The 60,948-nt window shown below is 45.4% G+C and overlaps 1 protein-coding gene across 1 annotated transcript; it reads right to left on the bottom strand.

Annotated features, from left to right (window-relative positions):
• Window positions 1-2,497: 2,497 nt before the first annotated feature.
• Window positions 2,498-56,257, bottom strand: NTSR1 (neurotensin receptor 1). The gene is made up of 4 exons (XM_057400868.1): window positions 55,407-56,257; window positions 17,131-17,332; window positions 6,708-6,798; window positions 2,498-4,429 (listed from the first exon to the last, which is right to left on the bottom strand). Exons 1-4 carry the CDS (start codon window positions 56,076-56,078, stop codon window positions 4,180-4,182), a joined length of 1,215 nt encoding a protein of 404 aa, XP_057256851.1. The 5' UTR covers window positions 56,079-56,257; the 3' UTR covers window positions 2,498-4,179.
• Between the last annotated feature and the right edge of the window lie 4,691 nt (window positions 56,258-60,948).

The raw sequence follows: 60,948 nt of genomic DNA, 5'->3' as shown, positions 1-60,948 counted from the left end.
AAAATAAAAGGTGCACTTCAAAAAGTATTCGCCATTTAAATACAATATGTGCAGGACTATCAGGTGGCACGGCTGGGGAAGGACTCTTGATCACAAAGCCAGGACAGGGCACCATGAGATTTTGGATTGGCAATTCCTGTTGTCGTACTAACCGAATCCAGACCGAGAACAGGAGAACTGTAATGTTAAGAACCAGCCTGAGCTCAAGCAGATACACCTTAGTTTAAACAGCTACCAAACAACACAGCCAGGAAGGTATCAGACTGACACTCAAGGTGTTGTACAGGTAAGCTCTAGCTCTCTCATGCCATGTGGATGTCTGTCCAGGGGCACGGTAGGGATGGCAGCCCCACGATGAAGGGTTCAAACCTGCAACACAAGCTGTCTGCAGCAAGAGCACACCTTGGGTTTTATTTCACTGAATGTTTGATGCTATAAGTGCAAAGGTCCTGCTATTACCATGTTTACAGCCTGTGTCCTCCTAACCCTCCTTTGGCTTTTCCATTTAGTGTTCTCCTTTAGGGGCGCAGTCATTGGAGCGAGGTCTCATGCACTTTACAAAATAGACGAGCTCAGCAGAGCACTCAAACACTGATGTGTGCTGGGCCTTTGGTGAGAAAGTCCTGTCTGGGGGAGGTTTCCAAATCGCATCATGACTTTGTAAACCTGATTTCACACGCTGCCAAACGGATGGCCCTAGCAAGGATGCTGTGAAGAGAAACAAAGCCTCAAAATAGCATTTGAAAGAGGTCGTTTGGTAGACTCTCTTCAGATGGGAATTTCTCGGGATCCATCTGGCAGCACTTCACATCTGTGGGTTCAACAGATACTTTATGAAGTGGGAACAAACATTTCAAAACACTTACAGGAAATTTGCATAGATTAACATCGTGCTGCTCCAACACTCACCTCTGCCCCAGACAAGACAGGAATGCAAAGGATGGGAGGATGCATGTTGTCTAATGGCAAAAGCCACTTGTACTCACTTAGGTTTAAAGCTAAACCTTGTTGGGTTCATAGTTCAACTGTTGTTAGAAGACATGGAAAGAGCTAGTTTTCTAGCATATACTGGGCAGTTTGTACTATTTCCTTCTCTATGGTGTCATGCTTTCCTTTACAAAACCATGGCGTCCTGCAGTGAGTTATCCTCACTTCTTTGAGCTCAAGGGCACTAAATATCTCTATTGACCATAGCAAAAATAGGTGAGGAGGGGGGAGAGGATGAAATCAGCTGTAATTTACACTTCTCAGCTCAAGGTAGTCAGATTTGGCCAGTGAAAGAGGTAGCTTTGAGCCTCAATCTCAGATTAAGGCCATAGATTTAGGTCTGCTCCCATGTTAAATTGCAGGAACGGAGCTGTAGAACCCCTCAAACTGCTTGGATACATCCCCCTGAATAGTCATCCCTTTAGGACTTGAGTGGCCCAACAAATACTGTGGGAAGAGTTTATGATAACTTCATTTTTACTCCAGCTTGTTCCCATTTTCATGTCAAACCAGAAATAAACCCACCAGTTTCTCTGAGCTGTGATCGAATATTCTGTATTCTGCCTATGTATCTCAGTAATGAAAATCTGATACAAGCATCTTATGTGAAACAACAAGGTTTTGAACAGTGTTTTCTAAGATAACCCAGCACATTTCAGCAGGTTGGTTGGTGTGGAAGGAGTATATTAATAATGTTTAACCTTTCAAAAGCAACTGAGACACGCAGGATGTTAAATCCCAAGGGAAGTCAAAGCAACAGTTACAGCTTCTGTGGGAGGTTTCCAAAACCACCTCCCAGCTGCTGGCTCATTTTAGAGGTGAAGTTAAAATATGCGGATCCTCTCCAGAAACACTGGAAGTGCCAATGTTAAGTGTGTGACATTAAGACTCCTCTTCCTTTGCTCATTGTACAGGGCAGTACGTATCGGTATTCTAGAGCTTTCTCCAGCCTGCCTAAGCTATTTCTAACAGGCAGACAGATGACATTTACTGATTTCTCAGATTTTCTTCCAAAGAGACCAGTCTCCTTTTTGCTTTTTTCTTTCTTTATTCTCTTGTGTGTGCCATTACCTGTTTTTCTTGCCAAAGAGGAGTCAGCTGTGCACGAGCAACTAAAGTGCTTTGTCAGCTGTAATCTCTGCCCCCTGTTTGGTACAACCAGGGCAAGGAATTAGAAGGCATGACAGAAGAGAGCTTGCAGTTTGGCTGAATCAGAAGAAACTGAAACTAAAGCCTCACTGACTTCTATTTTGAGCCCTTTCTTTTGGAGTGGTTCTGTACTAAGGGTTAAAATAATCTCCAATCCCTGGTGTGGCTGGGGGCCATGGCTGATGGTCGCCAGGTCTATGATGGTAGTTAAGTCTTTACAACTTCAGGTTATATATTCCTCAGAAGCAGATGGCTTTCTCTAATGACTCACAGCAAATGCTCTGCAATTGTTTTCTCTATGTCCTAAGCCCAATAGGACTTAAATCACTAGCCCAGGGAGTCAGGCTCGATGATCCTTATAAGTCCCTTTCAACCTGAGATATTCCATGATAGCACATTTATATCAGGAGAATTCACCGGTACCCAGTGGATCAGTAAGTCGTCTCCATCACTGTGTGAGTTCATCACTGGGACTAGATCCACATCTCCATCATTGAGACTTCTGCTAAGTACCAAGGATGCTTGTTAGCTGAAGAGTGACATGGGATCAGAAAGCAGAATTGAGCCAAGTGACTCTTCTCATTTGTCATCATAAAGGGGCAAGCCCTGCTCTCCTAACAAAATGTGGTGTGAAAGGGGATGCAAGGTCACCGCCAATAAATCACAGCAGAGGTTGCAGAGGATGATGGATTGGTTCCAGGTTCATGCAGGTCACCATGTGGTGATGTGACAGCAGGGAAAGCCCTTTAGCTTGTCCCAGAAGTGTGCGATTTCCTTTGCCAAAGACTCTGGAGCAGTTGGTACACTGCACAGCGGGCTGTTAGAAGTGGAACCATATGGGGGAAAAGCTCATGCTACCTATCCTGACCATCTGAGAAATGTCAAGGAGAATTTTCAGGTCTTGTTTCTGTTCCTTTTGCCTGTTAAAAGAAAGTTATTTTAGAGCTAAGACTCCCCAGTTTAGACCTTCTTGAGTCCTCCATTTGCAATACCTGAAGATTCTTCTGTGCAGATCAGGGTGACAGCAGGTCTGGCAGCAAAAAGAAATAATAGGCAGAACAAGAGGCCCTGCTGCTTACAACTGATGTGACCTCTGAGCTATCAGTTTGTGAAAATGGTAAGGAAGCAAGTAAAATTGGAATAAGAATGGGAAAAATCTGAAGGTCCACAGAGCTTGACACTTTTTCATCTCTTAATGCAGGCCAGCTAACTGTTCTCCCAGGTTTAAAACAGGATTTAGCTATATGGAAAAAGGAAGATTTTCCATTTCTGTTCATTCTCAGTGCTCCAGCTGGGCAGAGTTTCTGCATTCTTGACTTTGCCAGAGACTTTGCTATTTGTTGATGTTGCAGTACCAATACCAGCAGGAGAGGGGATTCACTGTGCCAGGCACTATAGATGCCCTAAAGTGAAAGGTGACCCTCATTCCCCCAAGCCACAGCCACCCCAACCTAGGTAAGGCATCATATGTTGTTATTTCATTCCAAGGAGCCAGACTGGCTCTTCTGAGCACCTAGGTCATATTACTCATAAAGTAGACATATTCCTAAAGTAACCACCTGGCTCCCTGAGTTTTCACTCCTCATCCATTGAACATCCCATAGAACAGCATGTCCATTCTCCAAAAACATCCTTTTCTGTTCAAAACTGCTTTCTCCTCATCAGACTCTCTGCTCGGTGCCACCAAGAGACGGGATCTCAAACCCTTGGATGTGAACATGGCATCTCTGCATTGAGACAAGGATGAACGCAGTATGATTTTTGCCTAAGTATAACATATTTTGGCTTCCCAGTTAACACTGCATCTTGATTTATGCCAGACTGAAGTTACAAAACGTGTAGACATTACTCACAAGAGGCAAGGCCAATGCTTTAAAATAACCTCAAAGTTACTGGCAGAACGAAGCCTATTCTTCCAACAAAAATGACTTTGCTAAACACATTTGTGTTACACGTGAATTTGGAGACCATGCATGAAAGTCACAGAGGCCTCTCTCAAGTTTTGACTCCATGATGAAATGCGTTTCCCTTCATCCTTTGGCTTCAGTATGTAGTTTCCCTTGTGACCTGGCTGGAAAATGTGTGGTTGCTGGAGATGCTGTTGGATTTCCTGGTGAAGGCCAGTCGTTTCTTCTTCTTCCTCCATGGCAGGCACAGGAGCGTGAGCGTAGACAGGAAGATCTGTCGGAAGTTTGCAGACACCAGGTTGTAGAGGATGGGGTTGATCGCCGAACTGATGTAGAAGAGGACGTTTGTCAGCATGTAGAAGTAGTGGTAGAAGTTGAAAAGGGAGCTGGAAGAACAGATGAAAGAGAAAAATCTAAGTAGAGTGTGGAGAACTCAAGTCAAAGCCACAAGGGTGAGAAAAGCATGAGCTGTTTTTTCAGTTAATCCGTCTTGGCTGGGGACATGAACTTACCAATGGTGCATGAGCCACCAGGAAAACATCTATGTTTTCCACTTGGACTGGCCAAACGTAGGTCAAATGTCTCTATGAGAGTCTTACCCCAATCACTAGCAGTTAGAAACTTATTTATGCACTGGGTCTGGACGTGGTATTTACCTTGTGCATTCATTTTGAAATCAAAGATAGATTCTGGAAACTGAGAAGCCGGATGGAAATCTGTTTCTGTGTCATGCATATACATTAGCTTGACTTTTCTGGCTGCAGTTTTAGTGTACAGAGCCTACAGAAGAGCCAAGATCCAGATGCAGCTGTCTCTCCCAGCAGTGAGAGCTGTATCAGCTCATTCAATGGGCCCCTGGGTTGGGATCTGCATGCAATCTGGGATAGCATTTTCTATTCTGGGGGCAAGCTGATGATAATGTGCTCTTGAAACATACCCTGACCATAGCAGTATAATGTTTTCAACTAGAATTGGTTGAAAATGTGTCGCTATTTTTCTTTTCTTTTGGAAATACCTCTCCTTGGGCCAACTGAGATCAACAGCTCAGAGCTGAAACAGTTATAAACAGCATGGGTCTCATTTGCAAGAAGATGTTGCCCAGGATCATTCACCTCAGTGGAAATTGCAGACCTTTTTGTTAGCTGAGCGCTGCCTAACAAAAGATAAATAGATGTGTGCTGGAGTATATCACCAATCCCTCCACACCCCTTCAGCACTGCCAAGGACTGCATGACCCATCCAGTTCTTCCAAGCAGTTTTTATATGAAGATAGGAAGAATTAATATAGCAAAAGTCTATCAACTTCATGGGCAGAATGCATTTATAAATGAACACATCCAGATGCTGCCAGCTCTTGATTAGGTACCATACTGATACTTCACCATTCCTAATATGCCTGTAAATTCAATGTTTCTCTAGGATCCCTCATGGCTTTTAAAAGGAGAAACAAATAATATGGGAGTGCAACCACAATGCATAAATCAAAGGCAGTCATCACATAATTGATTGCTGCTTTAAGTGCTTTTCCTATAGGAAAGCAACCAAGAAAAAGCAGTTTGTCCCAGTGTGTGCCTAGAGCTCTGTTTCTGTGATTGAAGATAGGTTTGTGGTTTTCACTACGGATGGATGTACAATTCCATTCAATAGACTTCTGTATTGTAAATTACTCCTTTTTATGTTTGCAGTTAATGAAATTTTAATGTCTCAGAGTTCCTCTGCCTTTTGGTATTGTGGATTCTTTTCTTTTCCTGTTCCCTGTCTGTTCCCTGCTCATTGCAGGAAACAGACCTGGTCCCAGGGAGAACAGGGATGTAACACCAGGGGAGGACAGTGCGTCTCACCCTGTCTCAGGCTACCTGGGTATGTATCCCCAGACAGCATTAGCACTTAATTGCAGATTTAAAGTGAATAATCAGTTCTATGGTTGCTTTGCTGAGGAACCTGGCCTGACACAGCAGAAAGGCTGCACGGAGCTGCTTGTGTGCCCTTGCACATCTGTGACCGGTGCACGTGCATTCAGCATAAGCATGCACTTATCCCTAAATTCTCTGAGAATCTGCACATTTTTTAATCAGTGCAACTGCTAGTATTTAATTTTGATCCACTCCCTGCAAGACCCAGTGAGTAACATGCCCCACACTCAGTTATTTCCCCACCTATGTGATAATCTCTCCTGTCACTAAGGAAATGTGGCATCATGGAGCTAAATCGTGCGTTGACAGGAGCTGCTCCGTTTCAGGGCTGATGATCAATAACTCTGCCACAGAGATAGCAATTCACTTTGGATGTCTAAAACCCCCTTTCCAAATGTCATTTCATCAAGGCCTGTCAGAGGTGGCTGTCCACTGCTGTTGTTAACAGTGGCAAGCCTGTGGTCGCAGCCACAGAAGAAGGAAGGGCTGACAATGCATCTTGGTTCGAACTAATGCTTCCTTCACCCACATATGGGGATTTAGACGATAAAACTCTTAATTTGGCTGGTAAAAATGGTAAGAAACCCAAAAGAATAAACCAAACCACAATTAGGAGGTTGAGGCTTTAACCCCTCATATGCAGAATGCTCAAATCCCCATCTCCATCCCCAAGTCTGCTGGTATCGTGGCAGCCCCATCCCCAGACCACATCCCAGCATGGTGGGAGCTGGTCCCCTGTGTTGTTACTCACTCTGTCCAGTGACTGGAGGGGACATAGCAAAACATGAGACGCCGTATGTGATAAGGGAGCCAACAGACCACGAAGGCAATCACCACAGCACCTGCAAGGTATGAAAAAAACCCATTACTTTTTGCTAGCAATTCTCTGTCGGGGTGAAAAAAAGACCTGTATGTGCGGTGCTTATTGCTGTAAACTGTTTTATCTAAACCCCCCCCTACTGCAAAGAATTAATAACCCTGAGGGACAGCCAGCTTGCAAATGTCTGTAAAAACAAGCATAACAGAGATAACAGAAAATAACAATAAGCACAGGGGAAATGACATTATGATAGAAGTTAAGGTAAAGAACTGCTGATGCCTAGTTCAGGCTTTGGATTATGAAACTGTGTTTGCATCTGTCCTTGTGTTTCATGCCCTTGTGGCACTGTGTATTTTGTCCAAGCTACTTGAGGGATGTTAGTGTATGTTTTTCATCCAGGTAGACAGGGAGTCAGGGACGCTGTAATCCCATTAGTTTGCTATGTGGAGCCACTGGTCTCAGTCCCTGTGGTGCTAGGGATCATTAAACAGCCTCAGGAGCTGGTTTCTGGTGTCAGGGCTCGTCCTTTTGTTCCACGTTTTTGCAACTCCTGAGACACTGATTACAAGATGTTTGGCTCTAGACATTGCCATAATAAAAATGATAAATTAAAGGGTAACCAGAGAAAGATGATATGTTTTTTTCCTTTCCGGTTCTAGCCAAGGGACATCAAATGATGGAAAATAAAATGCAACAGCTCTGAAGGATGAAAGTGCTGTTGGATAGAGTGCGTTTGTCAATCTAGATTAAAGACCAGACAGATCAGGCAATCAAGGGAAAGATTTGTTTCCTTTTGTAATATGCATTTCAACCTCTGCATGAGATGACAGGATTCTGGCAGAATCCTAGCAGGAAATCGAGAAATCTCAGTTAAAACGTAACACAATAAAAGATAAGAAGAGAATGAAGGCTAAATGGAATAATTATGCTAATTCTTCATCCCAAATTTGCTGTATGGAGAATAGAGGCCACATCACTCTTGTCCTTTATGTGACCTGTAAGGGGCTAGGAAGCAGCAGAGCTCTCTTTGAGAGCTACGCATCACCAGTGCAATGCGGGTTTGGCACGTGGAGGCAAAGGCTGCTTTTCCTTCTGCCTTGGGATTGAAAATATTTATGTGGATGTGTCTCAGACCCAGACACTGCCATCCCACAGGGACTATGCCACAGCTCATAGAGGAGACAGGCAGAAAGATGTGTTTCCCTTTAAAAACACAGTCCAGGAGGAGCAAGTCTGGCTGTGGTTGCATCTCCCCATCACCATTACTCAGACAAGAGGCACGGGGGAGGCTTCAGTAGTGGAGTGGGGAGGGAAGGGTCTGTGCCCTGTTTCTGTGGGTGTCATCACTAACAGAGCCACTGCCTAATTTGTACAGAAATTAAGTAATTCCTCAGTACTTACAGCCTCATTTCAACCCCGTGTGCTGTCTCTCCTAACTAACAAAGGAGATGGTTATATTCTTTTAGTATCAGCCTGCATGATATATGAGCATCTTCCAGGAATGCTGCAAAAGCCATTTATTCAATAAAGTTTCAGGCAACTGAAGAGACATGTTTTGGAAGGAAGGCTAGAGGGTCTGGTTTTATTCTCTTTTCCAAGTGAATTCATTATTTCAATCTGAATATTTCTGGCTGCTATATGGTCACTGTGATCACAGATGCAATTCATCACTAGACAGCCTGCAGCTTTTCAGACGCTGTCAGGAGAATGAAGTTGACCTGCATCTGATCCTGCCCTGAGGAACGTTGATGGGACATTGATGGGGACAGCCCCTGGATGACACATGATGCGGGAGAAGTGGGGATGTCCACTGGGAAGCTCAGAGGGAGCGCTGGATGCCTGCCCTGCTCTTCCATGTTTCTGATCATCTGCTTTTGAGCATCTCCAGGAACTAAGTTCTTTGTTGGATGGTCCTTTGGTTTGCCCAGGATGGAGCAGTCCACCCATGACCCCCCAGGAGCACCCTGCCAGGGGCCACAGGAGAAGTGATGCTGTCCAGCCTCTTCCCCTCCACCCATCAGCCTTAGGCCAACAGGAACAAGCCAGCATCACAGCTCCAGTCCACCTGCTTTCCCAGAAGCTGTACAGGATTAGCTGGGTTTTCAGGCTGTGAAAGCAGCTTCCCAACGGGCTCCCAACACAGGTTCATTTGCGCACATCATAGTTTTTGCAGAGACCTACATCCACTAGCACTTCCCAGCTGCTTCCCCTGCATGTAGCTCTTTAGGAGCAGCAGGATTTGGATTCTTTCTACAGCCAATATTAAGTCTCACACATCTGCCTGTTAAATTTACCAAGGCATCAAATGAAAGTGGTTTTCTCCTGGTAAAGGATCTCTGCTTCTGTGGCTCAGACAATACTGTGCTAAATAATATGGAGGCAAGGATCTATAGCAGAAACAACACATACTGGGAGAAATATCTTCTTAACCTCAGCAAACAAATAGTCAATTAAGTAATCTGTGGTAATTCTGTAATATCACATGCAATCACTCTGCAATTAAAACTCTATTAAACACATTGCTAAGTGCATCAGAGACACTTACAGTCTGATTTGGCAATCCCAGCTGGGTAGCACGCTGTGCGGTTCTGTGCTGCCAGCCTCTGCTGCACAGATTAGGAGACCCTGACCTGTATTTGTCACCCTTAATCTGTATGTTTCAATTTTATCATACAAGAGATCAAGAAGATTTAAGGTGGCAATCTTGTCCTGTTTTTTTTCCCCTCCCCAGGGATGGATATGAAACACAGGAACGTGTGAGCTTTAGTCTAAAATGAGCTGTATCTTCGTTCCCCTTCTAAATCAAACTCCTACTGTAAATGTGTATTAAAACCTGAATTATTGCATCCTGTGGCCTTCTATTTTGTCCTATAATGGCCTTATTCTCTGCCCGCTTGAACCACATCCCAAGGAAGATGGGGAGAGGGGGAAGGAGGAGCAGCGGTGGATGAGCTCTTGTTTATTGCTCAGGAAGTCCTGCAGAAGGAAACATACATTTTGTGTGACATCCTTTTCATTGTGCAAAAGAAGATTTAAACCATGCCAGTCTTGATTTTCAGACTAAACTGGATGTGGAAGCAATTCTGGAAGTTAAATTGTATTAGATTGCACAGAGTATTTCATTTTACCTTGTGTGTATCCTGTAGCTGAAGCTGGCAGACAGCCCTTCTCCAGGGCCAGCATCTCAGAAAACTCATGTTTGGTTAACATGAGCACAGAGCAATATATCATGTGTAAAAATACCATGCTAAGTGCTCAGAGGCTGGTTTGACTGAGCACAGGAGCCACGCCTGGGAGGGATTTTCAGCCCTGGTCCCTCTTCTGGGGCCATCTGAGGCTTGGTGTGACTCAAAGCACCGGGACAGTGATGGGTAATGCGCCACTGCTGCTGAGTCATGCAGGACCCCAGGGATCCGCTGCAGTACAAAGCACTTGGCTGGTGTTTTCCTCCTCACTTTAGCTCTTCTATCCCCTCCAGGGTCATGCTGAGTCACAACCCCATGGTTTAGGGTGGCCCTTGGCAAGGACATCCCTCCATCTCTCCTTCTTTCTGTCCAGGAGAAGAAGAAGAGAGATGCTGCTCCCTCTTTAAACCACCTCAGCTGTTGATGGGGCATTCAGAGAAGCTCAGACCTATCCTTCCTTGATAGCTTAATTCAAATTATTTTGGCCAATTTGTTTCTTTTTCTGTGCATTTCGAGGGCAGCTGTAACACATGCAGCTGGGGAACAGCGCGTTGTAGTCTCTGAGCAGAAGCAGGAGCTGCATTTGGGTACATACAGACCCATCTGAACAACATCTCTCAGCCTTTCCTGCATTTCAGCTCATCAGCAGCCATGTGTCTCCAATGCTGCCCAAGGAATGCATGCTCCAGCTGGTACTGCTAACATATATGACAGTGTTATGGGGTTCATATCAGGGATCTGCATTAATGTTGATTTTGGGAGAAACAGTTCTTGTGTATTCAAAGCTCCTGGGTTTAACATGCTTATTTAGTTGATGCTATTACAAGAGAATCTCTTCCAAAGTGGAGCAAGAGTCACTGTGCCATTTGATATGAGAGATGGCAAAAGCTGGGCCAAGTGTAGATGTAGCTGGCACTGCCAAGTTAAACCTCGAGGCGCTGTTTATATTAACATGATGCACTACCTGACAGGTTATAGGCAATGTTTATTCCAGCGGGCCCCAAAGTAGGGATTATGGGAGCTGCAAGGGTGGGTATGAGCCTAGTAAAATTAAAACTGCTTATGCTGCTATTTGGGTCACAAGGCTGCAGAAGAAAGGATTTCCATAAAAGTCAATAATAACCAGATTGAGGAGCTTTACACACCAGTAGTACTCAGGAGAGCAAAGAAGGAGAAATGGAATAACAATGGGCCTGGGGAACCCTTGGCTCCTTCAGACACCCCTGAAAACACAGAGCATTTGCTGGATATAATCCCCCTTTGCTCTTGCATGTATTACCGAGCAGTGTAAACATCAGATTTGACTCCTTATTTTCCATTCCCAGCAGCTGGAGATCTGCTTTTTATCTTTCTGTTTCATTTTCCTTCTTTTTTATTCCTATTGCGGGAGGATTGCCTCTTTCTTGGTTGAAGAGGTAGAAGATGCTGCCTCTCCTGAAAGGAGCCGTGCTCCCCTAAACACTTTGTTAATGGCAGTGAGACAGCAGAGTGACTAGACAAACCTTCTGGCATGCAAAACCAGCACATTTTACTTAGACTATATTCTCCAGCCCTGATTTCCAATGGCTTTAGCTGACAGCTTTGAAAGTGGATGTAAATTCCTGCTGCTGCAGGGGATTAGAACATCCACTGGTTTCATCCATAAGGAGCAAGGCAGAAAACGAAGGTTAAAGCTAAGCTCAGGAACAGGGTCTGACTAGCAGAGCATCACTGCTGACCCACTGCAAACTGGGGTCTCATCCTGTTACCTTCTAAAGCAATTATTTATTTTGGAAATTAAACAAGAAGTTGCTCGATCCCATTTAAACTTTATTCCTGCCGTTTCTCCTGGGGATATCCAGGTGTTTGGGGGAGAAGGAAGAAGAAAGAAAGAAAATTTCCCCTTTGAAGGATAGATAAGTGCTCCTGCCTTCTCCTCACCAGCTTCAAGGCTCTTTCTATTTGGTAAGATCAGGTATAACCTGAATTAGCATCCTCTGCAGCTCCTTTCTCCTTTTCTCTCCAGTTCTGGGTTTCAAGTGTCCTTTGGTCCTCCAAGAAGTTTTCCTCCAAGAAGGAAGTTTTCCAGAGGGACCCTGGAGCTGTATTTACTGCATGCTTCTGCAATGACTAAGGCCTTGGACAGACTTTATATTTAAAACCACATCAGTCAGCTTTTTAAATGCTCACATTGACAGGGTTTTACACCTGGAAAATCCACTTGCTGGACAAGACAAGCCTTAGAGTTGTCTTCAGAGATGCAGCCACGGGAGCCTGAATCCCAGCTGCATCCGCTGCAGCCAGAGCTGCAGTGCCAGAGAAAGGACATGGCTTAGGAGAGGAGAACAAAGAGTACCCCTGTCCTGAGAGGTACAGCCATCACCCCTTCCTGCTCCTCAGAGGGTGTTTATAGAGCGCTCTGATACTGCTTTCTTGATGTCACTTGGCAGGCTCTAAAGTAAACCTACACGTACAAACATCTCAGGGAAATATATACAACTGTCCTATAGCTAATTTATCCTCCCGGATTTCAGTGTGACACTTGAGCTGTTAAACCCAGCTTCCACTCACCCTTAATATCGCAGCGCTTTTGCTGAGCTCCACTTGGAGCTGCTCAGGCTTTTTATTAGGGAGACAAACTGCCATGAATTTAGTTCCTTTCTTCCAAAAGAAATGGTTCATGGGCAAATCTGATTCCCTTAGTATATAGGAATTACAAACTATATCTGCCTAAGGAGCACATTTGCAGACTGGTGCTCTTCTGTGTATTGCAGCTGCCAAGTATTAGCTATTTGTAATTCCTGTTTGTGAGATGATTACACTAAATCTCACAGCAATATTCTCCTGAAACAGATAGCTCAGACTTGGAACATCAGAGAGGAGAAATGAATGAACTCTTCGAGACATTCCTGCAGAAAGGGAACTATTAATGCACAAGTTAATGAAATGCAGGCTGCATGGATGCTTCATTAATGCTTGGCCTTTGTCTAGTGTTACTTGAAGAAATACAGACCCCAAAAATCATAATTTACAAATTCTTGGATTTTCAGTAAAAAGAATGCAGTCTGACTTCGGCTCCTAAGAAACCCCTTAAGGAGGCATCACCCAGCCAGCTGTGGGAGACCAAAGGATATTCTTTTAATTGGTTAAATCTTTCCAAGTCCTTTAGAATTGCTTTCACTAAGCAGCTTCTCTAATGGAGCAAATGGTACCTGGAACTGATTGCATTTTAATAGGCTTAGCCAATGTCCACCCAGGGACATGCAAAGCCTCCTCTTGATGCCCATCACTTTGTCTCAACGTTCTCAGAGCTGAGCTGTGCCACCCAGTACCTCCTTCCTTCCTTCCATCCACAGCCAGAACCGATCTGACAGGCAGTGAGGGAGGCATTGAGGGCTGCTCAGTGAAAAATGGGCTGCAGGCTGGTGTATTGATGGGGCATTTAATCCTTGTCACAAAACTGCCCCTTTTTGAGAAGACATTTTGCCCAAACTGTGCTTTCAGCCCGAACCAAGCTCAAATATCACCTGATTTTTCAGTGCTGCTTGGAAATGCAAGACAGATAGGGAAGATTTATGTTGTCTTTCTATGTCTGGATACAGCATGCAATAGTGTGCACAGCATACACGAGGTTTTACCTACTGAAGGCTGCTTATTTGAAGGGTACGTGTGTGCACGGCTCTAAGATTCATTTAGGATGTTACCAACTCATCAGGCAATCAGAGAACACTCACCCTTCCATGAAGCAACACACATCGCCCAAGCAATCAGCTCTCATCACTGCAGTTTAGCCAAGGAGTAATAACAAAGATTGGACGTGGTTTGCAATTGGAAAGATGGAATATTGGATGGATGAAGGAAGGCACAAAATCTGGTGGTGGGAGGCATTTAGCAGCAGCGCTGATGCAGACTTTCCCTGTTACCCTCACTAAAGGGCTGGGAAGCTGCCAGTGCATTGAGCTGCCTGAATTTGGATCCTCACACCTGGTGAATGCTGACAGCAGAGAGGGAATTACAATCAGGAATCACATGGTGACTGAATTAACAAGGTAGCTCCCTGGCAGCCGGGCTGATGCGTTCCTTGATCCCAATCTCCCTAATTATTTTGTACATGACCAAAGTCAGACAGAGCCAAGGAATACTCAAACGCTACCAAATGATGCTGTGCATGTTTTGAACGAAGCTGTTAACCTGATAGATTTAGCTCCTACTTCATTGTCAATAAATACATCATCTCAGCAGACCTGGAGGAAAGAGGAAGGTGTTTGCTGCTCTGATCTCATCCAACAGCTCTGCACGCCGTGAACTGCAAAAAAAAGGTCTTTTTTGGGCACTAGTTCTGAAACATTTCAACCTTAAAAAAGTGCATCAAGCTCTTTGTACTTCAAGCCAAAGTTCACTTTTGAAATGGGAAATAACTTGACCCCTGTGAAGCTCTGATTTTGTGCCAACAGTTCTATTAGTGTAGACAAGTGTCGTTTTTCTGTTCCCATCCTCTTCCATATATGAGCCTAGACTGCGTACGTGGTTTTGGCTGCCATGGGTCCCAGGTTAAATCCTTTGTGTCCTTGTGTATTTTGCTGCTTTTCAGACAGCTCACAGGCCTGATTTATTGAAAGAAAAAGGAGTTATAAGGAATAGGTGACAAAAGGAAATGTGAGCCAATCACATCCAGTAATCAAGTGCATCTGCAAAATGAAATGCAGCAGGATTTCACTCACGCTTGGTAGATAAAAAAAGCCTCTCTGCATCATGTGGTGAATCACAGACAAAACTGATGATGAATTTCTTATTTGCTGGGTCTTCCTCAGTGCAGAGAAGGAGGAAGCAGCCGCTCTTTCATTGCTTTCCCAGTAGGGAAGGGAGTTCAGTCCTGTTGCTGGGGTGGCACTACAGTGATGCTTTAACATCTGTGCATCACTGCCATAAGGCCCCACGGTGCCACATCTGACCCACTTCTGCACCATTTCAGGCTACATACTGGAAAACCTTCACTTTTGCTAACTTTTCTCAGCTTTTGCAGTACATAAGCAAAAGTTTGCCTGGGGAAGGAGAAGGAAATTAAACTTATTGGACCTGCTGGTGAGTGATGGTCTTCCACCACCACCAAGCAATGCCAGAGAATGGCAGGTGTAAATTCAGGTCTCGCACTTATTATTCATGAAAAGCTCTCTCTTCTTGATGTTTAAAGAGTACACAATACTAAAAAGAGAGAGAAAGGTGTGAGATGTTTGTAGCACAAGTGAGAAAAGGCAACTTCTCACTTAATGGCAGCAGGAGGAAGCGCTAGGAAACAGAAAAAGTAAGCAGGGAACCAAGTGACATGCACATCCCCATCCTTGCAGGCTCAGCCCTGAAGCAAGGCTCACGCTTTATCCCCCTGTGGATAAAGGATGCAGAAACAGTAAATATCCCAGTCCAACAAGATACTTATGGGGAATTCCATGTCTTCTGGTGTTCTTTCTTCTTTTTCTCAGTAGGCATTTCCCAGCATGCTATTAGGAGCTGTGATGCACATGATGTGGGAATAGTGCGCTGCATAGGACACATCCTGTGTGAAAAACAGCTGGAAAAATCTTGTGGAGATTCTTAGTGCCTTCTTGAGGGATTTATTTCCTTGCTGGAAGTGTGGCCTTGGCCACAGCACTTCAGCTACCAAGACCTTTGCCATGAAAAGCACCAGCCAAAAAGCTCCCTGCTAGCTAACCCTCCCCATCTTATGCGACTCTCACAGCTTAAAGTTTGTTAATAACAAACAATCACAGTTTGTCAGTTATTTTTGGGTACTGCTTTTGAACAACTTTTGCTGCATTATGTGTCTGTTTAAGCTACCCGACACTTTGGTCTTTTCCTCAGCTTATTTAATTAAGCCATCCAGCATTTTGCAGCACAGCTCAGTTCCTCGGTGCAGGATCTTTTATTTAACCTTTGTCTGGACCAAAGCCCTGCAGTAAAAGAAGAGGTAATAGGCAAGGCTCAAGTTGCTGCTGACTAAATCATTAAAATGCTGGGCTAGTTTTGCTTTTTCAGAGAGTCTCTGTGGTCAGGTCTGTTCTTTACCTCTACATATCACCAGACAAAGGCAAAAGAAGAAGTTTCTTTGTGATTACCTTAAATGTGGCTGTTTGGAAGACTAAAAAACCCTAAACTGAATCTCTTTCTGTTCACAGTTCTGTCTAGCTTCTCCGTGAAGTTATGAATACCAACCTAAGCAGGTCACAAATGGCCACTTATGTTCCCAGTTATAAATGTTGTTTGAGACATCACATGTGCAAATGTGAGCTCTCTATTGTATGTGAAATAAATAGAAGTAAAGCTATTTTCCACAACAAGGCTTGGGAATTTGGCTGAAAGATGTTTCAATAGCCCTCAAAGGGCTGCAAGATTTAGTTAAAAATCATATAAGAAGCAGCATTTTTTTTAATATAAATACATAAGGGTTTTGATTAATCTTGAACACAGCCAGACTGATTAGGCTTGGGGAAAATATGTCTTTTTAGATATTATGGCTGCAAATAGTCTGCAAAACACTGGGTGCCCAATAGCTGGTGGGAGAAGGTAAAGTGCAACTCTTCAAACAAAGTGAGTTTGGGTCTAAAACAACATCAGTCCCCTGGTCACACTCAAAGCCTAAATCCAGCACCAGCTGAAAGAGGCAGAGGGTTCAGGGTAGAGCTGGCCAGAAACAGAAGAAGGAAGAGGAAAGCTTGATGTTATCAGGTTGTTTCTGTTTCACAGAACATGAAATCCACGTAAATGTTGGGGTTTTTGTCTGAGCACAATCAACTAAATAATACTTAGACCTCTTCCTTTTGCTCTATGATTTTTTTTAAGTCCTTTAAAGGGAGGTTAGAACTCAGAAAAGTGACACTAGGAGGAAAAGAAAATAATGGGAAATAGAGGATAAAATTCCCTAGAAAACTCTCGGTGACTTAGAAAGAAAAAGATGGAGAAGGAAAGAGAGCAAGGGGACAAATTAAATTTCCAAAGTTTGTGTCTATGGTACAAGAATAGGACAGTGTTTGAAAATATCAAAGCATTTGCGGGCAATTTGGATTTCCAAAAAGAGCTAATTTTCATTTAAAATAGGTTTAGGAAGAAAGTGTTTATCAGTTTCAATCTATTACTCTTCAAATTGTGTTTACTTCGACACTATAGCCAGTTCCATGCCAAAATATGACAGTACTTACGCAGGACCCTCACGCCGTGCTTCAAGGCTTGCACACGGTTGGGCTCCATGGACATGCTGAGCATCGTCTGCTGCCCACCGATGGTGCAGACCTGGTTTTCCTGGGCAGCCTGCTTGAACATGACCATGAGCTGGTTGGCAATGATGGTGTTGAGCACAGAAATGACGACCATTGGGAACACGAAGGAAATGAAAGTGTTGACCTGCAGAGGAGAGAAGTGGCACGGTTAAGGCATGAGCAGGATCAATGGAGCAGGAGACTGGGTTTTATTTCTCTAAGCAACAGAGAAACAGCCTGCAGTGGAAATGTTTTCGCTCCTTTTACTTTGTTGGGTTTGACTTTTGAAGATACATTGCACAGAGAGAAAACTCATACACTACTGATATACGTTCATTAACATGGGTTGACACTCAAAACCCCCTAATTCAGTCACATTCATTTATGTTGCTTCCCTCTTTCAGTGCAGTTCATTGCCAGAAATGTCTCAACTGAAACATGCCATTGATCTTTTCATCTCAGGAACAGCAGGATGCTTCTTAGCATTCATTGTGCTTAGTGTGACTCCTAAATAACAGCATGTTACTGTATTTTTTCTTTATTACGAGCACTCCTTGGGATGTTTTTTACTTCCTTTTTTTTTATGGTCTCTCTTTTCCTTGTGTACTTAATGACAGCGTTTTGTTATCTCATAACCAAATTACCCAGTAAACCTTGTGCCTTAAAGGATTAAAATTGACCAGAATAAACAAGTGGAAGTTGTAATGGTTTTAGTACGAATTATTTGATTACTACAGTTTTGATAAAATTAAATGGAGGATCAAATTAAGCAGTGATTGAATCAAGTGCAAGTCGCTGTTCATTTCAAATAAGACTTTGTGAGTCAGGCCTTATGGGCTGTCTAGAAACCCTGCTGGAGCTGAGCTTAACAAATGGCAGGCCAGGGAAATAGAGGCATGTGTGGGATTTGCCTGTATGTCTGTGGTGAGGCGGCCATGGTGGGATGGTGAGCTGCTGTGGTGGGATGGTGAGCTGTCTCTATACAGTTTTGTGCCCAGAACTCAATGTGTTTAGCAAAAGTACCAGCTGGGTTTCGTCTCTCGCAACCCACACCGTGAGAAGAACATCATCTCTCATTTACGCTGGTGATAATAATAGAGCTCCTCTTTGGACTGAGAAAGTTCCTAGACACACCTCACCATCACGCACTGTTAATGGCTTCTTTTGTTATATATATAGTGGTTTTCTAAGCTTTTAAGATATCTCAGAGGCCTCCTCCATATAAACAGGAGTTATCTTTTGGAGTCACCTTGAGAGGCTAAGGAAGATCATTAAGCAGTAAGGATCAAGTTCTCAGCTGGTACAAAATGACATGGTTTAACTGAGAAAGTAATTTGTGCTTGTAAAGGACCTATTTCATCTATTCAAGATGTAGCTGGGCTGAGCTGGCGCACCCTGGGGTGGAATGATCTGCTCAGACTTACTGGGTCAGACTAAGAAAGGAGCCCTGTAGGTCCCCATTCCTATTTCTGTGTTTAGCACCTGAATTTCCTCCTTTCCTACAGCAGAACGATATTTGCACATCAGTAAAAGGAAACAAGTCTCAAAAAGCTTCACTCTGCCACTTGTGCTTCAGAGTTTCTTTGCTTTCATTCAAAACCTTTGCCCTAGCTATAAATTAGCCTTGCCTAATGTAATCACACAGAACTCAAAAAGTCTTTTCCAACCTTTCTTTAAAGCCTTGATTCGTTCCATAATTCTATTGTGAAATCTCTAAAGAGCTTGGCCAATTGTCCAGAATAGCACTGACTTTCCTTTTTGTGAATCGTTATGGTAAAAGTGAAAGCTTTCTGCTGTATGAAAGATTTTTTCCCCATGGCTTGATTTGTACCAAAACTTTCATATAGTTAAAAAAAAAAATAATCAGTGTTTTCCCCAGAAGCAGAAGGTTTTAATTTATGGAAGGAATTATCTGCAAACACAAACTCTTGAGGACTAGGAAGGCTGGAAAAGCTGATCCCCCTCCTGCAAACCCTCCATACTCAGTGCTTTTTCTAGGAAGCTGCTTGCTGGGTTGTGCGAGTTTGGAGCCCAGTACTGACACTCGTGACATCAATGGGACTAAAGTGTCAGTGAGCAGCTGTGGGAGCCTTTGGGTCCTTATATACCTTTACAGATCACTGGGAAGGAGGATTTAGACCGTGTCCAGGTTCATTTTTGACTCTGAAAGTCTCAGGTGTTATGTTGGCTCATCATGGAAAGGACAGCTTGTGCAGCGCTGCATCTAAACTAATTCTGTACTCAGGGCTGCTTGCATGCACTAAAAGTGGTCTGATTCTGTGATGTCTGCTGTTCACAAAGCATGGTTCAGTCTGATTCTCCTCGCCATTAAAATTCATGTGTTTGCATCAGTGTAAACCCACCAGATCTGAGGTTTCTGCTCAGCACCATGATGGACAGTGGCATGCAGAATAAGCACAGTGCAGAAGCACAAAGCTGTGCATGGAAAGGCTTAGCATTGACTGCTCTCAGGTGTAAAAAAATCCAGCACCTCAAACTCTGTAACTGTGCTAAATCCTCCTAAAAAAAAGAGAGAAAATCCAATACTGCAATGTTTGTCACTGGCAGGAGAGAATGAAACACTAACCCACTTCCACGCTGCTGTCACTCCGGTAATCAGTTCAATCCTTAAAGTCTGGTAGCATCTGTAGGGTAGGATTAGTCCTCAGGACCATATAGTGTTCTGTCTCATACAAAACAACTTCCAGCACCAGCTGAACAGTAACACTCAGAGACCTGAATCACTCTCCTCTTCCTTTGAAACAGAAACATGGGAGAGACATGGAGGGGGTGGACCAGAAACATCAAGTGATACAAAAGCAGAAGCCAGCTCTTGGCTTTGTGACTCTTCCTATATCTTTTGTATAGAAAACTGCTCCCTGGCTCCGCTGACCTTCACGTTGACGTGATTTGCTTTTGCCAAGTTGTCCCTCAAATTATCTGGTTGCTGTGGTTTCCCTGGGTTACCACTAAAAGCAGACATCCACTTATAATGGTGATGGAGAAGATGAGCTTATAACTTCACTCAGGGATTCCCTGGCGGGGTTTATGAGTCCTCTAAACCAGAAGTTTTATGAAGGCTTATTCTTTTGTGCTCCAAGGCAGCTTCTGTAGGAATAGAAACTTAAAGACCACTACAAGAAGATGTTTTTTCCATCCCTCCTACAAGCCCAGGCTTTTGTTATATATGTATCTGAAGGAAAGGAGGAGAAATACTACATCAGTTACAGGCACTTACAGCAAAACTCAATTGCTTCAGCTGATTGTTCCCTTGCTTCGTCAGCACGTGGCTGTGAAAGGGTATGGAACTGTTAGTGAGTGTTTGAGGAGGGTCTACAAGGTCTTGGAGCACTTGAGTGGTTGAAAGTAAAAAAATTAGGCTAAAGGTTTTTCCTGGAGTTACAGCAGCAACTTAAACACTTCCACTGCAAGTATTTATACCGACAAACAGCCGCAAATCAGAGCTACTCATAATATTTTCTTTGAAAGGGTTTTGCTGAGAAAATGTTCCATTACTGAGAGCGTAAAATATTCTTGAATATGTGTCTTGTGTGCTCCCTCAGGCTTTTTCTTTCCTAAATAAGTAAATAAAGTCCCACAAAGCAAATGAAGAGTGAAATGCTGGTCGCAGCAGCAGCGCGGCGTGGAGCATCCCATGAAGCAGCAGCTGGGATCCCCTGCCGGCAGGAGCGGATGTGGGGAACAACTAATATTTAGGGCTAATTTTAGCCCTGGGTTATGACAGTGGTTTTGTGGCAGAGACCAGAGATGTTCCCTTGTTGCCTGATAAATGAGGTGACAGCAGAGCCAATTTCTTGCTCTCTGTCAGTGCCACATCTCTGGAGACACGGCCCCTTCCAGCAGTGAGCTGGGATGCTCAGAGCAGTTTTGACCCCTTCATCTTCAGGGATGTGAGAAGGACAACTAAAATGGAGAGAAGTGTGGATGATGGTGAGACTGTAAAACCTCACCAGGATGATTAAGCTTCTCTCATACTTCATTTCCCTGCTGCACACCTGCTTTCCGGCTGGGAAATGGTATGAACTGGCTGTCAGCCTTTCTGCTTTCCACTGAGGAGGATTCTCAGTGCAGAGCTCTCCTCCGGTCCAGCCACCCCTTGAGCACAAGCCTTGGGAAATGGTTGAGAAATGGTTGAGAAACCCAAAAAGGATCTGAAAACTATCTCAGGAGGAAATCTGCCTTTGTTGGTTTCCTGGAAGTGATGCTGGAGAGGACCGAGGATGCAGAGCATCGTTTGAGTTGTGGTTTTGAGCAAATCCCACATAGCTGGGATTTAACAAGCTACCACGTTCTGGTTCACCTCATTTCCAATGGAAATGAAAAGTAAATTATCCTCCCCCTGATTGTGGAGGCAGTATTGTTAGCATATGTCAATCAGAAAAGCACATTCTGCTACATCAACATTCGGCTGCCAAAAACTCTTATTTGTCTAAGAGTACTTTACAAAATTACCAGCTATTTCACTCATTGGCCGGAATTAGCAGTTTTTTAACCACCCAGTGGATAATTTCAGCCTTTAATAAGCACAGTACCACATTCCTGGATACATCAATCTGCGCAAGACAAAGCAGGAAGGGGAAAGGCACACGGCATTGGCATGCCAAAAGGAGCATTTGGTCGTGGCACTCGTGTTTAATGTTCACAGGATGTATCTGGTGAAAAATGCAAAGGGTTTTTTTATCCCCTTCAGTAAATGAATCACCATCTAATTAAACCTCGTCTCTGCATAGCTTGCCAGATTTCCATGCCAAGTATCTTACAGTTATCAGGTAAATGCCATTCCTTAGATACAACAGGGCAGGAGAGATCTGCATTTGTGAGTGATGGAAGCAAATAAGAACTGCTTCTGCAGCCAGTGCCTGTTACAGGGAAGAATGTGGAAGCTAAAAACCATAGCCTAGGGAAGGAATTCTGCTCTTCTGGAATATTTTTGAGGAATTTTATTAATTTCAGAGAGTATTAGCACTAGATTTTAGTAGAAAATCTTTCCAATGTTTCATTTCTCTGGTCATTCGTATAATAAATAATGAAGATTCAAGGAGGGAGCTTAAAAGAGTATGGATGTGAGAGAATAAACTGAGGAATTTGAAAGTCTTATCTTGGATAAGTGCAGCCTGTTGTGGGAGCACAAATCCTGGATAAATAGGAATAGGGTCCAGCGCTGAAACCTGTGTAAATCCGGAGCTCTAACAGCACACTCGAGCAGGAGCTCGGTCTTTGCACACTGCCAGTTTTAAGTCAGGCATGTTTGCCTGTCACGTTTTATATCTGGTGGCTGCTATCTCAAGCAGCCTTGACAGCGTGATACGATGTGACACAGCCATCACCCTCGGATGGAGGCTGGCAGTGATGTGGATGGGTTGTACTAGGTGCCCGTGCCCAGAAGGCCTTCATCAGTTGTGTGAAATAACCCTCCCCATGCCTCAAAACCAGGAACAGAATGCATATATCTGACACAGATCCAGGTGGTGGGACATTATAGCTCATCTTTAGCTTAATGGGTAATCAAAGATAAGATGCCAAACCCCAACAAATACCGCATTGGGTCTGTGTGACAGTGGGGGAGATACAGGAGAAGCTGCTAGAAGCTGTGAGGCTCTGCACAGTCAGCCCTCTCCTCAATGTATGGGCTGATCCTGACTCTTCCCATCCCACACCAATCCATGTGTGAAATCCTGGAGAACAATGGAGTATCTGTAAAACACTTTGAAACACAAATTGGCCACCAGAGACACCCACTCCAGCAGCAGCAGGGGCTGGAGCATCTCACCTCTCACAGAATGAGATCATGTGAATTGCTCTAATCTCACCCCAGAGAGCTCCCCTGTTCATCTCTGGGAGCTGTTAAGCAGAGAGGTTGAGAAGCACCTTTGTTCTGCCCCTGCGAGGCCTTTTCAGAGGTGTTAAATACCAAACCCAGACATTTCAAGTGAAGGTTACTGTGATGTGAAACATTCCTCACAGGCACAGGTATCTGATGTCAAAACGTTTTGATCAGCTACAAATTACAGAGGCAAACCTTGAAGCTAGGACACAGCTGCACAGGGACAGGGGGATGGATGGCAGGCACAAGCAGCTAAACCTCTGGGAGCTGGGGCAGTGATGTGGGCATGATCTAAATACGGAGATGAGCAGGACATCAAACGTGCCATTCAAGGGACAAGAAAAGCCTCAGAGGCAGGCGCATCCTGTTCAATCTGATGAAATAACACAGCAAGTTCTGCTGATCTCAGCCAGAATCGACCGCAGAGCTTGAGCTGGGCAAACCTGTGCATTTCAGACCTCTGCAGGAGCCCCAGTTTTCCTGTTGTTTTGGATGGGGTCTGGGAGTACGGAACTGCAGGTACTGATGAGGAGAAATAGAGCAAACAGGTCTGAAGATAAACGATCAGACGGAGATGATGGATGCTTCCAAGTGACCAGGTGAGGTCCTGTCCTCATGATACTCCTGCCCTGCAGCCATTAATATCGATGAGACTGGTTACTAATTGCATGGCGAGCATCTGCTGCTGACACATCCATTTGCTGGCCTTTTTCACTTAAGGAAAACCCCTCAGAAGACAACTGAAGGGACAATGCAAAAAAGCTTGTGCATGAGCTCTGGCTTCTTGCTTCTATTTAGATGTTTCAGGGTTTGTATTGGTAGATGCATCAGAAGAAAATACAAGTTACTGCAGGGCTTACAGTGGCAGCACTGTTTGTGGTCTGTGCTGCACTTTGAGATCTACAAGGTACAAGTACCTGCAACCTACTGCAAAACGGGACTTGTTCAGTACAACATGGTGATGCAGGGGAACCACTCACAGATTCTAGTGGTCCTCCCTCTCTCTGTGCTGGCTGGAAGCCTCCAGTGCTGTCTCCAACTGGCTAACACCAGGCATGAGCTCTTCCAAAGGGCTTAATTTAGCTCTAGCACTGAGATCAAGGGGATCTGCTTAAACTCTCTTTTCATTAGCATTTTGTGTTTGCTTCAGAGCAGTGATGTTCTCCTGGTAACAAGCCTTTTCTCTTTACATCCATGGCTATCGTGAGAGAATAACCAGTTAGCGTGGATTGAGATATTAAGAATAGCCAACACGTAGCATTCTCAAGCCTGTGTGTGGTCCCAGACTGAAGAACTATAACGGGAATGCAGAGCAGCTAATGATCTCGAGAAGTAAAGTTAATCACATACTCTGCAGGAGTTAATCAGATTCAGAGCAGATGGAAATAAACTGCACACTGACAAAAAAAAATCCATCATATCTCTATGGCAAAAGCATTCCACCAGCTTTCCCATTCATAAATCTCCCTCCATGCAGAAAGCTTTTGTTCATAAAAAACAACATCTGATGCAGAACAACTTAAATGGGTCTCTTGCTCATGATGGGTTGGCAAAGATGGATAAGGGTGGCGTTCCTGAGCTTGACTGGATACCCAAAGAGATCATTTAGCCCCATTTCTATGCATAATTACAATCCTGTGGCCTAAAGTGTTTTCAGATTTATCATAAGTAATAGCAAAAAGGTATGATTCATTCATAAGTGCTTGATACAAAGCTTATTACAGCTAATAGCACACAAGGGTAATACCTAAGTAACTCCCTAGGGACCCCAGGGCTCTTCCCTTCCTTGCTAAATGCCAGAGAACTTTCTTCATTGTAACTATTTACGAGAGAAAATTTCTTTCTTTCCTGATCTTCGGACACCAGTCTCAGACCTGAATGGTTCTTCTGATTCAAGCTTCCAAGGGGAGATAAAAGCTGTGAAATTGAGGAAATACTGGAAATAATGGACCGGAGAATGGGCAAAAAGGAAGGTTTTGAGGTTTACCACTGTGTGCTCCTGAATGCCTTGTTGTACATGATGGATATTCAGCTTTATCACTTGATAAAACTGAAGGACAAAAGAATGTTTATTTAGAAAGATGAAGAGTAAAGCAGTTATCCTCGCTAGGATTATGCTTGATGAAGATGCGGGATTTGGGGGTCTTGTACATCTCACTTCAGTTAATCTAGAGCATCCTGCTACTGATTTAAGAGGGATATGCAGAAGCTAAAATGGAAAGGGTTTTGCCCAGGATGGTTGCTGCCTCTCTGTATCTGGTGAGAGGAGAAAGAAGTGACAGCACCAGTGATGATCTTCCATCACATCATCATTAAATCAAAAGCTTCAAACCTTCCTCTCTTCCTCCTTCAGGAAACCTTCCTTCTTAGTTTCCTGTGATTTGGTACCTTGAGCTACAAGGCAAATTAATTAAATTTACCCAATTTTGCTTGCAAACAAGAATACAGTCAATCTGTTCACTGCCAGTTCACTGACCTCAGCTTTGCTCCTCAGCTCTAGTTATCCATAGCCCTATTTAGAGCAATATTTTTGGTTGAACAAAAACTCAGTGGATATTGGCCTCAATTTTCCCTTTGAACATGCAGGTCTATGTTACTACTTCCCCCTCGCTTTCCCCAGCAGCTATATGCTACTGAAGGGGAAATAATACTTCATCTTCAAACGACAGGTTGGAAATACGCTGTAAATAATTTACCAGTGCAGTTGGATTTCAGGTCTCACTGTCTGTTGGTATTTTGGCTCTTCCTTCTTTTCACCAAAGGGATATCCCCCTCACCTATCACAATATATTGAGTTTTCTCTAGCTGCTTGTCAGCCCTCTAAATGTTTAATGAATATTCATACAGTGCCTCATGCTCCTGGCACTTGAGTAATCCTAATCCATCTTTTGCAGTGATTTTATGCCTGTCCTCTTGCCTTTTTTCCCACCGGGCATCACACAGGCTATGGGGGCTCAATCCAAAGAAAGTGCTTCCATGGCTGGTGTTTCCCCTGGCGCAGCTGATACTCTCTGTTGAGGGTAGGTAATGATGTCCTTGTTAAAACTAAGAAGCTCATACTCTTTCCTATGCTGTTAGCTGTGAGTGCAAGTGCTCAGCACACCCAATGCTCCTGCTGTGCAGGTTTTGCAGCCTGGGACGGGCGCAGGGATGGCAGACACCACAGCCTTAGTGAGCATGGAGTACACGCGTGTCTTAGGAGTGTATCCCCATGTAAATAAATCACAGCAGCTGATTTTGTGCGCTGATGCCTGGATCCTTGCTTCTCTTGTCATTCCATATTTCTTCTGTTGATGCTTGGGATAGTTGTTGCAATGAAGGAGATTTTTACTTGGATATTATTGCACAGATGATGTCAAATAAAGAAACAAACCATGGTGACAGTCAATTATCCCCCAACTTTTCTGAGTCATTTCATCCCTGCTAATTGAAATAGATGGCTTTTGCCTACATGGGTATGAAGTCATTTACAGGGAGCAAGCCAGCGTGGGGATTTCTAGTCAGTGTTTAGGAGTAAAATGAAGCAAAAGCCACAAGCATGGGAGTATAATAAGCAAAGATTTCTAACTGTAAAGAGCTCCAAACAGTTAAAGCAAGTGGTGTTTGCTTGCTTTCTTCCCACACTCCTGGTAGATGGATCTTGACAGAGAGGAATGTGAGTCTGATCTTTTCACGTGGTGCCTATCAAACTTCAGTTTTACACCCAGCATATGCAATGCTGCAGCCAAGCAGAAGCTGGGTGCTGGGCTCCGAGCTGGGTCCAGGCATGTGGAGTCACAATCCTACAGCAGGGCTGGAACACTGGTGTGCAAAGATGCAGTGACCCCCCCTACTGCTGTTCTTTGTGGAGATGGATGGCAGGAAAGCACACACTCATTGGAACAAGAATACAGGGTAATTAATAAACCAGCTCCATCCCCCAGGATGATACTGGAGATTTAAGGTGAAGACTTCGCTATAAACCAAGCCAGCCACTAAACCTTCAGCCTGATGCATGAGGCACTCACACCACAGGGAAATTCAGAGGAGAATTAGTTTAAAAAAGAAAGAAAGCAACAAATAGATAGAACAAATTATTCTTCTATTGAAACCCACATTGGATCTCATTCTGGTTTTGCACGTTCTGCAGGTGAGGTGGAGGCAGATGAGGGTAAGAGGTGATATTGGTGCCTGAAAGACAAGTGGGATCATGGCAAAGAATGATTTATCTGTTGAATTATGTTTCAGGATGAAATCTTCTGAAGCTATTTCACAGATGCTGAGAAGTCACATTATTATAGCTGGTAAAATAACAGCTTGTCTGCTTAAAATAATTAGTAGTTGACAATTGGGTTGAATTTTAAACCCATGAGGAGCTTTGGTTAGCGCTAATAAACGTTGATTAAGGTAGCAATTAAAATCTAACAATCTCTCTGGGGGTCTGAACTTTAAAGCTGAAGTTTTGAACACTCCTCAATTTACAGAGAAAATGCTCAGCTTCCTCCCCACCCGAGTTGCATTATTAAGCTGTGGCCATGCAGATCTTCTGTCTTTATAGTTTTCCAGTTTACACAAACATATTGTAGCCCAAAGCAGTGCCCCACAGCCAGGGGCAGCAACCGGCACCTACGCTGGTCTAACATCTGATCAACATGAGAACCTCGGGACAGCAGTGACATTAACCAGTGTGAGGTTTTAGCTTAATGTTAATGCCGTAAGACCCTCCTGAGGTCCCTATTTCCAGACATCTCCATCTCTCCTCTGAGATGCTCTGTTTGGAAATGTAGGTTACCCCTCGAAAACAAGCAAGGTCAAGTGGCGCTGATTGTGCATTCATCTGTCCCGAATCCCTCTCCTGCTGCTCTGAAGGACCCAACTACACATCATTTAATCAGAGTGATTGGATGAGCTACCAAAAAGAAGCGTTGACTAGGTAGTGCCTTGAGGGAGACCAGGGTTATCTCCCTCTGCTGCTCCTGAGCAATGTGACCAAGGCAAATCAACCACACTTTTGCTTATAGACTTGTTTATCCCATGTTTATCATCATGGGACTACTCACAATGGTCTCAGGTTCTTTATGACCTTACCAAAGCTGAGAAATTTCAGTCACTTCCCTGCAGTTTTCTATTTCCAAAGGAGGGAAATGCATTTGTATTTCATGGAGCACCTCGGTGATGCTGGCCATATCATTTTGGTTTTTCTCTCTCGCTGTAGGCAGCACATAAATCTAACACAAAACCAGATTTGTCTTTCTTCCTTTATCACACGCTTGCTGTGTGTCCTGCATTAATTACATTTTGTTCCCCAGTTCATAAGCTGAATGCCAGTGGGAAAAAAATAGGAATAAAGTAAAGTATGAATTGGGAGTGACTTGGTCCTCTTGTGTTCCCAGAATGAATGGGAGTGCATCAGCTCTGCCCTTGTCAGGCAGCTTTAATAGCCAGATGTATCATTGTGTTGCTATATTACAGTCTGTTTTTCCAGGTCTGCTCCTCATGCCTTTCCTAGCCCAGCCTATGTGATCTGAGTGTGGCTGCTGTTTACTCCACAGCACTGCATGTTCCTTAGTACATTTGCTAAGTCCATCCATTGTGAAGGATATTTACAGCATCAGAGAGATGGAGGGGTAGGGATGTGAAGAGCTGGAGGAGGGAAGGGAACAGATCTGTCCAGAAGGTGGAAAAAAAAAAGCCCATTCACTCTCAGTGGATGTGGGTACCACTTCTTTTTCCTTTTCTGTGTTGTAGGGATGAAATACAAATGACTCAGGTAAACGTGGAAAGGGACAACAACGAAAGCACCATAGCTAGAGATGCTCAGAGCTGGTTCTTTTTCCAAAGGAGGCTTGAAAACTGGGCACAATGATGCATTTACTTTTGAGTGAGCAATTCCATGCCTGAAGCTTTGAGACAGGTCACTCTTAGTGCAAGATGGACACAAGGGTTAGCCCGTCTGGGAGCTGGAGCTACAGCGGGCCATCAGAGACCATCAGCGAGCACTGGCTTGGCTGCCACACTGCTCGTGGGGCTTTCAGGGGAAACAGCAACTGCTGCAAGAGGTGGATATAGTCATCTTGGACATCTCCACCCACAGCCAATACCACCTTCCACAAGTAGGGGTACTAAAGCTGGCTGAGATGGGGGCTGTGATGGGCATTCATGGTTGCTGTGGAGACATCAACTTGGTTCTTTAACCACTGTTGTATCGCAAACCATGAGCTCCCAAAGAGAAAGCGGAGTGATAATTCATGCAGACTTCCAGACTACTTAAAAAAGACCTATTTAATATTTTTACAGTAATACTGTGCACTCTGCTGCTCTTACTGCAGAATTACAGGTGTCAGCCTGAGGAGGTGTGAGCGTGGGGACATGATTTTGGAGAAAAGCCATTTTGCCAGGAGGATGAGACAAACAGAGAGGGTGCAGAGAGACCTGGCACCTCCAAGGAGCTCACAGGATCCATTGGTTTCAGGCTGCTGACCTGCTGCTGCACAAAACCATGAAGGTAAATCAACAGGTCAATACACATATAGTAGGGACCATATGGAAGTACACGTTGGCTTGAGTGATGAGCAGAGTGAGAAATCCTAAATCTAGCATAGATAAAGGGAGAAGCAGATATGAGAGCAACACCTCCCTGGTGACAATGTCTCTGTTGGCTACTTAAAACTCACTACATTGAATAGGTGAAGTCCAAGTGAGCCACATGTCAAAAGCCTAACTGGTCAGCTGGAAGGTCACTGTAACCCCAAACCTGCATGGTCTTCCATAAAATGATTCCAAGGCAAAACCTATCAAGAGGTCATGGCTCTCTCGTGCAAACCATAACAAAGACAAGCCCTGATTGCATTTCCGTTCCTCAAAATGTGTTTTCTTTGGGTTTTATTTAAAGTGCAAAATGAACACGTGGAACCTAATGCTGCAGGATAAGGCTGCTAATGAGACTAGTAGGCCAAATGTCAGATTTGTTTCTGGTGTAGCTGCTGAGGAGTTCATTACTGAATACAGTATTTATGTAACCTACTTTGCTTTAAGGCATAATCCACCACCAGATGACTGCTATAAGGAAGGCATTTCATTTGAGGGGTGGCTTCTTTTCTGTAATAAATTTCTTTGGACCTTACCCCAATGCATCCGGCTGCAACCAGCATTTGAAATTGGCTAAAAATCTGATGGATGAGGCAAGCCCGAGGTTAATTAATTTCTCAGATTCCACATGGAGCCATGGCTGCCTGCAAAGATAGAAATTGCTATTCCTTATATTAAGATTTTTATTACAAGTTTAGAAAAATCTCTATTTCCCCCTGGCATCCGAACTCCTGTATAGCAATTTACAGCCTGTTAACACTAGGGCTGCTTTTCAGATTTACCTTTCTGGAAACCCACAAGGGTCCGTGGAGGAATGGCTGGAAACATTGACCTGGAAGCTGGAGCAGGAGCCGGATTCCAGCACCCTGCCTTCTGCAATGCAAGAATCGGGAGCTAAATCTCTACAGGTACACAGGAACTCATGGTCCTGTTCAAGGATCTGAGTGTGGCCGCTGGTAGCGTCATCCTCTGCTCACAGGGGCATTGCAGCTGATGCTGCTGGCTCTTGCTTACACTGCCCTTTGCTATGCATTAACTGAAAGAGTTTTCTAAGCACAAGAATTTATAATGCTGCTTTTCATCCCTAAGGCAAGTGCTGCTTTTATTCCTAAGACAGGCTTCCCAGCCGCAAGGCTCAGGCTCAGGTAGAAACTGTTCCTCTCCAACCAGCTATGGAGGCAGCGTCCTTGCAGAAGAGGAGGTTGATTTACCAAGATGAAATAATCACAGTGTCATGAATGCAGCCAGGGTTTCCCTGTTAATTAACGAACTGCTTAATTAAGGGGCTATTTTTTTATTAAAATTAATTCTTATCTCTGTAACATACATGACTTAAACAGGGGATGTACAGAAGTGTTTATCACTGATGCCCTAAGATGCTAATTTCCCAATGTTATGACTTGTAATCAAGATTAATTTTCTCTGACTTATCCTCCAAAGGAAAGACTTTACACCAGTTTTGACATTTAAATTACCTTAGATTTGCAAGTCCAATATTGTCATAAATATTCATAGCCAAGATTTGACTATTTAGTCTTTAATTTTTTTTTAATTTCTAATTTACCACTCAAAACTGGTTTCAGAACAAGCACAGAGAAATGAAGCACCTTTTATTTGGAGCACGGGGAACATCTGGCTTTGCTACCCCAGCAGCGAACTGACACATTATGTTTCTGTTTGATGCTGCTGCTGAACAAAATTGGACAGCAAAATCATCCTTTGATCCTTTTCCTTATGCCTATTTGCAAGGGGACACTCTCATGCAGAAGCTATTGGGCAGCTCTGCCGTTGTTTTAGCATGTGCCGTATCCATTACTGCATGAAACAAGGAAAGGTCAGTACAAACCACAAAAGCAACTCCCCAGGCAGCTGCTGGCACAAACCTCTGCCACGTGCCATAGCCAGCATCTCTGTGGCTGGTCTCTCCTTTCAGGTAGGCAGAGCATTTATGCTTTCATAGTTATACAAAACCCAGGTTCTTGGCTTGCCCTGAATGCCTCCCGGTGAGCACAAACCCCAGCTTGGATTGGGTGAGCTGCCTGCTGGATTTGTGGAAAAGCACCTTTTTTGTGCTTCCTGGCTTTTACCTTGTGAGCTCTCCCATATGTACAGACCCTTCCCTTCCCATCGTTAGCCTAAGCACAGTGCCCACAAACATCCCAGTTAAAGCCGGCAGGCTGCAGGCTAAGGAAGAATCCCGGTACCCTCTGGCAGGAACGGCAAGGTGTGCTCCTGCAGCTCTTCTCAGCCACCCCATTCATTCAGCCTCTTTGGCACCATTTCAGTGACAAAGGAGAAAGCTGAGCTGCTTCACGTGGGGGCTGGCAGCTTCCCAAGGGTGATGTACCAAACCCCATTCATCTTCCCTCTGCAGAGGTTCAGATGCTGGCGGAAACCCAGGTGAGAAGCAGGAGAGATGAGATGCTCCAGCCCCTGCCCTTGCTGGTGTGGATCTCTCTGGTGGCTGATTTCTGATCTCTGTTTTAAAGATACTACATTTGTCCTCAGGCTTTCACTAGAACATGGGTTGATGGGGGGGTGGGAGGAGAGGCACAGGATGAGCCCATACATTGGAGAGGGCTGGCTCTGCTCAGAGCCTCACAGCTGAATGCTGATGGATACAGCCAGGCTAGTACCTGCACACATCAGTCCAATAAGGGCAAATTGGCTTCCTAATGAGACATTCTTCTCCTTGCAGTGACTGAGAGCTTCTCCAATTTTTTTATATCTGATCCCTTTCAAATGCAATTAATCTCTCCAGTCTTTTTTCTCCCTTCAAAGGTAGGGAAGGGACAGACAACCAGCGGTGTTACTATTCACATCTCAAAAACTTTTCTGTTTGAAAAAGGCTAATAAACCGCCAAGATTCACAGTGACCCTTCCTACCCTTAAACCAAGGCATGTATTTTAAGCATGAGCACCTACTCCTGAGATGAGCCACTGCCAATGTTTCAACTAATAGAGAATTGATTTTCTGATACCTAACCGAGGTGTCTGCTCCTGCCTGGTATCAAAGACGGACCTGCTTGCCCAGGAGCTCACCAAGATCTTTTGTTTCCTTGATTATTTTCCAGTTCAGTTCATTATTTTAATAAAAGATACAAAATGATGCCTTACAATGGATGACAGACGCACTTCTGACATGATTTACTTCTTCCAGTTGAAAGGAATCTGCTTGGATCAAAGCCTCAAAGTGTTAGAGGGGTGACCTATTCAGTTGGGATGAAAGTATGGCCTTAGGAAATGAATGCTCCAAGCTTTGAAGATGTGAGGAGGGGCATAAAAGGTCTGAGAAGCAAAGCTCAGGTTGGTCTCTGCCATAAAAAGCTGAAAAATGTAATTATTTGGTGGGGTTCCTTATGGTCAACACCAAGGACTACATATATATTATATATGTGTATATGTGTGTGTGTGTGTGTATATATATATTGCCAGGACAATAAACTGAATTCCTTTCAGATTCACTTCCCATGAGGGACCAGTCATGAGAAGGATGAGCATCTAAACTGCTGAAGATGAAGCTCTTCAGCTCTGAACTGTTTTGAGAGACTCCACTTGAACCACAGTGATCAGAGAAGAGACATAAAAAGCCTTGGGCTCGGTTCTCCCAAAGAACTCATTGCAGTGTAGGAAGAGCTGCTCCCGTGCCACTCACTCTGGTAGGAAAAAAAAATATGACAAGATCTTAAAACTTCTTGATTTCTGCTTCAGTAAAACCTGAGAGTTTTTTAAGTGACAAGTTCTCATAAATAATTCCACCTAATGGAAGATACTTCAGTAATTGCGATATTTTAATTTCAGCCCTTTAAGTGCAGAGAATTCTCATTAGCTCGCAGTATTCGGGTACTGCAATGAATTTTCATGGAGAGAGAATAGCATACATAGCACTGAAATGGCAGAAGTACGTTGGATTCATCCAGCATTTTATGGACAAAGAGATTCATCGAGTAAAACTTTCCACTTCCTTCAGGATACAAGTGTTTTTATTATTGCTGTTCTACAGGTTAATAAACTGAGGCAGAAAATGAATAGATCTGATCTAAATCTCTTCTTCACAAGCATTGTCATAATTATTTCCTCTGTTTTCCAGCAAGGTTTATTTTTAAATGAAGCTTTCAAGAGGCCCTGGGAAGCCTGATTTTCCATACCTCTGTCTCACTCCCGCGTAATACTGCTTTGACTAAAGGCAATAAAAACATCCACAGGGGAGCTGAAATGCCAGGCTGACAGACTGAGTACTCAGATATTGCAAGACGTAGATTTCAGGAAGAAATCATGCTTTTTGCACCAATGCAGGGGGGATTTGGCTGGGTAGTGATGTCCATGGTTGTTTAAAGGGATTTGTGTCTCTTGGAGAAGCGGCTCTTCTAATTTCCATGTGTTGCTAACTCTGAAACCAAATCATGGAAATGAAAACATCCATGTCCTCAGTTATTCCACTGACAGTGGAAGTGATGAAGGAGGAGGAGCAATATTAAAGCAGGATGTCAAGAAGGAAAATGAGTGCTTGTTTTGCACTGAATTATGATCACTCTCATGAAGCAATGGGTCATAATCTCCATCCCTGGAAGTGTTCAAGGCCCAGTTGGATGGGGTTTGGAGCAAGCTGCTTTAGTGGAAGGTGTCCCTGCCCATGGCAGGGGGTTGGAACTGGATGAGCTTTAAGGTCTCTTCCAACCCAACCCAGTCTGGGATTTTATTCTATGATTCTATAATTTGTTCATATAGCAACTTTCCATTCCCAGCCCAAATCACACTGCAATCCTCCCCTTAGGGTACCCAGCTTGGTTTTGAAAACACCTCTCTTCCCATTACTTACAGCTCATACTCATTTTACCTTCTATTTCCAGCAGTGCTTCACTTGGAAAAGCATAGCTACAACAACAGGCTTTCCCAAATTTGACCACTTTATCAGGTTTACAGCTTATACAAGAGAGCTCAGAAGTGTAGGTCTCTCCTCATACACCCCAACCCATGGGCATCCAGGTACATCCAGGTCTCTATAGCTGCAGTCAGTACAAGCAGCTGAGGCTGTTGGCTCTGCAAAAGCTCTGTCAAGGTAATTGCAAAACCACTTTCTCTGAGCTTTTCTCCTTTTGCATGAAGAAATGGGTTTTTTGCATAGATGCTTGCATGTGGTACCAGGACCAGCTTTAATCCTGAAGGTAGAGTTCAAACCCAATTAGACTGTGTCAAAATGTCTCACAAGCAAGGACCTGTCTGGGGCTTGTCAAAAAGGCATTCAGATGTTCTGCTCTGCTGCACAGCTGTTGGTGAAGCAGGGATCCTATAGATGAAAAAAAGGGATTTGTCTGATCTTTAATGATACAGTCAGTCTCACAACCTGAGAACAAAAATGAAGAGCCTGAACCAAACATAAAGAGGGAGAGGCACCAACCAGTCGAGTGGCATTTGATTATATTTAGAGCCCATTAGGGACCTTACGAAATACTCTTACTCCACAATGTCCCTGGCATATACCTGGCACAGACAAGGGAAAACATTTGATCTTTAGCACTGAAGGAGTAAGAGCAAACTAAAATAAAAGGACAGATACTTTAAACAAAATGAATCAAGAGAGAATGCCAAGAACTAACTTTTAAGGAACAGTTTTCATTTATTTGTTATGCATCAAATAAAAGGTTTAAAAGAAGTGGAACCTGGCTTGGGGTTTGATGAAACCCGGCTCGTGTTTTGACTCATCTGAGTGCAAGCTGTATGAAAAATACAAGCAGAAAGATCTGTTTGGAGAATTCAAAAGCTTTGTGCACTTAAGGATATATTACACGCTCTTGCGAGCTAAAGAAGAGTACGGGGCTTGAGCAGATGCAAGAATACAAGTTAAAATAACAACCGAGAAATGCCTTTGTCCTATAAGGAGTTTCTAAGAATCGAAACATGATTAAGCAAAAGAGCAAGCCTTGTGCTCTTTGAAGCCTGTTACACCTGTGAGTAGCTGCTATAAGCACCCTCACTGCAAAAGCTGTGTCTTTAAGGACGCCTCTCACAGAATGAAGGAAGCCTCTAAAAGCTTCTACAGAATGAAGCTTTCTATGACCCCTCTAAGCCTCTAAAGCAGGTGGTAACATGCTGTGTTCTTCCTTCTGGAGGTCCCCGGTTCAAGCTTCAGCAACCCACATAGGTCACCCAGGTGAATGCTGACGCAAAAGGATGGGGAGTTACAAGCCTGGAGGTCCAAGATTCTGCCCTTGCTTAAGCATACAGCAGCTCGAGACAGCTCATCTTCTGAGAATGGTGAATTTGATGAAAACAATTATTTTTGGAAGGACACCAAAAGCTACTTGAGGATTCATGTTACAATTCAATAAACAGTATTGACAAAGAAAAGGGGGCAAATGTTGAGCTGTTTCCGTGTTTTTAAACACTTGTGTTCCCTCTGGAAACACCAACACGTTTTGTTTCAAAATATTAAAGAAAAAACCCCCTGCTGAACTTCTGTTTTATTTCACAATTGTCCTCAGCTAAAAACTAAAGAAGAAGATGGTTTATAAGCCAACAATGAAGCAAGGCAATTCACCTCAGCTCGAACTAGATGTTTCAATTGCAAACCGAGCGCTGCAGGTCAGCCCCAAATCAATGGCTTTGTTTATCTGACCCCTGATAGATTTCTTCACTCGTTCTTCTTGGTTTGACCCAAACGTACTTTTTTCCTTTGAAAATGAATTATTTCACTACAAAACCACAAACCCCATTGTTCTCCCAAGCGCAGGAGGAACATTTCCAGTAGAAAGAGAGGATGAAGGACAAAGAGCGGCTCCAGCCCACGAGCACTGGAAGCAGCAGTGTAGCTCCTGCTATGAGCAGAGGCATCTCCTGTCTTCAACACCAGTTTTCCTATGACCAGCACTGAAGAATGAATAAGAACAGTAGGGAGGATCAGCTTCCGCTGCTGCTGCAGCTTGAAGAGACCACACTAGCATCTGGGGAAAGGCAGGGCAGAGCTGTATCACCCTTCTCTGCGCCCCAGGGCTATCTCTGTCTTCTACAGCAATGCTCTGCTGGGCAATTTCATTTGAATTAGGCAGAAACCTCTCCAGAAGCACATCTATGCAAGTGACAGCTGACTCCTTGGTAATAATGGTCTTGGAGACAATTATGACAGGCAATTGTTTAATAAGAACTGGCATTTCTCATGAAAATAATTATATTGATGAAGCACAAGGACATCTTATCTTCGAGTCTCCAGCTTTTCAGCCAAGCCCATCTTGATGATTGACAGTCCTCACTACCGTACCCTGTCTAACCAGCTCTGGACTGCTCATTCCTATGGCAAGCACTGTTTGATGTACCACCAAAATCTAACCCAGGAAATCAGTTTGGCATTCCCATAAACACAGATAGGGTGCCCACTTCAGGCAGAAAACCTTGCTATCAGGCTTCAGAACCTCACTGGACTTTGTGGGTGAATGTTAGAAGTCTTCATGGCCCTGTACATTAACTCCACTGAATGGGGGCATTTTCCAGCAGCAGTTTAAGCTTCTACTGGGCACAAAGTGTTTGGATGTTGCCTTGAAAGATTTAATGGATTGCTTGAAGTTCGCTGTGCACTAAAGCTCCTTTACTCCTGCAAGGAAGAGGTTTTGGTGCAGCTCAGAAGTGATGGAACGAAAACTAACTGCGAATTGCTGGTGTTGGCGAGATGCTGCCAGTCCCTCTCCCTAGGTAGGAGATGGAGCTAGATCCAACAGGAGAAAATCAACAGATGTGAGCATGGCGCTAACACTCAAAGGCTCACACAGCAACTGGGAATTGCTGGGATAAAGGGTTTATCTAGCAGTCTTCATGCTTTATGATGTCCTCCCCCTCCATTTGGCCATAGCAGTGATCACTGTTTGTTGAAAGATGGGTTATTTTGGAAAGAATGAAAGAAAATAAATATCTGGAAACATTTCCATTTCCCTCTTGCTTAACTCGCTTTAAGGTTTTATTAAAGACACAGAATTGTTGACAATAAAATTATTTCTCTGCTGGGCAAGGTAAAGCCGATTGTTACACACAGAGAGAAGGGAGCTGGCTGCTCTCATAAATAAGTCAATGTGTTAGTCCTGCTAGACTGGAAGCGGAGTGACAGCTCTTCCAGATGCTGATGCTCTACTTCCCTGTGACCCTCGGTAAACTGCAGCTTGCTAAAAATACCCTACAAAAGCACACATGCTTCAGGGCTACAGAAACACTTGGGGCAGGGAAGCTTTTAAACGATCAGGCTCCAGCTCCCCACTTCGAAACCCAGCTGTGCTGAGTATTGCACCTCTGCTCCCATTTAACACGCCTGGATCTCCATTGACCATCTCTGCTGCGGCTTCATGCCAAGGGAGGGGTGAAGTACGCTGTGATTCTATGATTGTATGATGGGGTCTGAGGCTGCTGAGGCTCTGTGGGTGGTGTGGATGTGGGCTTGCTGCAAGCCAGCCATTCTGGGAGCAAATCATGGCTTTGAGGGGCTGCTGAACCACATTATTTATGGTGAAGACTATTTCATAGAATCACAGAACAGTTCGGGTTGGAAAGGACCTTAAGATCATCCAGTTCCAACCCCCCTGCCATGGACAGGGACACCTCACACTAAACCATCTCACCCAAGGCTTCGTCCAACCTGGTCTTGAACACCACCAGGGGTGGAGCATTCACAACCTCCCTGGGCAACCCATTCCAGTGCCTCACCACCCTAACAGGAAAGAATTTCTTCCTTATATCCAATCTAAACTTTCCCTGTTTAAGTTTTAACCCATTACCCCTTGTCCTGTCACTACAGTCCCTAATGAAGAGTCCCTCCCCAGCATCCCTATAGGCCCCCTTCAGACACTGGAAGCTTCTCTGAGGTCTCCACGCAGCCTTCTCTTCTCCAGCCTGAACAGCCCCAACTTTCTCAGCCTATCTTCAGGAGGTTCTCCAGCCCCCTGATCATCCTCATGGGCCTCCTCTGGACTTGTTCCAACAGTTCCATGTCCTTTTTATGTTGGGGACACCAGAACTGCACACAATGCTCCAGGTGAGGTCTCATGAGAGCAGAGTAGAGGGGCAGGATCACCTCCTTTCAGATAATGTTTCTAATAGGGATGTTTGCATACACACCCAGTCTTGCTCTCTTCCCTCTCCTGCCTTCACACACCAAAGGGGCAGGCACATGGCAGTGACAAAACATAATCAAAATGAAAGGCAACGGGAGATGAAAGCCTGTTTAATTCTAAAGGAGAGCTTCATTTTGGGATGAAAGTTCCCTCATTCCTCAAAACGCAGCACATGTGTGGGCAGCAGTCAGCAAGAACCTGTCCCCATCCCTCCCTGACACGCAGCAGAGGAAGCAAATTAAGTGTCATCAAGACATAGACTCTTTCTCCCTTTCTTTTGCAACCTGATGTCTATGTAAGGGGGTGATTAATGCTTTTCTTTACCCATGCAGAAAAGAAGTTATCAATCAGCTACTCTGTCCCTATCTGCTTGTTTAAAATGCAAACTAACATAACTGAAACAATAATGTTTTAATTAGATGGAAATAGAAAAGCTACTGGAGAATGATATTGTTGCCACTAACACACTAAAGGGAGAGTTCAGCAGCAGTTTCCACAACACTTTTTGCACCGTTCTGTCTCTTCTCACTTAAAAGTGATAGAAACCAGGGACAACCAGGGTGGGAAATGACTTTCCTTAAGTTCAACAGACATGCTTCAGGGAGCAAAACCATCTCACACCCCAACCCTTCCTGCCACGTTACCTGCCTTGTATTAAACAGGAAGGATAAAAAGCCCTGCAGCTCCAAACTGGAGGATGCCCACAAAGTGATAAACAGGGGGACAGCATATAAACCATGATGGAGCTACGGTGATGAAAAGAGGAGCTGGGTCATATTGCCAGCGTGGTTTGTGTCCTTGGCCAGGGAATGGGGAGGAAGAGAGAAAGCAGCAGCAGGTACCCATAGCTTGGAGAGGATCATCCTCATCACTACATGGGGGCTAAGCAATGAGGTTAAATAATGAATAAAAATGATAAATAAATTAAAAAAAAATAAAAATAAATTTAAAAAGTAAAGGAAAAGCTGGAAGTGACCCATGAAACTTTTCACAAGTATAAGGATGTACTCTAACTGCAAAAGGTAATGAAATACTGCTACTAGTGTGGTCCAGGGATCAATCCCTTTGGAGCTGGTTCCCCCAGGGTCACTGCAGCTGCAGTCCCAACTTTTAGAGTGGCACAGCTTGGTGTATGGAGGCTTTTGAGATGAGGCCTGTTTGCCAACACAAAATATGTCACAGTGAATCATCTGCTTACCGGTTTTGAAGTGAAAACTGATCCTGAATGATGGTAAAAAGCACAAAAGGTCTGCTCTGAAAAAGGAAACTCACTGACTCCTTTTTGAGCCAGAAAAGGGGGAAAGGTTATGTAATTCATTTACTTTGAATAATAAGCATATCAAAGTTCTCTAAACAGCACTAATAACAGGGAAATCTCTGTTTATTTAATCTGTCTGGGTTTGCTCTGGGATAGATGCTGGAGCTCCAGGCAAGCTTGTCTCATTTACCTTAAACCAATTTAAACCCAAAACTTTACCCAGCAGCTGGGAGAGGATGGCAGGGCAGCAGCCTTGCTCCATATCTACATTACTGCCTTAACCACATACTCCTAAAAGCCATCCTATATTTGTTGAATGCTACACAGCTGAATATGAGCAGAAGGAGAAGCCAGAAGCATTTTATGAGTCTTGGAGCAAGCTGGTTTCTTAGGGGTGACCAGTGCTCATTTAATTGCTGATGTCCCCCATTTGCAGCCCAATCTGCTTGCCTGGAGTCAGGTTTCTGACAAGTTGCTGCTAGAATTCCAAATAAAAAAGCCATGCTTATTTTCAGCTGAATTTCTCCTCTCCCTGGATAATAACTCTGCTTTCCTCAGCAGTCTTTGCAATTCATTCTTTGTGACTGGACACAAAAGCCCTGTTTTCTATGAGATCTCTTATCTCCAGCAAAGCTTCAATGGAATATTGGATGAAGGGATGAAACCTCTATCAAAACAACCACTGTCCCAGCCTGGAGAGTAATTTTTCATGGCTTCTTCATTGGTGTTTGCTGATAGTAATTTTCATCAGCTTCATTACCAGAAGGCAACAGGTGATTTTCTCCCCATCAGCCTCATGGGACACTGGACACTCTTCTTCACCGCCATTGAAGAGGTCTTTGCCATCTCCCTCCCTGAGGGATTCCTAGGAATTTCCGTGTCTATGTCCATGATTTATGCCAGTAGATATGTTGGTGTAACACATGTGCACAAGAAAAGCAGCTTAGCAAGCTGATACAGGGCCGATGCTGGAATTATTGTGCTCAGCCAGCTCCAAGGAAGGAAACCAGCTTCGCGCTGCTGCAACACCAACCCTGCGTTCGGGACTGGTGTGTGTTTATAAGTGGAGGCAACCAAGCAGAAAGACTCATTCTCCACCTGAGTGGTTTCCCTGCTGCCAAGACACTGACCTGAAAGGCCCAAGACACAGGTTAATTCTTGGCAGAAGAGCATCACAGCTAAAGGGATGTTGTGTTTGAAGAAGAGCAGCCAGGAGATCAATGCAATGGCTCTATGCAGCACAAGCAGGTTATGCAAATGTGATTGTGTGAGGCTTGTAGGACTATTCCCTCTTGTAGAAATGGAGGGAAACTAGATGTTCTTAAGGTCCTTTCTATTCTATTCTATGATTCTATTAAGGTTTTCCTTTAATGTAAGCGCTGGGTTGTGGACCAGCATCGCAGAGAAGAAAGAAGCCCATTGCTGAGAAGTAATTAATGCCCAGAAGGTTTTCATCTGTGATTCACTTTTATATCAAGTGGTTTATATCAATTATCATGACCACCATTCAAAATAATCTCTGCAGCTGGATCGACACGCATGGCCTTAAACCCAAGCTACTCTCTGTTGTCATGAGGGCGGCTCAGGAAAGGCAATAGTACAAATCCACATGGGAAATCAGGGATTGCACCCTGCCGGACCCAGCTCCTGCAAAAGCCACACTGGTCCAGCCCAGTAAAACAGGGAATAGGCAAAGTCATGCAAACGACCCAAACCAACTCCTCCTGGAAAATCACCGGAGATGGTTGTGTTCTTTCTGTCTGAATTTGAAGGAACAGCTCTGATTTACACCACCAAGGGAGAGCAGCCCCTGTCTGTTCTGTAAAGAGATGCATACAGCTCAGAGGCAGGAGCACGGGCTGAGCAGATGCGAGGAAGTCGGTCTGTTTGCAGGCATACAGCTTCTGTGCAGAGCTACAGCTGCAGTTGTAGAGCCTGAGTCAATAGTTGCTTTCACAGAAAACCAGTTTTGTTTCACAGGCACAAAGGCCTCTTCTATCACTGCGCAGCAGGACGTATAGCCAACTGTCATTTCTTGCCCTGTTTCTGCCCTTGTCTCTCTGCTTCCACTTATAACAGGCTGCCAGTGTGGGGTTTTTTATTGCTTTAGGTTTTTTGTTTTAATAGAAACTGAGTAAATGACTTTTTTTTTCCTAAATAGCTGATGAGTTTAACAAAGTTTTCCATTATTTCACAGGGAAGGAATCAGCAATCTTCAGAGCAGAAAACAGAAACATTATCTGAACTTGTTTTGTGCAAGAGCAAGGGGACATAACCTCACAATGAGGGGGGCAGCCCCTGAGAGATGTTAATAGCAACTTCTGCCTAGGCAGTATCTAAAGGATGCAATTTAGCATAGCACTACATGATATGAGAAAACCTCTTTAGAGCATGCCCTGCAATCTTCCCCTTCCCCAAACACACTTGTTTCTACACAAGCCAGCTTTATTTCTGGCTGTAGCATCACTATATATGTGGTAGTTTTCCCTGGAACATCTCCATTGATAAAAGGGAGAGAAGAGGAAAAAGAGAAGCATTAATGAAAGTGGAAGACTTTCTGCATCACGTTGTGTGATACAGCCTTTCCCTGCAGATCGCATCTCTAACACTTCTTAGAGGAACTCAGGCTAAGCAGGGAATGACTGGGGTGGGAGACCTCATTTGCTGGAAGAGACAGAGCTGGCAAGCAGCAATACAATTGGCATCTCATTCTCAAAATAGATAGCTCCTGCCATGCTTCATCTTCCTTCTCTTTTCCTAGAGGACCCCTAGCATTAATATCACTAGTGAGATAGATGCCTGTTCTGTCTGGTAAAGGAGCAGAGTAGCTCCCTTTGACACTGCTCAGCTATTCTATCCTGAAGCCCTATGAGTGCTTGTAACCTGAAATACTCCTCTTGCTTCCAACTTCTTTAGCCCCCAGCCTTCCCCTAATGCAGGGCATTTAAAGAGTAGGCTGCTAAGGGACTGCACCAAGCTGAAATCTCGGTGAAACAAGGCAAGACTGTGGGAAGCACTGATAGGACCTAATGGGGTTTAGGAGGAACAGGGAAGGTGCAGGTGGATAGGGTGGATTTGTGGTTGGGAGCTGAGCCTGGGCAGCTGGGAGCTGGGAACCACAGGCACTTCGTGTTTCATTGCCATTTTCACCTTTAAAAGTCCATTTCTTTGCATGACAGTGGTGCTGTTTTCACTGCCCCAAGACATGTCAGTGAGACCCAGCTCTGCCTTGGTAGCGAACTGAGGGAAAATGCATCCATAACGGAGCTCTTGTTGGAAATCCTCCGAGCTTTTTGCTGCTCCCAAGCAGAATGTGTTCTCAAACGTCTAATGGGCTTCTGCCATTTTCTTTGACTCACAGAAAAACAGCTATTGTAGCTGCCAGTGCTCTGTCCTCAAATGAAACCTCCCTAGACACTAAAGAGTAAATGATATCTGCTTGGCTCCAGGACGTTCTTGGACAACAAGATCAGATCAGGCAGCCTTTCTGGCTATGCTGCCGTTGTGTTGACCTGTCTCCCATTAAAGCTGTGCTGGTTGTTCCCTGCCGATAGCCCAACGCTGCTCTCGAGCAGTAGCTGCCCTTATTAGGAGGTCTTAGCACTGCATCACTCTATCTCGAGAGAAAAAGGGGGAGAGGTTTCCCTTCCCCTTTGCAACAAGAGGAAATCTCTTAATGAGCAACAAGTACTCCAGTGACAGAGCCGGTATCTGTACAATGCCACGGGGAATAAGAGGCAGCACTCTGGTGATGATTTAGACTCCGAGCTCTTTGATGCAGTGAATCATAGAATCAATTAGGTTGGAAAAGACCTTAAAGATCATCGAGTCCAACCATTAACCTCACACTGCCAAGTCCACCACTAAACACCACATCTACACCTTCTAAACACCTCCATGCATCATCCTTTAACGTTCTTTATGCAAGATGAGGCCTGGGGCTCGGTGTCCCGATATACACAGCTGTGGCTGTCTCACTGCAATAGCCAAGGAGCAGGTTAGACCCTGAGTTTTGTGTCTTTCCCTTATGCACCTCGGAACTGCACCTCTATGGCAGCCTGCAGAGCAGATGGCGAAACGAATCTCAACAGAAGTCACAGAGCCAATGTCCTGCAAAAAGCCCTTTGCAGTTTTCAGTGTGCAGAGCTGGAGTATGAGCCTGCTCCATGGTAAGAATCAAACCAAAACTGATTCTTCCCTGGCAGCTATTGGGTTTGGCCACATTTCTCCTCCATGAAAGGTGAACTCAGGCAGTGACCTGGGCAGGGTGTTCAGTGCTTTAAAGGGTAGGTGGGACAGAGAGGAGCCCAGACAAAGGATAAGACACAAAGCCATCAATAAAGTCCATAATGAGGTGCTGAGCCCACAGCATTACACCTGACAAAGTCATTACGTGAGGATAAAAGGGAATAAAATAGCTCCAGATAATCGCAGAGCATGGGAATATGTTCAGTGCCATCTTAAACTTGGTGAGATTAATTTTCTCAATGCTTGTTCAAAAGGGAAGTGGGCTACATAATTAGAAGAAATAAAACAGATGGCCTATTGCATGAGCAGAGATTGTCTTCCAAGGTTCTTGCCTACCTGGATGCCAGCATTTCCCAGTGGTTTTTATGCCTCCAGCTCTTCCCTTTGCCTATGGAGCCACAAGCAGGCTTTCAGACACTGATTTTTACAAAATAGCATTTTTAGATACAGATTTCTTGATTCAAATATTCTTAACACTTGCCTGTAAAGCACCAAGCACAAATCAGCACCGTATAAACCAGAGTAATAGAAGAGACAGGCTGTTAATCTTCATAATGTGCCTCTCAGTGGGGATTTCACTTGAATGTTACTTGCATTAAATATGATACCGAGTGCTGGATATGGAGTCATAAATAAATTAAAGGCCATATTTAAGTCCAACACTGTCCCACTGTTGACTGCAGGCTCACGTGTGAGAGCTGTTAACAGTTGACTGTACAGATTTGGGTGGCTGCCTGACTTGCTGAAGGAAATGGTAGCGGCAAGTTCCATCATTAGTGCCCTAAGAAACATATCTGGGGGACAATTAACACCCTGAGTAGGGTTTGTAGCATCAGTCCAGCCTCTGGTAGTGCTGGCTGTGTTGTGGGCACTTTGGCTTGGGCAGATGTTCAGCAAAATACCTCCAGAGCATCATTTCTTTCACTTCATATATAAACACCTTAATTATAGCACCACAGTCAGCCTTGCTCTTCTGGCAGGAAGGAAAGAGAAGCTTGCACTAAACTTCACAGAGATGAATTCATCACATATGTTAGTCAAATAAGTGAAGCAAACTGCTCCTGGCCCCAGAGTACATGAAGTGATAGATGGGTCCAACTGCATAGCAGTGAAAGAACTGAAGCTTTGGATGATGAAAACTAACATCCCAGGGATAAACACAGGTTGTTCCAGCAGCAGGACCATGACCCCAGCGGCACAAGCCCTTTGGCACTGCTGCCAGCAGTGTTATTTTAATAGAGCCAGACAGTTTGAAAATTGTTAAGAAATGGGGAATGGAAAACTACTGAGAAATGAGAAACTATTAATGCTGCTGGTCCGTTTGCTCCACGGTGCAGGAGGGCATCACCTGATTTGGACCCTTAGCTGAAGGAGGAGAAGGTGGGAATGACTGTCTTGAGCCAAGCACAGGAGAGAAGGGCTTGGAGTTGTTCTGGTTTGCTTCAGACCTAGTAAGAGCCACCAGCAATAGTTGTACCCTTGGCAGAGAACAGTGTTCTCTGGCAGCATGGACATGAAATGTCTCCACCCCAGGACACAAATTAGACCACAGATATTCAGAGGAAGGTACATGACCAATGAATCATCACACGGCATTTCTGTCTGCTTCTGGTGCTGCCCAGCCCACTGATCCCTCTCTAACCCCTTAGCAGCTTTCAGACCCTGCTAGCTTATTCTTACCTGCTACAAAATCACAACCCCCCATCCCTTTGCTTTCCTTTCCCCCTGCCACACTCTACTTTCTCCACAACAACCGTGCAGGTCTGAGGCTTTGCCTGCATCTCTTGCACTGCTGAGGACAGGAGCAAGGGAAAAGGTGTAACAGGATTTGCTTCCTGACATTACTTGGTCCTGGCTGGAGCAGGGCTGCCAGGTGGATGCATGCCCTGGGCTGTTGCACTGTGGTATGCTTTCTGACCATATTCCTGCATGTTTTTTTCCCCTTCCAGAGGATATTTCCATCCCACAGCTCTTTTGCACTGGTCTGAACCTGTATTTCCCCTCCCTCCTACAGTGCTTTATCACACTGCACACACTTGGAGTTCAGGAACGAGTATGACAGTGTCATAAGCCCATGACTGTCAGGGATGAAAAATGAAATGTGGGCTTTGGGGAGAGAAAGTCAATCCTGTGAGTTTCTCTTTTGAATGAAATGAGTATATTAAAATGTATAAATTGTGCCTATGAGGATAAAACGTAAGGTTGTTGCAGGAGCAATCAATAGTGATGCAAGCAAGGAGCTAAACTTTCCTAGTGGCTGCGTGAGTTGCATATTTATAAGATGGTTTTGAAAAAACCCACAGAATATGAGGGAAAAGAAGGTTAATCTTGTATTGAACATACTTGAATAGTTATTGACTTCTTAAACAACTTGTCTGAGAGAACAAGATACAACAGTCCTAGCAAGTACCGAGACCACATTTATTTGGTTCAGCACTGCAGACCTGCATTGTTCTTGGTTATGTTACAATTAATAGGATGTGGCATTGCAGTGACTGCATTAATTAGCTCCTTGGATTTCTGATCCAAAAAAGAGGTCTGCTGAGCTAAATGCCATGCTGCATCGTAGAGTTCATATCTGGTACGCAGCAGGTCTTTGCTCCTCAGGTCTGGGTGAAGCTGGTAAATTGGTAGACCCCTTTCTACAGGGTTAAAGGAGGAAGAAAATCAGTCAGTTAAGGGATGAGATTGCTTCTCCTACTCTAGGTACTCCAAAAAGCCTGGGGCAGTAGAGCCAAGGCAGCCAAGTCTGAGCATCCATCAGGATGTGCCTGCAAGGGCTGGAGAAGATCCATCAGCAGGGCTGAGTTGCCCAGGAAAAGAAGACAACCAGCACATCCACTGCATGGCAGAAACCTGAGCAAACAGACTGTAACATTCTCCTGAAGTCCCTCAGAAAATAGAGGTGCATGCATTGGCTCTCTAAACCAGTGTCTATCAGAGATTACAGCCTTGTGTTAGCCCTTTCTCTTGCAATGGAAACCATCCTGCAGGCTCCAAAAGTGAGGCAAGCGATCCAGGCAAAAGGACAGCAGTTTTTCATTGACCACAAAGAAACTGTGTGGACAACTTGTGATGCTTTAATGTACGAGAGTTCCCAACACGTGGTGCTGGCAGCAGGAAAGGCTTATTGGCACATCCAAAGCATTGCCCTGAAGTATTACCTCTCCCAGGGTCATTCAGCAAAAGGGAAGTCATAGAAAGATTAAACCAGATTGACCTTGAACCCCTGAAATGAAGATGCTCAGACAGCTTCCAGGATCCCCAGAGTCTCTTGATAGGCATACCACATGCTAAGGGAGTGTTTGCTAATCTCCTTCATTTGCTCTGGAGGAGGAACAAATCTCTTGAAGCAAGGTAAACCATTCACTTCAAGAGTGCAAGTTGGCTGCAGCAGCAGTGGCCTTAAATTTATTCTTTATTATGTAGAGGGAGTAATATTTGGCAGGAAGGTATTTTCAAAGGGAAGGGCAAACACTGAAATCAGGCTCTATACCCAGTCCTGTCTAAGCTGTATATTCCTCTTCTGTATATTTAGGAATCCACTTGGCAAAGGGACACCTGGAAGGTTTTATAAGGAAAGATTTACTGCAGATGGTTCAGCATGTGGGGAGATGTACATCACGGGCTGGGTGTAAATCACAGAGACTGCCCATGAGGACAGCAAGTGGCTGCTCCAATGGAGCCAGCAACCACGGGCACCAACCCCAGGGCACGTCCTCCAGCTTGGCTGTCACTCCAACGCCTCTGATTTACTGATACTAAATATGCTTTGTGCTCTGTGTGTAGCTTTATAGTTTAGAGGTACTCCCAGCTTTTTTGTGAGCAATTTGAATAAAGGAGATGCCCTTTTCCCTCCTTTCACATAGCGAAGACTTTGTGAGAGTTTACTTTTTTCCTTTGTATTTTCTTTTCCTGTTTCCACTAGGAAAATCTCACCTCTTGGATCTGTCTTCAACTGACGATTGTTTCTAGTCCCTGAGAACTTAAAAGCTGCGCAGAAACCTCAGTGAACTTTCTCTTAAAGAAAAGAAGTTCTGTTAAAAAGACCTTGTTTGTTCTATTATCTTTAGTTCCTTGAGAGAAAAAGAGCCCCTGTGAAGCCGTGCCCGGCAGTGCCCTCTCTGCACTGAGCATTATTGACATGGAAAAGCCACAGGAGACCAAAAGCAAATCTCACATGCTCGAACCACCTGCGGGTAACCAGCTCCTCCTGCCCACCAGACATATCTTCTCCAAAGGATGAGGACAAGAGCAGCACTTCCTGGTAAGGAACAGCCCTCTCCCACAGCATCCTCTGCCCCACCAGGAGAGGGGTGATGACAGGGTTCTGGTACCCCAGGGAGGCAGGAGGAGGATGGACCTCGTAGACAGATGGACCAGAAAGGCACTTTGGTATCAGGATATAAAATTGTCTCACTGCTGTTTCCCTCCTATCCATGGAAAGCTTAACAGTTACTAGTTTGAATGCAGGGAAAACACCAGGAATGAACAAGCAGCTTAGAAATTTCTGCTACCCAGAACTCCATCACCACCACCTTTTCTAAACCAGCCCCAAGCATTTGTTTTCTGAATAACTCATCAGCTCAACTGATTTATCATCAGCTTTAAGGTGTGGGATATAAAACTGAAATTGGATGGAAGAAATGTCATCCATGGGAGGCAAAATGTGGGGGCTGATGTTACTGGAGCATGACGAGTTAGCTGGCCCTCTCCCCTGAGACTGGTATTTAAGGGAGGAAAACTCCAAACCTTTCCATGCGATCACACCTTCACATGAAATTACAGAAGGGAACTGTTCAGCAGGGCTCATGCCAGTGTGGTGATTCTGTCCCTCGTCCTCCAAAGCACATCCAGCCTTGCAGGATCCACTCTTAATTCACTGCTGAAGAGCAGCCTCTGCCCTTGGTGCTATCTCCCCCCCTGGGAAGTGATGTGGAAACGATGCCCAGCCATGCTTGAGCAGCTCCATGCTCCCTCCACTGTGGGAGAGGAACTGCTGAACCCCAATTATCACGGTGCCAGACCAGCATTAATTATGATGCAAAATGCTCCTTGCTTGCATTTCAAAGAAGTCTGGGACTAGCAAGGACACTTTGCTGTGTTTTGTAAGGGAATTTAAGAGCATCCATTCAAATTCCATAATAAAGGCAGCAAAATCTACCACTTGGAGAAAGGCAGCTCTTCATGAAGCCAGGAGACCAGTGTGGCCAGGTCCCTGCTCAGATGTGTCTGTACAGAGGGCGATGGGTACCAGCAGCTGAGACTGGGTGCTCTCAGATCATCACACCACACAAGTGACTGCAGGGTGCTTGTGTGTCTCCAGAACTAGGGAAAAGGCTGGGAGAGCTCTGAATTTGAAGTCTGCTTTTCTCTGCCATGCCAGACTGAAAGTGCTGACCCCTGTGAGGGGAACATAGGGTATGGAGATACTCAAGGATGGGCATTGGAAGCATCTCCAGTTTCACACAGCACAAGTGGCTTAAACCGGAGAGCGACCAGACAGATTGGAAATGTCATAACCCAGCTTCATCTGCTTAACGAAAGGAGAAGGATGGATGTCAGCACTGGGACTGCTGGTTTTATCGTCTAATGTTACCTGCTTTAGGGCTAGATGGCCACAACGCTCAGACTTTCCCACCATGGACCCCATCACACTCCACATCCCTTTGCTCACCCACTGCCCTGTGCCCCTCAGCGACGGATAGCTTCAGAGTAGGGAAAACACAGTGGTGACACTGTGGAAGCCTCTGTCCCTTGCCCAGGTACCCACGTGTCCCATGGTGTGATGCTGCCCATCGCATGAGCCTTGGGCAGGACACAGAAGCGTTTCTAAACGTCAGGAAGGAAAAGTGCCATCTGTGAGTCTCAAGCAGATGCTGCACAGAGACGACAGCAAAAGCCTGTAAAGGAAAGGAGGGGGGGAAGTGGGGAGAAGACAATTAAATAGCTGTTTTAAATGATCTGGAAGAAGATCAGAGGCAGCTGCAGGTTTTGTGGGTTGTGTTTTACTCTTAAGAAGAGCCACTAGATTACCTTGGTTTCTTCTGCCTTTGCAAACTGCTGTTAAGAGGAAAACCCAAGAGCTAAATTGATCAGCCACATTTCCCCATTCCTTTATTATCCCTCTGGCTGACATCTCGGGAAGGGGGAGGGAAAAGGAATCAAGTAAATTGAAATCAATTGGGGGGAATAAAAAGAAGAGAAGAAATTATGTAAGAACTGGCAAACCACAGCAGGCCAAGTGGTTATGTAAAGCAATGAACACAAGAGCTTATTTAATTTAGATCTAGCTGCAAGACAGACCACAGTGTAAACGGGCTGGGATTAGACAGCCTAGGCTGATGTGCATGCACTGAACTAAAGCCCTGAGTTCCCTGTGTCCATTGGAAAAAGGCAGCTTTTTAGGGATGCTCACACCACCACAGGTGGGCATCCCTACTGGGTTGGGAGTCTCTCTCCAGAGGTCCTGTGTGTGTGTAGCCAAAATAGCTTTATCAGCCAGGGCCATGGGTGGGATTATCACTGCGTGGAGCTGTAGTGACTGATTTAAAACAGTACCGTCACTAAAAGCCATAGTAGGAATTTGGCTGTGACCTAAGGAAAAGAAAGCAATTCCTCTAGTCAACATCAGTATAAACACAGGATTCCTGAACTAAAGCCATTGACTAATCCTGGATATGAGTTGCCAACAAACCTGGAGAGAATTCAGCCATTTGGCTTTATGGGTTGCTGTTTACATGTACTGCAGAGAGATGCTTGTCGTGTTTATTTACACAGCACCACAGATCTGCCAGTGGGCAGAGCCCTGCCAACCACAGCACCGGCCATGTGCATTGTGGCAGAAAGCTCATCACAACCCTTCCAAGGTGCTCCTCACCGCAGGGCAGTGTAAGGGAGCATTTGCAACATCACGCATGGAATTAATAACTTTGTGGGCCTCTCAGGCAAATGGGAATTGAATATATGTCCTTGGAAGAGTGTAAAAAGCTTAGTTAATGGATGCTGAGAGGCCAAGCTGAACCAGCTCCAACTCCTGGTCCTTTCTTCTCCTTCATTCCTGGGGCTCTTTGGCGCATTCCTTCAAAGGCATCACAAGAAGGAACATAGGAAGAAATAAAGCAGAGGACCTCCTTGGCCAAGCAGTTGTTTCGTGTGCAGAGTTATTTACTCTACAAATCTCCTGAACTATGAGCAGGCTTCGTAAGACATATTAAATATGTGGAGGGATAAGGGAGGCTGCAGCCACACATGGGCTGGCTGATGCAGAGCAGAACTGCAGCAGAAGAGCTGCCCACCCAAACCCGTTTGAGGTATAGAGAAGTTCCCAATGCACTTCCCAAGAATTTTCCCTGGCAAATGAGCAGCTTGGAGCTGATGGAGCTGTGACAGTTTATGGAGGCTCAGGGCCATGTGTTTTAATAAATGGGTTCACACCAGATGTCCATGCAAATCAAACATTAGCATGTGTGAAGCGTTACCTACCCAAGCGCTTGCCATAACGTAGGGGACATTTTGCAGCGTGCCAGTGGGAAAAGACATCCCCCTCTGTCCTGTGAATTATGGGGTGCCAGAGAACTGCCCGTACCCAGGCTCCCCTCATCTATGTGCCAAATCCAAGCTCAGCTAAAAATCCTGGGATTTTAGGTCAAGATGTTGCCTGACTGCCCTGGGACTGATGGCGCACCAGGTATTTCTTTCAACTTCCCCTCTTTCCCCAGGTCCACGAAGGACCAATCCGGAAAAGAGGGTATGAAGGTAAGAAAGAAGCAACAAAGGAAAACTGACTTGCAGAGCCATCTGGCCATTAAAATGCAGAGCTTTTGGGAAGCGGTGTTGAGTGTGTGATGCTCATGTGGTGGAGTGGAACACTTGGCAGGCTCCAGGGTCAGGGGACCTGGCCCTATAGCCAACAGCAAGGCTGGGATGTAACCAAACCCACAGGTACTGACCTGCAAGTGAACAGAGGAAGCATTTCACGCTGCCTTGGAGCTCTCTTATCTCTTGCTGCCACAATGAGCAGCTTTAAAACCTCCTCCAGCTGAAGTGGCATGAAAACATGAATTTACTTGTATGGGGATGGCTTGAAGAGGTGTTCAATTTGTGTGGAAAAAAAAAACCCAACCTAAAATTGGCTGCAGAGTGTTCTAGAGAATGCCTGCCAGTCAAAGTGTTAACTAGACCTAAATAATGTGGCTATAATGGACTTACTCCTGCTACCAGATCCCACGCTGATGCTGATATTCAAACCAGACATCCCCGACTGACAGAAGTAACAGGCGAGTTGGCGATGAGGAATATATAATAAACCAGACTCACAGGCTGCTTTAAGCAGCTTCAAGGATAACAATAAAGCTGGGAAATGGTACTTCTCTAAAGCATCAGAGGTCACGCAGAGCTTGATGGCATGAGGTGAGATGTGCCATGCCTGGATGTACCGACCTCAGTGACACACAGTGACACCCAACAGAGCATCCCACCTATTGCTTATCACTACGTGCTGCTCTGAGCAATCTGCAATTGCTTCAATATCAGTAATTACTTCTTAGAGGTGTTGTGAAGGTTAAGTGGTGCAAGTTAAGGAATATGGGCAAGAATCAAAGCATGAAGTGTTGTTTGAAGAGTTACTTATTTTCTCATAGGGAAAGCTGGTTGTTCAGCAGTCTAGTTTCACTCAGGAATGCCCATTAAAACTTCAATATTCAAAGCAAATACAGAGGAAATGTTTCAAAATCAGAAACGTTCAATGAATACACTCAAACGTTCATCCCAGAGAGCTTGTTCCAGTCCAGGGAGGAGTGTTTTCCTGCGATGATCCCACCAGAACCATAGCTCACACTGGGCTCTGAGGCTATAAATGGTTACAATTGCTCTGTTCTGGGACTGGCTCTCAATCAGCCAACAAATAAAACCTCTTAGAGGACTAATGGCTTCCAAAAAAAAAACCACAACAAAACAACCCCGATTTGCTTTAGACAGTTTGCCAAACAGGAAGAGGAGTGAAATACGTTGAGTGATTTATTACAAGTGATTTGCCAGCTCGAGCAAGTGCATCATTGCTCTGCTTAATCTAAAGGCAGAAAATGAACGCGAAGAGATGCAAAGACACCTCGAGCAGCTTGAGTCCACTGTGAGAGACCAGGGCTCCAGGTTTCCAACCAGCGAGCCCTCTGCTTGCCCCCTCCACGCTACCACTGCCCTTTCCTTCACAGATCTTCCATTATTTGCCTTTTTCTAACCCCCTGCACAGCTTCCAATGTGCGAATGCCCGCTCACACGCTGCGCAGTGCTTTCCATTAACGCGCTTCAAACCTGACTTGCAGCTGCTTTGCTTATTCACCCTGGAGCTTTCCCCAGCCCAGGGCCCTGCATCGCATTGTGTGCTGCTTCCCTGCACGCAGAGGAATGGAGCGAAGCCATTAAACAACCTTCCTATCTTAGCAAATCTACTTCTGTAGCCAGATCCCCTGAGAAGGAACAGTATGCAAGGGTTTGGCTTGCTTTCTCCCCCAGCAGCTGCCTCTTCCTTTTTACTTCTGAATTTATTCATAAGAGCAATAATAATCAAGAAGTAAAATGGATGAGGAAAAGCCCACAGGTGAGCTTCACTTACTGTGCATTCATAGCTGCCTACTTGGCTAACAGGATAAGGTATAGCCTGAATAATAGCCAGACTGTAAAATATGTCAAGAATTTCTTAAGATGTAATCTCCAAGGACATGGCTAGGAAATAATCCTCTGGTTTTAGCCCTACCATGGTAACAATGAACATCAATTTAAACTGAGGGGAAGATGACTGGGAAGAATGCATTTCAGCCACATTGCTCTCAAATCAGATGGCTCATACCTCCTCAGAGAGCAGATGATTTGGGTTAAGTATACTGGGCTGCCACTGGCAACATCTACAAAGCACCTACAGGAGAAATGTAGCCCCCAGCATGTAAAGATGAAAGTTTGGTATCAAGACAAGGCACAGAGGGAACCCAGGGCTTCTCTACGGGCTGGATTTTGGGTTATGGAAGCAGTACAGGGAGAAACTTGCAGAGACGTCTCTAAACATCCCCAGGCTCTGGGCTTAAATCTAACCATGTGTGCTCTCAACTGCTTTTTAGTGGGAAAAGTTGCTCTGATTAGTTTCCTTTTAAGTTCCCTCCCTTTAATCATAGAATCCTTAAGGTTGGAAGGGACCTTAAAGACCACCTAGTAAACTGTGGGAACACTTTAAAGGCTTTAGTGCACCTGCAGCTTTAAATTCTAACTGGCTGCTGTTTAAACCCAGCTGAAATTCATGTACAAGATAAAAGATTGAGAAGCTATCACATGCCAGCCTGGCAGCAAAGGGACTGTGGATGTTGATGTCTTGCTCTTTCTGTCTCTCTCATTCCACGTCTCTTGCATTTTTCAAGCCTAATGCTCCAATGAACAAATGCCTCAACCCCTCAGAGCACTGAAGCACAGCAAGTGTTGATGCTGAAACCCTTCCCATGCATGGGTGTGTTAGGTGCAGCAGTGTGTGGAGACCAGAAAAGCCTTTCTGAACTCAGGAGGGATCTGTGAGTTAAAGCAGCAAAAATACCAGCCTCTGGCTTTGAAGATGCAGTTCCTTTTCGGATGCTTACTCTACATCTTGCTTCCAAAACTTTCTGAAGTGGGGATCTCCCACTAGACAGGGGAAATAGGCTCAACACAAGAAACTGGGATAAGGGGGGAGATGGTTTTATTGTCCTCGATCCTGCTGGCCACTTTCCAGCTTAAGGAAAGGAGATGCAGAGAAAGGGTGGAGATTTATGGGTTTTTCTGGCTCTGAACTGCCACATTTGGGGAAGACCCGAGCATCCCCACTCCGAAACAGCGGCCGCGCGGCAGAGAGGGGCCCGGCTGCTCCGGCGGGGCTGCACCGGCCCGGGTCCGGATTAACCTCAGGGCAGGACTGACCCCGGTGCAGGATCTCAGCTCAGCGCTGTGGTGCCGGAGGGGATGTGGGAGGAGGAGCAGCCGAAATGGTCCCCCCTCTTCCCCCAGATCCCGCCTGCCCGTACCCCGCGCCGGTCCATCCCACCGGGGCTGCCCGGGACACCCTCATTCCCGACCCGGTTCCCCCTTCCAGGCCTCCCCCTCCTGGCCCGCCCGTCTCCACAAAGTTTGGCCACCCGAGCCAGGGAAGGAGGTGACTGCCCGGCCCCGCTGCTCGAGGGGGACCCCGGCCCCTCACCTGGATGACCGTCTTCAGCGTGGAGGCGTCCACGATGGTGGTGCAGATGAGGGAGTCGGGATTCTGGTCCTTGCCGTAGATCTCCCCCATGGTAAAGATCATGGGAATGGCGAGGAGAAAAGAGGCGATCCAGATGCAGCTGATGAACTTCTTGGTGCGGCTACGGGACATGATGCTCTTGGCTTTGAAAGGGTGGCAGATGGCCATGTAGCGCTCCACGCTGAGGCTGGCGATGTTGAGCGCCGTGGCATAAGTGCAGGCGTCCCGGAGGAAGTAGTAGCCCTTGCAGACGGCCCCCCCAAAAGCCCAGGGGTGATGGACCCAGATGAAGTTGTAGAGCTCGATGGGCATGCAGAGGAGGAAGATGAGGAGGTCGGAGAAGGCGAGGCTGGCCAGGTGGTAGTGCACGGTGCTCTGCAGGTTCTGCAGCGACTTCTTGCGCACCAGCGTGTACGCCGTGATAGAGTTACCCACCGTGCCCACCAGGAAAAGAGCCAAGTAGATGACGGTCACCATCACTTTGGAGTAGATATCGGTGTTAACGTCCAGGTCCTCCTCGTCGGGCACTTTGGGGAGCAGGTCGGAGCGGTTGGAGGCATTGGCGTAACCGATGGGGTGCAGGTGGAGGGGGCCGCCGCTCACGGCCGGAGGAGCCGTGGCGTTCAGGTGCATCCTGGGGCCGGGCCGGTCCCAGCGGGGCTGCAGCACCGGACCCGACCCGGCGCCGCTCTCCGACGTGCGGCTGCCCGCGGCGTGGAAACTTGGCTCGTTTTAATGCGGCGGGGAGGAGGCGCCTGCGGTCCCGGGCTGCCGCGCGTGTGCGTGTGCGAGACACACACCCCGCAGCACCACCACCACCACCAACAGCCCCCTCCCCTCCCCTTCCCTTCCCCGCCTGCAGCCAGCCTCGGATGTGAGCAGCTCCGGCTCAATCCTCCCTGCAGCTCCCGGCGCGCTGATGTGCCCTGGAAGCGCAGGAGCCTCCCTGCACACACCCACACACAAACACTCCCCCTGCCACCCTGAAACACACACACGGACTCACACCCAATCGCATCCCCCTCCCCATGCCTCGCACAGCCGTACAGGGAGCCGCCGCACCGCTGCTGACCGCGCTGCTGCCGCCGCGGGCAGTGGCAGCCCTCGGCCCCGGGGGTCCCTCGGCTCGGTCCCCTTCCTCGCCGCCGAGGTGGCTTTTGCAGCCCCAGCTCCTTCTCCACTTTGGGGATCGGGGTGTCCATCCCTTGCACAGGCAGACCCAGGGGCATGGTGAGGGTTGGTGAAGGGGCTGGTGGGGGGTCCCAGCACAGACACCCCCTCCACCGGGGAGAGGAGAGGCACCAGGGATGCTCCATCACACTTGGACATCCGTGTATCCCCCTAGTCCCTAAATAGGCGCTCACACCTGCAGCTGCTGCTAGGAGAAATGCATTTAAAGGAGGGAAAAAAACACCTACAAACATCTACCCTTGAAGGATGAGCCCTTTGTGGTGAGGTTGCCCTTTCAGGCGTGGGGCATGGAGCCAGCACCCTGTGCGGTTCCAATGAGCTGTTTGTCCACTCAGTTATCTTCCTGATAAAATCTTTATGAACACACAGAGGAGATGTAGGAAAATCCCATTCCGAGAATCACTGATTTAACCAAAGACAGCCATAATGTATCCCATTCATCAGCAGATGTTGACTACCTGGTCCCCAGTAGTCAGTAGGCTCTATGTTCACTGCGGTCCTGCTGACTGCCTATTTGATACAAGATGTCTAATCCTGCAGTCAATCAAATCACGTCTGTGTGCAAATAGTGAGCTTTCCACCAAGAGCCAGTATTCCCCCAAACTTTCCTCCTCTTAAATCCACCCGATAGGATCACCATGAAAAACTATCCAAAATCTGATTTATTTTGTCATGTTATTCTTACAAGTTTGAAGATTAATGTTTTCCGGTACTCATCCCACACTGGTTTCAAGAATGACTAATAATCCCTTAACACCAGTGTTCCTTTCATTTAAAAGCTTCTGTTATGAATTTTCTATTAGCTGAGAGAAGTTTACCAGGGTTGGTGTTCCCAGCTGGTCTCACCCATTGTTCCTGGTCCTTGGATGGGTTCTAGGGATGGATCAAGAATATTTATCCTGAGGAAGGAAAGTGGAAGGTGAAATAAGTGATGTCTGAAGGAGGTACTCAGCTGGGAGGCAAAGCCCAGTGTCCCTATTCCTAACCTCCAAACTGGGGGGAGCTGGTAGCTACATGTTCCAAGCACAAGCCCATGCTCCTGGACTAAAGCACTTTTCCCACAGCAAGTTATTTCCTTTGGGATCTTTGTTTATAATGAAGAGTTATCATCCCTTTGTGGTCCTAGAACTTAATTTTGGCCTTGTAGAAAGCAATTGGTATCCCCACGAGCAAGATACCCACCTGCTGGTCTAATTTTACAGTGTGGATGTGCACATTCATATCAATAGCTGTCTCTAGACATGCTCTGTTTTGGATTCTGTTGCCTCTTATTTCTGCACAATGAAGGCAATGCACAAACACGCTGCTAACAAGGAGAGTGTTCCTCATCTCTGCTCTGTCCCAGCAGCTCTTCCCAAGTGCACCACGTGCTGCCTCCTCCACTTTCCTTCTATGCCAAGTGCTGGAAGGAATATCAACAGATATAGTGTAATTCTAATTACATACTGAAATACCACGTACCTGGAAATAAAGTGGCTGTTGATTTGCAATCAACATTTCAACAGGCTGGTGCAGTTTGTACCGACCAAACCTCTCCTTTCCTAGAAGTGCATTGGAAGGGTACCACCACCCAGCAAGTGGGCTGGGTGCTCCCATCTGTAAAGGCCTCAGCAGCATGTTTCTAGGAGCTAACTAATGAATTCCAGTAATTCCTTGGCAAGCCTGTCTCAGCCACACGTGGAGCATCCTCACTGTCACAGGCAGATAGCTCTGCTCTGTTCTATTCCTCATAGAACAGAGTTGAGCAAAGAGTTCACCTGGGATGCAGCCCCACAGAAGGATGCAGCCACATGCAGAAGTGTGGGTCACTGCTTGTAAAGAAGAAAGGAAAAGGAAGTCTTGTCTCTCTCCATGAGGAAAGGGGTCAACCTCTCCTCTCTTTTTGGAGAGCAGCTTCTACCTTCTGTTCTCACATCACATTTACAGAGCTGGACACTTACCACTGGTCCACCCCTTGCAAACTCTGGCTTGGGAGCAGGTAGAGGTTTATCCTGCCAAAGGACAACATCAACCCCAGTCCTGCCTCACTACGTAGCACCTCTATCCAGCGTCTCTTTACCCCACTGCTGCTAGGGTGTGAAGCCCCTTTCCTGGTGTGGGATAATGAAATGAATGACAAAAGGATCTCTTCTTTCTTTTACTTCTTCTTGGAAGGTTTTAATCCATATTCCCCTTCAAGCAAAAGCAGAGCTGGAGATTCATTGCTTTCTTCTTGTGCACCAAAGCCTCCAACCTAAATCCCCGCTGTTTGCTTCTGAACTAGCCGACCTTTCAGCTAAGCTGAGCTCGTTTTAATGTATTTTGTATGTGTGTGTCTGTGGCTTAAAAAGGAAAAGAATCCTGGAAACCAAGAGATACCTGATCTCAAATGTTACCAAAAGGCATTTACTTAAAATCTTGCCGGAAAATGTCACCCAAAGACCTCGTCTATTAAAACTGCCTGGACTTTGAGCTGAGGGTCCCACAGTGCCCAAGATGCGAGGCCAACAGGTTGCTTCACTCCCTGGTATATTGACCCAAGTGCTTTTCATCTTTGCTTTTTCCAGATGCAGTTGGGAACTACTAGGAATTTTTCATATTAATCCTGTTCCCATCTGATTTCACCAGGTGGGATTTTTCTTAAGGCCATCGAAAGCAGCAGAGGGAAAGCTCTGCAAGAGCAGATGCTAAGAGACTGCATCAACCTTTTCCCATTGCAGTCCCAACACACAGCCCCAGTTACCTGTTAGAACAGGGTCCCGCTGAATCAAGCATTTAAAATCATAGAATCATAGAATAGTCAGGGTTGGAAAGGACCTTAAGATCATCCAGTTCCAACCCCTCTGTCATGGGCAGGGACACCTCACACTAAACCATCTCACCCAAGGCTCTGTCTAACCTGGCCTTGAACACTGCCAGGGATGGAGCATTCACAACCCCCCTGGGCAACCCATTCCAGTGCCTCAGCACCCTAACAGTAAAGAATTTCTTCCTTATATCCAATCTAAACTTCCCCAGTTTCAGTTTTAACCCGTTACCCCTTGTCCTGTCACTGCATGTCTTTAAAAGGTGGTCCCTGTGGACTCACTATAGACAAGCTCTCCCTAAAAGTCAGGAGTTCCTAAGATGGGTTAAGAAGGTAAAATCCAGGGGGGTACAGGGCTTTTTTGAGGATGCTGTGCTTGAAAAACAAGGATGTGAGGGAGAAAGGGATGATAGAAAAAGGGACATACATCAGCTTTGTTGATGACAGTATCGACTTTATCATTACTTACAGGCACAGAAGTACATCCCTTCCTCCACTCAACATATTGCAGAATGAAGTATTGCTAGTTTGGATGAGCAATAAAAGATTCCCAATGGCTCCATGTTATTTACTGCCTTTGGCTGAACTGATTTCAGGAGAGTGTTTTAAATAAAACCAGCTGATACATGTTTATTGCCTCTGATTTTCATAGCAGGGGAACCTGCTGAGATTGTGCATGGAGAGCGCATCCGTGTGTGGGCTGGACCATACCCAGAGCAGAGCAATGTTCACAAGCCCACAGCATTTGTGTCTCTGGGGCAGGTTTCAATGCAAAAATGGGCAACCTAAAAAGCAGAACATACCCCAATGTGTTTGATGACATTGGTAAGAGAATTACCCTGAAGAAGGATCGATCTCTGGGAAGGGACAGGTGGGAAATGAGGTGTGCAGACACCTTTTACAGGTCCTATTTTCTGTGTACTGCATGGTCAGTCGTTAGTGGAGCAAAACTCCATTAAAGTTAATGGTGATAGACGTTAATATTTGTCTCAAAGAGGTGCATTAAGTGGACACACAGAGGAGACATCACCCACTTTAGTTTTGATATAAAGCAGGTTTTGGGTCCCCTGAGCAGCTATTGCAACAAGCCCAAATGAGATTCCTCATGGCAATCAATGCATTTTATCTTCATATAGGAATACAAGTGTTCAGCACACAGGCAGTCATACTCACACTGCGCACAGGGTTTCCCTTCAGAAATCCTGCTTTATTCCAGGAACACAAAAGAAAGATCAGGCACAGAGGACTCCAAAGGGAGCGCCTGAGCTCGCTGCAGCCGGGATGCTCTCCCGCAACCCCAAGCACGGCGCTGGCACCCTCGGTGCTCATGCAGACGGGCAGCGCTTGTGCCGCCCTGGCTCCCCGGAGCTGCAGCAGCTCCAGCAGCGATGCTTCCAACAGCTCCGCTCAGCGGTGCCAGCTCGGAGCACAGCCCTGCCTGCTGGGACCGCTCCAGCTCCGGCTCAGCACCGTCGCTTCTCCCCGCACACCCCTCCAGCATCCCTCCGGAAGTGTCAGGGGCACAGG

The sequence above is a fragment of the Pezoporus wallicus genome, unplaced genomic scaffold, assembly GCF_028554395.1.
Source record: "Pezoporus wallicus isolate ANWC-B61680 ecotype Strahan unplaced genomic scaffold, APGP_CSIRO_Pwel_v1 contig_11133, whole genome shotgun sequence".
NCBI lineage: Eukaryota > Metazoa > Chordata > Aves > Psittaciformes > Psittacidae > Pezoporus > Pezoporus wallicus.
This window is presented reverse-complemented; position numbering and strand designations above follow the sequence as displayed.

Bases quoted from the DNA above. Each gene is read 5' to 3' on its own strand.
- NTSR1 (XM_057400868.1), bottom strand. From the start codon at position 56,078: ATGCACCTGAACGCCACGGCTCCTCCGGCCGTGAGCGGCGGCCCCCTC. The intron at 17,333-55,406 runs GTGAGGGGCCGG...TCTCCTCTGCAG, and splicing joins CGCTGAAGACGGTCATCCAG to GTCAACACTTTCATTTCCTT. The intron at 4,430-6,707 runs GTGAGTAACAAC...CTGTTCTTCCAG, and splicing joins CCCTCCAGTCACTGGACAGA to CTCCCTTTTCAACTTCTACC.